This window comes from Oncorhynchus keta, chromosome 26 (assembly GCF_023373465.1).
Source record: "Oncorhynchus keta strain PuntledgeMale-10-30-2019 chromosome 26, Oket_V2, whole genome shotgun sequence".
Classification (NCBI taxonomy): Eukaryota; Metazoa; Chordata; class Actinopteri; order Salmoniformes; family Salmonidae; genus Oncorhynchus; species Oncorhynchus keta.
The window spans coordinates 8,888,918-8,961,006 of record NC_068446.1 but is presented as its reverse complement, the minus strand read 5'-3'; the positions used below and the strand labels follow the sequence as shown (position 1 = coordinate 8,961,006).

At 42.9% G+C, this 72,089-nt stretch overlaps 1 pseudogene; it reads right to left on the bottom strand.

The window, feature by feature from the left end:
- Window positions 1-24,428: 24,428 nt before the first annotated feature.
- LOC118358633 (protein crumbs homolog 1-like) lies at window positions 24,429-68,378 on the bottom strand (annotated as a pseudogene).
- Window positions 68,379-72,089: the final 3,711 nt, after the last annotated feature.

The window sequence follows — 72,089 nt, the reverse complement described above, 5'->3', positions numbered from 1 at the left end:
AACAAGACAAGTCAGTTAAGAACAAATTCTTATTTACAATGACGGCCTAAACTAACTGAAACTAAAATTAATTTCAAATTTAAAAAATCTTAAAACTAATAGAAATAAAAACATAAAGCTATAATTAACCTTGGTTATTACCATCAGGCAGTTTTACGGCCTCTTTAGGCCTCCTATATTTCAGCCTGTATGCCAGACTTCCTAAAGAATTTCCTTCACTGTCACTGTCACGTGTCTGGGTTTAGAAAATAAGTAGTTGGCTCGTAAACTGGCAATTGAGCTGTCCCAAAATAACCGCTTCTGTCAGTCTGACTTACCATGGCCCTAAAGACACATGTTCAAAGATGTAGGGAGGTTAGTCAGAGGAAGACCGAGGAGGCAGACACTCAAAGAGAATGGCTACATACACCGGTGACATCACAATCAAATGCAAAATCTGAAATCCATGTAACAGTTGGACTGTAAACAGGAAATAAAATGGATTGAATTTAATGCGTCTTTATTAATTTACTCTGGAGGAACAACGGAGCTTTTGAAGAAATATGTTGCTTTCACTGACTAAAATGTCATGCACAACAAACCTACTAATTTCTCCACACTGTCCAACTATAATTCAAGGTCCTGCTTTAGTACCCCTGTAACTATGTTATGATCTCCAGTAAACTAAACCACTCCCAGTGGCGCCGTAGGAGATGGCTGCTGTTTTATGGGCTCCTAACCAATTGTGCTATTTTTGTGTTTTTTTCGTGTTGTTTGTAACTTATTTTGTACATAATGTTTCTGCCACCGTCTCTTACGACCGAAAAGAGCTTCTGGATATCAGAACAGTGGATTACTTTTCTTTAACGAGTCGGACGCAAAGGATTTCCTCGAGATACGCGACCAGGCCCAAATCCCCATAATTCGCATGAAGAGAAGACTATATTTTTCGTAGCTGTCTATTTACCACCACAAACCACACTCAACAAGCTGTATGAAGCCAAATTAGCAAACAAGAAAATGCTCATCCAGAGGTGGCGCCCCTAGTGGCCAGGGCAACTTAAATCAATTTGACCTAATTTCTACCTGCATGTTACATGTCCAACAAGAGGGGGAATAAACTATTGATTCCTGCAAAAACTAAAGCAGGAAGTACCAGTGACTCGCTTAATACGGAAGTGGTCAGATGATGTAGATGCTAAGCTACAGGACTGTTTTGCTAGCACAGATTGGAATATATTCCGGGATTCATCCAATGGCATTTAGGAATATCAGTCACCGGCTTCATCAATAATCGCATCGATGAGGTTGTACCCACAATGACCATACGTACATACCCCAACCAGAAGCCATGGATTAAAGGCAATATCCGCACTGAGCTAAAGGGTAGAGCTCTAACTCAGACGCTTATAAGAAAACCCGCTATCCCCTCAGACGAACCAACAGGCAAAGCGTACTTATTTTCCACCATAATTTCTAAATAAATTCATTAAAAATCCTACAATGTGATTTTCTGGATATTTTTTCTCATTTTGTCTGTCATAGTTGAAGTGTACCTATGATGAAAATTACAGGCCTCTCTCATATTTTTAAATGGGAGAACTTGCACAATTGGTGGCTGACTAAATACTTTTCAGCCCCACTGTACGTGAAAATGTTGTTCATTGACTACAGCTCAGCGTTCAACACCATCGCACCCTTAAAGCTCATCACTACGCTAAGGACCCTGGGACTAAACACCTCCCTCTGTAACTGGATCCTGGACTTCCTGATGGGCTGGCCCAGTGGTGAGGGTAGGCAACAACACATCTGCCACGCTGTTCCTCAACACGGGGCCCCTCTGGAGTGCGTGCTTAGTCCCCTCCTGTACTCCCTGTTCACTCATGACTACATGGCGACTTACGACTCCAACACCCTCATTAAGTTTGCAAACGACAACAGGCCTGATCACCAACAACAATGAGACAGCCTATAGGAAAGAGGTCAGAGACCTGGAAGTGTGGTGCCAGGACAACAACCTCTCCTTCAATGTGATCAAGACAAAGGAGATGATCGTGGACTACAGGAAAAGGAGGGCCGAGCACGCTCCCATTCTCATTGAAAGAGTTGTAGTGGAGCAGATTGAGAGCTTCAAGTTCATTGGTGTCCAAATCACCAACAAACTATGATGGTCCAAACACACCAAGACAGTCGCGAAGAGGGCACAACAACGCCTATTCCCCCTCAAGAGACTGAAAAGACTTGGCATGGATCCTCAAACAGTTCTACAGCTACACCACCGAGAGCACTGGTTGCATCATCGCCTGGTATGCCAACTGCTCTGCCTCTGACTGTAGGGCGCTATAGAGGGTAGTGGGGCCAAGCTTCCTGCCATCTAGAACCTCTATGCCTGGAGGTGTCAGAGGAAGGCCCTAAAATTTGTCAAAGACTCCAGCCACCCTAGTCATAGACTGTTCTCCCTGCTACCTCACGGCATGTGGTACCGGAGTGCCAAATCTAGGTTCAAAAGACTTCCTAACAGCTTCTACCCCCAAGCCATAAGACCCCTGAATAGGTCATCAAATGGTACCAGGATTATTTGCATTAAACCTCCCTTTTATGCTGCTGCTACTCACTGTTTATTTTCTATTATCCATGCGTAATCACTTTACCCCTATCTACATGTACATATTACCTTGACTAATCGGTAACTGTATATAGCCTCGTTGTTATTATTATTTTATTGCTCTTTTATGTTGCACTTTAGTTTATTTTGTAATTATATTTCTTATCTTATCTAGTTTTCATTAAAACTGCATTGTTAGTTAAGGGCTTGTAAGTAAGCATTTCCTGTTGTATTTCGGCGCATGGGCGAATTTTTTAAAATTGTATTTTATTTCATGCCACACAGGGCTGAGCCTGCAGTGACAGCTGAGCCTCCAGTTACAGTAAGATGATCCTAGATCTGTGCTTATGGGCCTGACATACACTACCTTCACCCCCAAACTCCAATTAACACCCTTTTCCTGGCTTCAACACTTTCCGTAGCTGCTTTACCCATCTCTTTCTATGTGTGTGCGGATGTGTGTGTGTGAAAGAGAGAGAGAGGACATTTTACTGTAGTGATTGTTTGCTGCTGAAAGATTTCAATATATTGTATCAATAACATCAAGCCACACTTAATGGAACATGCTCAGTTAAGAAGTTAAGACAAGGGCAATTGAAAGGCAGGACCTGGGGCACTATGTTAAAGGTGAACTTAGCTTCTTTCTTTTTTTTTTTTTACAACCAAAGCTCTATTTTTGATGTACATGTCATAGAAGCGTCCTGAGACAATTAGTTTGCTATTTCACTTGTTTTTGAGAAACTTATCCCCCAACCAGTGATTCATTTCCTCGTCCTTGGTGGGCAGAATGTTCGCTCTGAAAGAACATGAATGAATGCCTCAAAAACACCCAAATGCGTCCTTTTAGAAACTGAAAAGCTCTCAGTATAGTGATGCAGGTCTTTATATCTTGTACACATGAAATTGTGTCACTCTGAACTTTTTCCGCAATGTTATATGCCATTTTCTTGCGACTCGAGCGATACCTCTCCGTCCATTCTACAGGTAATTGCCAATATAAAAGGCACCACTTTAGTTAATTAGGGCTACAACGTATTAAAAGCAGGTGCTTCCACACAGGAAGTTCCAGACACTTGTAGAATCTAGGCTAGGGAGCATTGAAGCTGTTCTGGCGCTTTGTGGTGGCCCAACGCCGTGTTAAGATAATTTCTCTTGGTATTTCCTTTATTTTGTCACTTTCCTGTAGCAGCAAGCAGCAAGCTACATGGAACAACTGGATAGGGGAAACTGCTTGAGTCTCACAAATTTGAATATAACATTGCGGACAAAGTTCCGAATGACAAAATTTCATGTGTACAACATCTAACGCATCACTATACTGACAGCGTTTCCATTTTTCAAAGGATGTATTTGAGTGTTTTTGGAGCATTTGTTAATTTGTTTTTTCAGAGCCCCCGAACTGCACAATAGTTTTTTGTGTCAAAAACAAGTGAAATCAAAGCAAAAGTGTCTGGACCCTTCTATTATATAATTTACAGAAAATATATAGATTTCTCCTTTAACTCAGTGTTGTGCATGATGCAGTTGGAAGTGGTTTACATGGAGACAGTTGTGAGAAGTTGTTTTGACACAACATAATAAATAGACAATGTGAACTTGATCATTTCACTGCATATCTAACATTTTGTTCTACGCTGAGTAAATATGCATTGTGAAATGAGTGAAATATACATTAATGATAATGAACGAAGATGGAAAAGTGTTGGTTGAAGTTATATAAAGGCCAATATTAGCAAACAGAGACCTAATGATCACTATGTACAGCCTCAATCCCTCAGAGTTCAACACACTCACTGCACTCTGTCCATAAACACACATGCTCACACACACACATGCACTCTGTGACAGGCCGTCACTCCACCCCTCTCACAGCACAACCAGAAGAAAGTTCAGCGCAGAGAAGCAAACATCCTCTCCTCTCCATAACAAATCAGCATAACGCAGCGTTTTGATGAGGATTGCGATGAGGGTGATGAGATCTAACAGGCTCAATTTGTTGTTTACCCCGCAACGCAACTTGGCTCAGCAGAGACACACCCGCTACCTCTCTCTTTGTGACCTTGAGGCACACAGGAGTCACTTGATGCTTCTCTTGTCTCTTTGACACAAACACACACACACACACACAGAGCAACAGCAGTCCCCCACCGTTAGAAACCCTATAGTTGCACTCCGCATCCCAGCGGAGGCCATGCATCTGCGTGCCCCTCTAGGCTAGTCCTGGGGTGCATTTTCCCTGACACACACACACACACACACACACACACACACACACACACACACACACACACACACACACACACACACACACACACACACACACACACACACACACAGTAACAGCAGCCCCCCACCGTTGCACTCCGCATTCCAGCAGAGGCCATGAATCCTAGTGCCCCTCTAGGCTAGTCCTGGGGTGCATTTTCCCTGCCACACACACACACTTCCACTGCATGGTAATGAGGGTGAAGGTTGTGGGTATAAAGGCGACAGCCTACTCACCAAATACTGACCCGCAGCTCATGGGCGGGAGCGAGCGCGATGGGGGAGCGCACTGATCAGAGGGAAGCGCCACGATGCGGCTCGCTCACACTGAAGGCACAGGCAAACCGGCTGATTAGACGCCACGATGCGGCTCGCTCACACTGAAGGCACAGGCAAACCGGCTGATTAGACGCCACGATGCCGCCGCTTCAGCTGAGCTGGTATCTTTATTTTACATTTTTTTATGTTTGTTTTTCTCTCTCCTTTGTTTTTTTTTCTTTGTCCTCACGGAGATGGCGGTGGATGAGAGATGTGTGCGTGAGGGGTTTTGCACGTAATTAACTGAAATGTATTCCCATCCGAGACAAAAATTGTGCCATTTTAACTTTGGAAAATACACTCGGCTTCTTATTTAAAATATATTTTTAAAGACACTCGTTTTTTCCTTCAATGCTCAAAACCTATTCACCCAATAGAAAACAAACGGAAACTTATTGTAGGCCTATTTTCGACTTTTTAACGCCTAATTCAGAGACAGGTGGATGACTGGACATCCATTTTGTGTCACCTTGACAAAGAACAATCAGACAACATGCAGAATTGGGGAAAGAAGCCTAATGAGCTTTCTGTGCAAATTGTCTCAAAATTATTGAATTCTCTGTCTCAATAATGTTTTCTCAAAGACAAGAATTTGTGAACTGAATTTCTCCTGCAAGAGACTTTAAAAGTAAATGATTTTCACCTGTAATGTGCAGATACTGTATCTTTTGGTGCTAATCTATTCCTGCTTTAGCCAACCTGTCGGTAACTTGCCAAATGTGACAACGGTGTGCCATTATTGAGAGCAGAAACCAGACTGGCACCCAGGCTAGGGTTAGCCAAGCTGTGCCCACTCGTCTGTGCTTTTTGGCCTGGTTGTAAGACAAAGAGTTAGAGAGAGAGACAGAGGGCCAGGCCTCACTCTCTGCCATGCGGGAGTTAACTGGCAGACCCATCCTGGAACATGCAACCCCCAGCCTATCCTGGTTCAAAGTGACAGTGAGAACAATGACAAACTCTTTCTTACTTTTTAGGCTTCACCACTAAAGCATTCTGGCAACGATGCTGTCTCTGGCCAAGATGGACAGATCATGGAGGAGTTGGAAGAAAGACAGGACAATGACCCATTGCAACATCCTTGAATGAGAAACCGAGAGAGACCAGACAATGGCCAACTTATCGATAGCCCTGGCCAGCTTTTCATTTCACTTTTCATATCTCCTGTAAAACTAAATTCAATGAACCCTGACCTCACTGTGACAACCCTGAGGATGTGGAGAAGAGTAAGTCTACATTATCTGGCTGGGGAAAAAAAGTGCATGACGGTGAGATATGATTTGGGGAGAGGGAAGGAGTAAGAGGAGAGAGAGAGAAGAAATTGAGAGGGAGAGGGCTGAGACATGGATATGGGAGGAGAGAGGGTTAGAGGAGTGAGAGGCACAGAGGTGAGAGAAGGGGGCAGAGCGTGCCAGTGTGAATTAGTGTCCAGCCCGACAGGCACAGGAAAAGCAGAAAGAGGAGAGATCCTGTGAGGCAGTCTGATCAGCACGGCAGAGAAAGAGGAGGAAGAGGAAGAGGAAGAGAGATCTTGTAAGTCAGAGCAGTATGGCTGCCAGCACAAAGGATGGTCCTCCCTGTTATTTTCAGCCCCATTAATATCTGAACGCTGAGTACAGCCTCATCCATTATTCATTAGGATCCCAGTACGACAGAGAGGATGCATGTGTGTGTGTGTGTGTGTGTGTGAGAGTGACCCCGAGGCAGAGAGACAGTGGGGCCAAAGGCAGATAGAGCAGATAAATAGTCGTATAAGTGACACTGAGTGACAGAGCCTGGGGCTTTCACTGTGCTCTGTCGGCGGTGCTCCGTGGTGCCGCGGCCAAAGGTCCAGGCTGATCCTCTGCTAACGACCTGCATGATGTATGAGTGGGGCTGGGACTGCTGACATGGGGGCTGGACGCACACTGGGCTGGGCTGGACGACACACACTGACACATATACTGTATCACAATGACGACACGGCTTTCCCTAACACCAGCCCAGGCCACCTCACTCCCCACACTCTAGGCTTGCACCCTGACCTGGGTCCAGATAGTATTTGTTATCTTTCGAAATGAACGCACCCAAAGTATTTGAAAGAAAATAAATACTATTTGGACCCAGCTCTACCTAATACCTCCCCACCCAATGTGGTATACTTTTTTGATCCTTTCTAGGGGTATTTTGGCATATTACTTTTAACTTAGAGATGGTAATACCCTGCCTAACCCCGGTGTATCTGAATGCAATGCGTGGGGATTTAACGATACAGTGAGTATTGAGTTGGTGAACATTCACCAGTGAGGATTCAGATTATTCAATTCTATTTCAACTCATGGCTGCAGACGGACGGGGAAGGAGAGACGGTCCCTATAGGCTTTGTGTTGCTTGCCCAATTCTCCAGTGATATCGACTCAATCGGATTTGAACCCCTCTCAGCTGGAACCACGTTCAGACAAACACTCTCAACTTAACAAAGGCAGCGTGCTGTGTATGTGTGTGGCTACCTTAAAACTGCTGACTATTAATTGTAGCAATGTGAATAGAGCTCACTCAGGGGAATACTACTATGCTATTCAGGGTTTCCCTTTATTAATTCAAATAAATTAACTGTTACCCTTTACTCCTTTGTCTAGAAATCAACTGTCCTCATCGCTTGAGCTTAGAACGCGATTCTCAAGTTAATTGTAACTTACTTGTCCCGTGTCGCTCAGTTGGTAGAGCATGGTGCTTGCAACGGCAGGTTTGTGGGTTCGACTCACACAGGGGGGACCAGTATGAAAATGTATGCACTCACTTACGGTAAGTCGCTCTGCATCAGAGCATCTTTGAAATGACCAAAAAACGAAAGACTACATTGCACAATCATCGTGTATATATATACCCATTGGACATCAGTTCAACGTCTCGTTTTGATTTACATTTGATTGAGTTGTCAACTAACGGCAGGTAGCCAGCCTTGTGGTTAGAGCGTTGGACTAATAACCGAAAGGTTGCAAGATCGAATCCCTGAGCTGACAAGGTAAAAATATGTCGTTCTGTCCCTGAACAAGGCAGTTAACCCACTGTTCCTAGACGTTATTCAAAATAGTAATTTGTTCTTAACTAATTTGCCTAGTTAAGTAAAGGTAAAAAGAAAACGTAAAACCAACAAACAATATCACCATGTCATTGGATTTAGGTTAAAAGATGGTTGAAAAAAATACAAAATTCCCTTATATTGATTACTTAAAAAAAAAAATCTAATCAGTTTACCATGTTGATTCAGCATGATCACATCTACACTACCGTTCAAAAGTTTGGGGTCACTTAGAAATGTTCTTGTTTTTGAAAGAAAATCACATTTTTTTCCATTAAAAAACATAAAATGTATCAGAAATACAGTGTAGATATTGTAAATGACTATTGTAGCTGGAAACAGCAGATTTGATATGGAATATCTACATAGGCGTACAGAGATCCATTATCAACAACCATCATTCCTATGTCCCAATGGCACGTTGTGTTAGCTAATCCAAGTTTATCATTTTAAAAAGCTAATTGATCATTAGAAAACCCCTTTGCAATTATGTTAGCACAGCTGAAAACTGTTATTCTGATTAAAGAAGCATTAAAACGGACCTTCTTTAGAGTAGTTGAGTATCTGGAGCATCAGCATTTGTGGGTTCGATTACAGGCTCAAAATGGCCAGAAACAAAGAACTTACTTCTGAAACTCGTCAGACTATGCTTGTTCTGAGAAATTAAGTCTATTCAATGCGAGAAATAGCCAAGAAACTGGAGATCCGGTACAACGCTGTGTACTACTCCCTTCACAGAATAGCGCAAACTGGCGCTAGAATGAGGAGTGGGAGGCCCAAGTGCGTAACTGAGCAAGAGGATGAGTACATTAGAGTGTCTAGTTTGAGAAACAGACACCTCACAAGTCCTCAACTGGCAGCTTCATTAAATAGTACCCGCAAAACACCAGTCTCAACGTCAACAGTGAAGAGGCGACTCCGGGATGCTGGCCTTCTAGGCAGAGTTCCTCTGTCCAGTCTCAACGTCAACAGTGAAGAGGCGACTCCGGGATGCTGGCCTTCTAGGCAGAGTTCCTCTGTCCAGTCTCAACGTCAACAGTGAAGAGGCGACTCCGGGATGCTGGCCTTCTAGGCAGAGTTCCTCTGTCCAGTCTCAACGTCAACAGTGAAGAGGCGGGATGCTGGCCTCTAGGCAGAGTTCCTCTGGATGCTGGCCTTCTAGGCAGAGTTCCTCTGTCCAGTCTCAACGTCAACAGTGAAGAGGCGACTCCGGGATGCTGGCCTTCTAGGCAGAGTTCCTCTGTCCAGTCTCAACGTCAACAGTGAAGAGGCGACTCCGGGATGCTGGTCCAGTCTCTAGGCAGATGCTGGTTAGGCCTCTGTCCAGTCTCAACGTCAACAGTGAAGAGGCGACTCCGGGATGCTGGCCTTCTAGGCAGAGTTCCTCTGTCCAGTCTCAACGTCAACAGTGAAGAGGCGACTCCGGGATGCTGGCCTTCTAGGCAGTTGCAGAGAAAAAGCCATATCTCAGACTGGCCAATAAAAAAGATTAAGATGGGCAAAAGAACACAGACACTGGACAGAGAAACAGTTTTTAGCTGTGCTAACAATTGCAAAAGGGTTTTCTAATGAGCTATTAGCCTTTTAAAATGATAAACTTGGTTGGTTGCTGATAATTGCCTCTGTACGCCTATGTAGATATTCCATATCGTTAATGCCATTTCCAGCTACAATAGTCATGTACAACTACACTGTATCTCTGATCAATTTGATGTTATTTTAATGGACAAAAAAAATAGTTGTTCTTTCAAAAACAAGGATATTTCTAAGTGACCCCAATCTTTTGAACGTTGGTGTATATTTTTTGTTGTTGAAATGTGGAAACTATTTACCTCATCAAAGAATATGACCCTTTTCATATATTTTCACCGTATGTATTTTCAGTTTATAGTTGTAATAAGAGACTGTACCACAGTAACAATGATTCATTATACAATCGTCATGTGGGAAACAACTGGTGTCTATACAGATACCAGTCTTCACTTTATCTTCCAGTGTCATCTTTATCTGAACAACAGAAGGAGTGTCTAATTACATCTTACTGGTTGAATCGACATTGTTTCCACACCATTTCAATAAAATGATATTGATGTCTGAGCCCTGTATGAGGATTCAGTGGGATGATTCAGTGACTTCCAATCGTTTTATACTGTAGGTCTACTCTGTCTATATATTGGACACTTATTTTATTTAAAGTGACTGCATGTGTTCTTCGTTAGCTGGCCGTTGATGAAGAGGTTGACACTTGCCCGCTGTAAGATGGCCTCCTTCACAGCAGGATCATTCCGTTCCAGATCAGAGTCTGGGGTCAGCTCCACTCTCATGAAATGCCTCTTGGTTTTTGGAGGCTAAGGAATAAACAGGAATGTTTTAAATGGAATTCATTGAAATGGCATCAAATGGAATGAATTAACCACCACCATGATTTGTGGAATATGGTCGTTTATCACATCATATGAGTCAGATAAAGGTTGTGTTTGATTTTAATCTATGGCATTAAGCCATTTCGTGTTACAGGGGGAGATTATCTATGCTTAATATTCTGTAAAGGAGTATATTTATTTTGTGTTTTGCAGGAAAGCCCGGTTTCTCACTGTAGAGGAGATCACTCACCCCCGCAACAAAATAAGGCCTTTTCGGTGTCACAGTACCCATCTGCCCTTGATGCCAAATGCGACACAGTTCTCCGCCCAGTGGCCAGAATAGTCAGTTACTGGGGTCGTCACTCGATCCAGTTTGACCACGTCCTGTACAGGCTAATCCACACCACCGGGTCACCAGCTATCTCGTCGTTCTCATCCTGGTTACTCACGCTGGCCAAGTCTGTGTGGTTGTCTCTGCACTGCAGTAGCTTTCAACCGCTCTGCAGCCCATAGCCTCTCCTATGTAAACATTATTCTGCCGTCGTTGAGCTGTATGTGAGAAAGTATGTACAGCACAATCCAGACTTTACATTTGTCTCCCTTAAATGGTTTGTGAATGCTGGATAAGCAGTTTAAATACGGTTGTGTTTTTATAAATCAGTATGAATAAGCGCTCAATTGTAAAAGTGTCTGGGTGATTGTAGCTTTTGAGAGCAGAAAATACGAATTGATTCTGACCATCGTAGCCGATGAATACATGTTCACTGGAATATCTGCTGTCAGACATTTCGTCATGCCCACACAGGACTCTGTGTTACTTGTTTCGCCATCACTCCAGTGTACCTCTCGCTGCAGTGACTGGGCCTTGATCAAGGTCTTCAGCTCGTTCACAAAGCGGTACTCACTGGAGAGATTAGAATAGTGGGAGAGGGACCCTGTGAAGAGGTATCACTAAACACCCGTTTTTGGTTTACTGGTGTTAGTTCCGACAGCCAAATATTGACAGTCCAGAACAAATATATTTTGAATAAACAGTCAGTTCTAGCCTGGAGTGCCTAAAACCAAAAGGAGACCAAAAGGAGAGGAAGGAGACCAAAAGGAGAGGAAGGAGACCAAAAGGAGAGGAAGGAGACCAAAAGGAGAGGAAGTATGTTCCCTACCATGATAATCCAACCTGGAATAGTTGCAGAACTCATATGTAAAACAAAGTATTTTATCAGAGCGACCAAAAGCGTTTTTTAAAGCATTGTAAAGAAACAAGAGAACAAAGCAGTCAAGGTTAAGATATTTTTCAGCACAAGTATAGTATATTTCCTCTCAAATCAGAATGTCATGTCGTTCAAACATGTCAAGTTAAATGTTGACGGTGTAATCGACAGCAGTGTATGTATGAATTCATGAATATCGTTTTCTTTTCGTGTCAAATCGCCAGCTGGCAACCCATCTCTTATGGGATTAATTGACACAAACAAACATTACAATAATTCAGTGATAATTCTTCCGGTGTTCTCTGCAGTGCGCATTGCATTAAGAATGAATTAATTTAAGATAAAAATCAATACATAATAGTATATAAAACAATTATATCCCTAGAGCAGCAAAAAAAAATATACATAACATAAAAATTAATAAATGCACAAATTTAACAGAAGGCATTTGAATCCAGTCTAGCAAAGAGAAGATTAATGTGGGAGACAAGCCTATACACACACTTGCCATTTACCACAGAAGCAAAACATTTTTTATTTCAACTTTATTTAACCAGGTAGGCCAGTTGAGAACAAGTTCTCATATACAACTGCTACCTGTCCAAGATAAAGCCAAGCGACACAGAGTTACACATGGGACAAACATACAGTTAATAACACAAAAAAAAAAAAAAAATCTAATATATATACAGTGTGCAAATGTAGTAAGATTAGGGAGGTAAAGGCATTAAATAGGTCATAGTGGCGAAATGCCAATTTAGCAATTAAACACTGGAGTGATAGATGTGCAGAAGATGAATCTGCAAGTAGAGATACTGGGGTGCAAAGGAGAACAACATTATTTTTTTTAAGAAAAAAAAACATGTGGGATGAGGTAGTTGGGTGGGCTATTTACAGATGGACTGTGTACAGGTGCAATGATCGGTATAAGCTGCTCTGACAGCTGATGCTTAAAGTTAGTGAGGGAGCTATACGACTCCAGCTTCAGTGATTTTTGCAATTAGTTCCAGTCATTGGCAGCAGGGAACTGGAAGGAAAGGCGGCCAAAGAGGAGTTGGCTTTGGGGATGACCCGTGAAATATATCTGCTACGGGTGGGTGCTGCTACGGTGACCAGTGAGCTGAGGTAAGGCGGGGCTTTACCTAGCAAAGAATTGTAGATGTGTGTTTGGGGCGGCAGGGTAGCCTAGTGGTTAGAGCATTGGACCAGTAACCGAAAGGTTGCAATTTCATATCCCTGAGCTGACAAGGTGTCGTTGTTCCAAATCCCTTTGGCCCTGCAGTCTAGGGGGGATGGAAACGAGCCCCATAACATAACTCATGCAAATCATAATAGTGAAAAGTAACAGTGAGAACAAAAAAAACACAGACAACTTAAATCTACCATCAAACACTCATGGTTTATTTGGCAAACACATGGTATCTAAATATTATGCAAACGGAAATTCACAATGGACAAAAAAAAAAAAATGTCAGTTTCTTCTCATCGCTCAACCTGGAAGAAAAAGAAACGCACCTATTTAGGCGAGGTGCTGGCTAGCGGAGTAGAAAACTTGAAAATAAAAGAGATCCGCACACTCTAGGAGCTCAGATGCAAAAAATGTAATTACCAACGTTTCGACAGCCAAGCTGTCTTCATCAGGGTATAATCACAAACACTGCGGGATGACTCGTTTATATAGTGTCAAAAGACACCGGTGTCTGTAATCATGGCCAGGAGTGGCCTAATATCATTGGTTAATTATCAAATATTAAAATGGCATACAAAGAACAGCATACAAACAACAAATGGATAGCATACGATCATAAATTAATTTGACTACACAAGCTTACAAACAATTACAATGGCAAAGTCACAATAATCACAAAAATGGCTTCAGATCAAAGTCCACTTTGAGACCGAAGGGAGCAAGGGTCTTTAAGTTAAAGATCCAGGCAGCCTCTCGTTTTAACAATACATTATCAAGGTCTCCTCATCGCTCAGCCACATACTGCCTGGTGAGCTTTCTGGAATAACAGCAAGCGTATATCGTGGAACATTGTATATTGTGTAATTCAACTATATTTTGAACGGTCTACCACTTGTCTTGAGAGGCAATGTGGTAGAGAAGTCTCTCCAATTCGCTATCTCTCTCTTTCGCTCTCTCTCGCTCTCTCATGCAAAGCTGGACTAGTCACCATAGAAACCCTTGACTAGGAGTGGTCAGCTGTAGTCCATAGTAGGGTGATTAAAAACTGATCCAAGGTTTTGTCTTAAACAGGCCCCCAGTGCCCGGCTGGAGCATGAAGTCAGGAGCTCTGCTGGTCGTCTACTGCCTAATAACCTAGTGGTGCCAAAAGCCCTGGTCTGCCCTAGGAAGCCTATGTAAATTATGATCACCAGAATGGCCCAACAATTTTTTATGGACCCTGTTTTGGACTCTAAAATAACTATATTATGATACATTTCGATCCCCACTGTGAATTACTTCACATTACAAATTGTGATCCATTCTGACAACTACATTTGTTGTCACACAGGCCCACGTGCTGATACAGACAAATCACGGCTACGTGGAGGCTCGCGCCCTCATGCCGTAGACATTAAGGTTGACTCGCTCAGGCAGGAGTCTGTGGGTTGGTCTGCTTGTGTGTACTGGGTACTTTGTGGATTATGATTTTCACTGGGCCATTGAAAAATCCTTGGAGTTGACCTATTGGAAGCACTGTGTGCTTTGATGTATATTTTGCTTAATTGTTTAATCAAAAAAAGGTAAAGAGTCTGTCCCTTCTGTTTAAAGTGGTCATTTGGTTGTGAGCTGACATTTTTTACTCCCCACCCAGTTTGAACAGAGGATAGAGCAAGTGTAAAAAGTCCTCCATGTTGAAGCCACAGTATGGTATGTAGTTCTACTTACTCTAAGTACAGTGGACTGTAGTTAGTAAGCCTGAACGTTAGTGAACTGTGGTGTAATCAGGCTCAAGTGGTCAAGTGCGGTCGGTCAGGAGATAAGTGGTTGGATGAAAGGCAGTGACTTTGCGCCTCATTAGTGTGTCTGTGTGTGTGTCTCTTGTTAGTAATAGGTCAGTGAACTGCTGTCCAAATTTATAAATGGCCATTCAGAGCAGAGCTGTGTGTATTACTATCAGACCACTGGGTTTGTCCGCATCTTCTTACTCAGACTTGCTGTTTACCGCAGGAAATATATAACCTTTCTTTCAGTTTGATTTCAGGGTAAAAAGACTGTAAAATGTCCATATTTATCAGTTTGTTATTTACAATAAGTTATAAAGTGTGTGCTCTGGTTCTCCGTGGCCAATGTGAGTAAGTCATTTAAGCATGATACAGTGTATTGCAAAAGTATTCGGCCCCCTTGAACTTTGCGAACTTTTGCCACATTTCAGGCTTCAAACATAAAGATATAAAACTGTATTTTTTTGTGAAGAATCAACAACAAGTGGGACACAATCATGAAGTGGAACGACATTTATTGGATATTCCAAGCTTTTTTAACAAATCAAGAACTGAAAAATTGGGCGTGCAAAATTATTCAGCCCCCTTTAGTTAATACTTTGTAGCGCCACCTTGGCTTATGTCTCTATCAGTTTTGCACATCGAGAGACTGAATTTCTTTCCCATTCCTCCTTGCAAAACAGCTTGAGCTCAGTGAGGTTGGATGGAGAGCATTTGTGAACAGCAGTTTTCAGTTCTTTCCACAGATTCTCGATTGGATTCAGGTCTGGACTTTGACTTGGCCATTCTAACACCTGGATATGTTTAGTTTTGAACCATTCCATTGTAGATTTTGCTTTATGTTTTGGATCATTGTCTTGTTGGAAGACAAATCTCCGTCCCATTCTCAGGTCTTTTGCAGACTCCGTCAGGTTTTCTTCCAGAATGGTCCTGTATTTGGCTCCATCCATCCTCCCATCAATTTTAACCATCTTCCCTGTCCCTGCTGAAGAAAAGCAGGCCCAAACCATGATGCTGCCACCACCATGTTTGACAGTGGGGATGGTGTGTTCAGGGTGATGAGCTGTGTTGCTTTTACGCCAAACATAACGTTTTGCATTGTTGCCAAAAAGTTCAATTTTGGTTTCATCTGACCAGAGCACCTTCTTCCACATGTTTGGTGTGTCTCCCAGGTGTCTTGTGGCAAACTTTAAACAACACTTTTTATGGATATCTTTAAGAAATGGCTTTCTTCTTGCCACTCTTCCATAAAGGCCAGATTTGTGCAATATATGACTGATTGTTGTCCTATGGACAGAGTCTCCCACCTCAGCTGTAGATCTCTGCAGTTCATCCAGAGTGATCATGGGCCTCTTGGCTGCATCTCTGATCAGTCTTCTCCTTGTATGAGCTGAAAGTTTAGAGGGACGGCCAGGTATTGGTAGATTTGCAGTGGTCTGATACTCCTTCCATTTCAATATTATCGCTTGCACAGTGCTCCTTGGGATGTTTAAAGCTTGGGAAATCTTTTTGTATCCAAATCAGGCATTAAACTTCTTCACAACAGTATCTCGGACCTGCCTGGTGTGTTCCTTGTTCTTCATGATGCTCTCTGCGCTTTTAACGGACCTCTGAGACTATCACAGTGCAGGTGCATTTATACGGAGACTTGATTACACACAGGTGGATAGTATTTATCATCATTAGTCATTTAGGTCAACATTGGATCATTCAGAGATCCTCACTGAACTTCTAGAGAGAGTTTGCTGCACTGAAAGTAAAGGGGCTGAATAATTTTGCACGCCCAATTTTTCAGTTTTTGATTTGTCAAAAAAGTTTGAAATATCCAATAAATGTCGTTCCACTTCATGATTGTGTCCCACTTGTTGTTGATTCTTCACAAAAAAATACAGTTTTATATCTTTATGTTTGAAGCCTGAAATGTGGCAAAAGGTCGCAAAGTTCAAGAGGGCCAAATACTTTCGCAAGGCACTGTAACCCTCGCAAGGCTGTCGGACCAACACCTCCGCCACGCTGATCCTCAACAGCCCCCTCCTGTACTCCATGTTCACCCATGACTGATTGGCGGGTTTGGTAGCTCATGTTTTTATACTTCAAAAACAAAGTTAGGTAGGTCGAAAGCTTGTTTAGTAAAGCTTTGTAAACAAAAAGGAAATAGTGAAGTGATCTGCGGGACTGTAATGACGACCAGCCAACCTTTTGATAGAGGATGCAGTGATGAGTATTAAAACTGTCACCTGTGATAAAGCAAAGGGCACTAAGGTAGATGGCTTCCAAAGGTTAAGAGTAGTCGCTGCTGCATTCTGGTTAATTGTGTCACCATATAGTCAAGAACTGGCAGGAAAGTTGAAGATACAATCTATTTCTTGCTGTTTAGGGAGCAGTGGAGGCTGCTGAGGGGAAGACAGCTCATAATAATGTCTGGAACAGAGCAAATGGAATGGCATCAAACACATGGAAAACACTCATTCCACTCCAGCCATTACCACGGGCCCGTCCTCCCCAATCAAGATGCCACCAACCTCCTGTGTTGTGGAGAGGCAAGGTATTTTTCTAAAACAAAGCCCACTTTAAATCTTAGCTTTTTAGCTAACTCATCAGTATGTTTTTTAAATGTTGTCTCCTTGTCATTCCAAAAGCCCAGATATTTATAGGTGGGAACCTGATCGATGGGAGAACCATTAACTTCTTACGAGTCATTGGGACTCTAGCGTCCCACCTCGACAACATCCGGTGAAATTGCAGAGTGCCAAATTCAAATGACAGAAATCTAAATATTAAACATTCATGAAAATACAAGTGTCATACATCATTTAAAAGCTTAATTTCGTGTTAATCCAGCCACTTCATCAGATTTCAAAAAGGCTTTATGGCAAAAGCACACCATGAGATTGTCTGAGGACAGCGCCCCGCACACAAAAGCATTACATACATTTTCCAACCAAGCAGATGCATCACGAAAGTCAGAAATAGCGATAAAATAAATCACTTACCTTTGAAGATCTTCATCTGGTTCCAATCACAAGGGTCCCAGCTACATAAAAAATTGTACTTTTGTTCGACAAAGTCCTTCTTTATATCCCTAAACAGTAAGTTTCATTGGCGAGCTTGACTCAGTAATCCACCGGTTTCCCTCGTTCAAAATGCATACAAATAAATCCCGTAAGTTACCAATAAACTTCTTCCAAACATATCAAACAACATTCCTAATCAATCCTCAGGTACCCTAATATGTAAATAAACGATAACATTTAAGACGGAGAATACCGGAGACCATTACCGGAGATAAATAACGAAGTGCAAGCCCTCACCGGAACGCGCAACAAACACTCCAGCCAAAATGGGAGCCACTTAGAAAAACTACAAATTCTAGCTCATTTTTCAAAAAACAAGCCTGAAACTCTTTCTAAAGACTGTTGACATCTAGTGGAAGCCCTAGGAACTGAAATCTGGGAGGACCTCCTTTATATTCCCATTCCCAGCCATCGTAATCAGAGGTGAGCTGCCATTTTCTGTTCTATTATACTCACATACTGTACATTATTTTAACAGTTTTGGAAACTTTAGAGTGTTTACTATCCAATGCTACCAATTATATGCATATCATAGCTTCTGGGCCTGAGTAATAGGCAGTTTACTTTGGGCACCTATGGCATACATAACATTATTGTCTGCATGTAAATGAATATTACAAGTTTTAAAAAAGAGACCAATATTATTTATATAAATAATAAAGATATGTCTCAATACATCGTAATATCCAGGAACCTATATTTAACTACTGCTGTACACACCTTTTCTATTCATATACTATCCATACTGTCTAAACACACCATTATATATGTATAACATTGCTCGTTCTAATATTTGTTAATTTTTTTGATTGTGTGTATTGTTGTCTATTACTGCACTGTTGGAGCTAGAAACACAAGCACTTCACTGCACCCAGCAGTAACATCTGCAAATGTTTGTGGCAGCAGGTAGCATAGTGTTTAGAGTGTTGGGTCAGTGAATGAAAGGTTGCTGGATCAAATCCCCAAGCTGACAAGGTCAAAATCTGTCGTTCTTCCCCCGAACAAAGCATTCAACCCCCCTGTTCCCCGTTAGGCTGTCAATGTAAATAAGAATGTGTTAAATTAAAATGTGTTAAATTAAATAAAGGTTAAATAAAAAAAATAAGTGTACACAACCAATAAACCTTGATTTTATTTCAAATGAATCATTGTAATTGATAACTAGGGGCTAGATGAAATCAGTAACGAGGAAGATATGCATTATACCGCAATAGAAATGAGCATTTAACATGATTGCAGTATTCGTGAATGTAGGAACATTTCCTTTGCATTTAAAGTGCACTATAATCGCACTTCCGCAATACAGTCCTAACTAATATAATATAGACTCATATACTGTGCCTTCAGAAAGTATTCATACTCCTTGACTTATTCCACATTTTGTTATGTTCAACATTCTAAATGTATTAAATAGATCGTTTTTCTCACCCATCTACATATACCCCATAATGACAAAGTGACAACATGTTTTTTTTAATACATTTTTTTGCACAAATGTTAGAATCACCTTCAGCAACAATTCCATCGGTGAGTCTTTCTGGCTCTAAGTCTCTAAGAGCTTTGCACACCTAGATTATACAATATTTGCACATTATTCTTTTTTAATTCTTCAAGCTGGCTGTTAGACCTCCATTTTCAAGTCTTGCCATAGATTTTCAAGACGATTTAAGTCAAAATTGTAACCAGGCCACTCAGAAACATTCAATGTCATCTTGATAAGCTACTCCAGTGTATTTCTGGCCTTGTGATTGAGGTTATTGTTATGCTGAATGGGGAATTCATTTCCCAGTGTCTGGTGGAAAGCAGAATGAAACTATGTTATACATTTTTTGACCTCCTTTTTCAGGAAGTGATGTCACTGAATACTGCCCTTATATATAGGACCTTCCACCCCCACATGGGATATGGATGCCTGATGATGACTGTAAATAAATATCACCTGGGAGCCTGAGCAGTAGTGTGCAGCATTTTCCTTTCGGTTCTCTTTTTTTATTACCCATCCATCAATAAGTGCCTTTCTTTGCGAGGCTTTGGAAAAGCTCCCTGGTCTTTTTGGTTGAATCTATGTTTGAAATTCACTGCTCTACTGAGGGACCATAACTTATGTGACTTGTTTAAGAACATTTTTACTACTGTACTTTTTTAGGCTTGCCTTAACAAAGACTCAAGACGTTTCATCTTTTCATTAATTTGCAAACGTTACCACAAACATATTTTCCACTTTTTTTGTTGTTGAATTTTACCCCTTTTTTCTCCCCAATTTCGTGGTATCCAATTGTTGTAGTAGCTACTATCTTGTCTCATCGCTACAACTCCCGTACGGGCTCGTGAGAGACGAAGGTTGAAAGTCACGCGTCCTCCGCTACACAACCCAACCAGCTGTACTGCTTCTTAACACAGCGCGCATCCAACCCGGAAGCCAGCCGCACCAATGTGTCGGAGGGTACACCGTGCACCTGGCAACCTTGGTTAGCGCACACTGCACCCGGCCCGCCACAGGAGTCGCTGGTGCGCGATGAGACAAGGACATCCCTACCGACCAAGCCCTCCCTAACCCGGACGAGACTAGGCCAATTGTGTGCGTCGCCCCACGGACCTCCCGGTCGCGGCCGGTTACGACAGAGCCTGGGCTCGAACCCAGGGACTCTGATGGCACAGCTGGCGCTGCAGTACAGCGCCCTTATCCACTGCATTTTCCACTCTGACAGTGTGGGTTATTATGTGTAGGCTCGGTAAATGTAATCAATTTCATTTTCAGTCTGTAAAAAGTCAAGGGGTGTGAATCATTTTTGAAGGCACTGTAACTCTTCAGATACTTTGTTCTATACTCAGTGTGGTCAGTAATGTGGCAGTGTATTGTTATTGTGGGGGCAGTTGTCGTGAAATATGAATGGATGCAAATGAGAGCTACAGAGCATGAGTATACAGTATTTAAGAGGCATGAATTGTCGAAAATCCTGCAGAGCTATTGTCTGACAAGAAGAGAAGAGCTGCTGCTGGAATGACTGGCAGCTCCCTGTGTCCACTGGAAGGGAGAGAGGAATGGATGGATGGAGGGAGGAAGGGAGAGAGTGAGAGAGAATGCTGCGATGTGTGCGTCCGTGTTTGTGTGTTGGATCAGGCCTGCCAGTGCAAGGCATTATCTCCAGGGAGGCCTCTACTAGAAAAGGAGAGGAATAGAATGATGGAAGAGAAACGCATGGCTGCGCGTCTCTGTATGCACACATACAAAAAAATGTATGCATTTCTCACACTGTATCAGGAATACGTTTGGCATCCCTTATGGGATCCCTCAAACACAAGCACGCACGCACCCACCCACACAGCAGCTTATGTAGCCTATGTGAGTGAATATGATAGCGCTTTACTGTTTCAGCTGAAATATGTATTCATCCATACTTGTTATATATTTTTGATACCGTACATCAACATTTAATGGTGCTGGGAGGGAGAAGAAGCTTCTTTATTCCGGTGAATGTACCAGATCTGTCGCTGTGGGGAGAGAGAGTGTCATGGAAGTATGTCTTTCTTCAGGGTATCCATCGACGTGCTATGTTAATTGTCTTACCTTTCATTCAGCTCCTATAGAGGAGAGAGATGGAGGGAGAGGACACACTGCTCCTGGTTCCGATCTTCAGCTCTCCAACTATGTCGTCTCAGTGTAATTCCCGTCTATAATAACCCCACTGCGGGTGTGTGTCATTCCTATCGCTGTATCCTAGGTTGCGTATGCCTGTTTCTAGGTGTAGGTGGTGTGTGGTATTGTGTGGTGTTGGTACTACTCTATTTTGTGGCATTGTATGAGTTTTGTATTTATCCCTGCAAAACAAAGCCATGACTAGCATTCTCTGTGTCGAGATACGACGACACACAGGGAGTGTGTAGATGCAGGGCGAGAGGCAGAGCTCTAGGCTGTCCTCCTAAGGTGTCTGTCAGTCAGTCAAACAACCGCACCGCCAGAGATAGCCCAAACCACTGCAGCTAACACAACACGCAAGACACACACACACACACACACACACACACACACACACACACACACACACACACACACACACACACACACACACACACACACACACACACACACACACACACACACACACACACACACACACACACACACACACACACACACACACACACACACACACCCCATAAGATGAAGACAGTACTTATTTGACCATTGGTGACTATGAGGCAGCACACCACTGACTGTAGGTATGCCTTTATCTGACCAAATCTGATGTTTGCAGGTGATATGGTGGTAAGCCACTAGCAGCAGCAGGGGATAGACATCTGCCTCACTCTTCTCTGTTTCCCATCTCAGAGAATGTTAATGGATAGTTCAACATGGAGACACACTGCCATCTGGTGGCGAGACATGCTACTGCATCCTCAGTGATGCTTTATATTAGTGCAACGAAACGCATTTCAGGGGAGACAAAGATTTATTCAATTGAGCCTACCAGTGAAATTACTGTTATTATTATAACTGATTATGAGAGAGTGAGATCCATAAATATCTGATAGCCATGTAGGAGATACCAAACCGGTTGGCATGCTGTCACATTCAAAACCAACAATAGTCCAGCCTACGCCATACACTCATTACAGTCCCAAATTAATACAAAAAAACTAGCACCATTTGAATGGGAGGTTCTCTTTGATGTAACACAGGCCGTTGGACATACAAGCATATGATCCTAAGTTGGATAAATCTCGTTGACTTTCTGCTGTTTCTGTTATGTTTACAGCCTTATTCTAAAATGGATTAAGTAAAAAAGAATCCTCAGCAATCTACACACAATTCCCCATAAAGACGAAGCAAAAACAGGTTATCAATTTTAGCAAATTTATAAAAAACAACAACAACATATATACCTTATTTACATTTACGAAATTGAGCTCAGGTGCATCCAGTTTCCATTGATCATCCTTGAGATGTCTCTACAACTTGATTGGATTCCACTGGTGGTGAATCCAATTGATTGGACATGATTTGGAAAGGCACACACCTGTCTATATAAGGTCCCACAGTTGTCAGAGCAAAAACCAAGCCATGAGGTCGAAGGAATTGTCAGTAGAGCTCCGAGACAGGATTGTGTCGAGGCACAAATCTGGGGAAGGGTACCTAAACATTTCTGCAGCATTGAAGATCCCCAGGAACACAGTGGCCTCCATCATTCTTAGATGGAAGAAGTTTGGAAGCACTCTTCCTAGAGCAGGCCACCCAGCCAAACTGAGCAATCGGGGGAGAAGGACCTTGGTCAGGGAGGTGACCAAGAACCTGATGGTCACTCTGACAGAGCTCCAGTTCCTCTGTGGAGATGGGAGAACCTTCCAGAAGGACAACCATCTCTGCAGAAATCCACAAATCAGGCCTTTATGGTAGACTGGCCAGACGGAAGACACTCCTCAGTAAAAGGCACATAAAAGCCCACTTGGGAGTTTGCCAAAAGGCACCTAAAGACTCTCAGACCATGAGAAACAAGATTGTCTAGTCTTATGAAACCAAGATTGAACTATTTGGCCTGAATGCCAAACACCACGTCTGGAAGAGACCTTGCACCATTCCTACAGTGAAGCATGGTAGTGGTAGCGTCATGCTGTGGGGATGTTTTTCAACGGCAGAGACTGGGACACTTGTTAGGATGGAGGCAAAGATGAATGGAGCAAAGTAAATAGAGATTCTTGATAAAAACCTGCTCCAGAGTGCTCAGAACCTCAGACTTGGGTGAAGGTTCACCTTCCAACAGGACAACGACCCTAAGCACACAGCCAAGACAACACATGAGTGGCTTCGGGACAAGTCTCTGAATATACTTGAATGGCACAGCCAGAGCCCGGACTTGAACCCAATCGAACATAAATACATTTTTAGAATTAAGGGGTCTGAATACTTTCTGAAGGCACTGTATATACAGACACACCTACTCAATCAAGGGGTTTTCTTTGTTTTTACATTGTAGAATAATAGTGAAGACATCCAAACTATGAAATAATACATATGGAATCATATAGTAACCAAAAAAGTGTTAAACAAATAAAAATATATTTTATATTTGATGGTCTGATGAGTCCAAATTTGAGATTTTTGGTTCCAACCGCTGTATCTTTGTGAGATGCAGAGTAGGTGAACGGATAATCTACGCATGTTTGGTTCCCACAGTGAAGCATGGAGGAGGAGGTGTGATGGTGCTTTGCTGGTGACACTGACAGTGATTTATTTAGAGTTTAAGGCACACTTAACCAGCATGGCTACCACAGCATTCTGCAGTGATACGCCATCCCATCTGGTTTGCACTTAGTGGGACTAATATTTGTTTTTCAACCGGACAATGACCCAACACACCCCCCAGGCTGTGTAAGGCTATTTGACCAAGAAGGAGAGTGATGGAGTGCTGCATCAGATGACCTGGCCTCCACAATCAGCCGACCTCAACCCAATTGAGGTGGTTTGGGATGAGTTAGATTGCAAAAGCCATGTTGGGTGATGGGTTTGAAACTGGGTCCAGGCCAGTGAGTGTGTTTCCTATATGAGTCTCTCAATGGAACAATGTCAGGACAGTGTTGAGTGGTGGGTTTGGAACTGGCCCCAGTCTTCTATATAAGTCTCTCCATGAGTGTTGGATGGGCTATGTCCACATCTCTATGCGAGATCACTCTTTCTCCTATCGGCTGGGGCTGTAGGTGCCGTGGATGGCCATCCGGTTCAGCGCCACCGGTTCAGTGCCATCAGGTCCATGGAGGTACTGACCAGGTCCAGCAGCAGCACAACAGACACTAGAGTGACTGACAGCAACAGGTCAGAGGTTAGGCCCTCAGAGGTCAACTGGAGAGGGAAATGGATTGAGGAGAGGGGAGGGGAGGAAGAGGAGGAGGGGGGAGGGAGAGGAGGAGGGGAGACGGGGGTAAGTACACAAAAAATGGGGAAGCAGGAAAAATATGAACATCAATTAAAAGGTGCAAAAGTGCATTAACATCATGATAAAAAATACTGGTCAGACCAGAGAGGGAAGGAACACAGACACAAGGCACTCCGCTTCCAAGTGCTCTACCAGCATCATGAGGGATCTGTTCTCGAGTCCGTAGGCAGTAGAGCTCGTACCAGGGACTGACCCAGACTGGGTAGGAGACTGGAGGGGTGAACCCTGCCTCCATCTGCTCGATTGCGGCAGGACTATTATCCTCATGCCAACCACACACGGCACAAGCATCGCCGCCCTGTGCAAGACACCTGGGGTTACGCTCCTTCAGAGGAGAATCACACACGCAGGGCCGCATCAACACACCCAGAAACACACAACAACTGTGTAAACACAATTTGAATCCAAACCACAGAAAACCATCAAACAACACAAAATCATAGCATTTTCCTAATGACCCAATATGAAATCATCACTGTTTTTGACACTGATTCACAGCAATCTGTGTGTTGTATATCTGATGGTTTTGACAAAACGTGCCATCATACTGAGCCACCGCCAAAATGCCCTTACACATGTCATATTGCCTGGTATCATATTGGAGCCACGCTGAGGAGCTTCTGGGAGATATGGCCAGTTAAATCAAGTCAACAGTTACTTCCCCCCACACAGGTAAAGAGTTAGCAACATGCTCCTTGCGGTGCTACTGTAAAACATTCCTCAATGAAAACAATAACACCACAACAACATTCGGGAACCATACTACTCTGTCTTGTTTCAACAATAATATGTTGTTTGTTTACCTGTCAGACGAGACGGGTTTACTCTCAGAGTGAACACAACACAGAGTACCCAGACCCAGAGAACTCCACAGCCAAGGGTCTTCATCAGTCAGAGGCAGACAGGTTCAGGACTCTACTCTCTAACCAGTCTGCATTCTAAGCAGTTTCTATTGCAGAGCAAGCCCCCACACACAGTATGCACACATGACTGTAAGTCGCTTTGGATAAAAGCGTCTGCTAAATGGCATATATTATTATTATTATATTATTACTGCAGCTACACAGTGCGCATCTCAGCACCTAGGTGTCTGACAGGTAGATGTGTCCTGTACTGTGTGCCTATATATACTGTGTGTGTGTGTGTGTGTGTGTGTGTGTGTGTGTGTGTGTGTGTGTGTGTGTGTGACTGTCTCTAAATGAACGAGCATGTCTGCCAGTTAAGCTGCCCTCGTGCATTTCTGTGAAACAGTCCCAACCTGCAGGTACGCCACCAGATCAATGCGGAGTTGCACTTCAGATGGAAACAAAGGCAGCTTTTAGCTGTCCAAGCACCATCTCTATCTAACAGCCGTGCCACACAGCTCACCGGAATACCCATGGAGTACTTACACCAATGGGTCTATGTCTGCCCGTACATACGTACATAAACAGACACACACACACACCTCTGCCCGGAACTTACATTGACAAGTCTATGACCAGTGGAATAACTGTTGGCAAGTGTAGGTTCGAGCACTCTGAAACTGTGACAAGAGAGGTAAAGTCATGGCAGAGTGTTGAAGTGACATTTAGTGGCAGCTTCAGGGGTTGACTTTCCACTGTCACCAGTCCTAGAGCAGTGACAGCTACAGGACACTTCCCATTAATTGTCAACTAACGTGAATTCAACGTGAAATCAACAACAATTGTCACCATGCCATTGGATTTCGATTTTTTGTTGTTGAAATGATGTGGAATCTACATTGAGTCAACCAGTTTTTGCCAAGTGGGATTTTTTGGAGCCGTTTCTGATGGCTAGCTTTAGCCATCCAACTTTCTCCAAAACCTACTGCTTTATTTTCTCAGGTCATTGAGGCGGAAAGAATTAGGACTGGAAGACAAAATGTTGGATAAATTAAGACAGGTAGTGAAAGGAGGATAAACAACAGATGAGGATGAAAAAACAGGAAATGTTTATTTGAAGACAGAAAGTGGTTTAAAAAAGTAAGACATGACAAAACACCTCAGAACGGACACAGACCCATCGAGAGCAAGATACACTACATGGCCAAAGGTATGTGGACACCTGCTCATCGAACATCTCATTCCAAAATCATGGGCATTAATATGGATTTGGTCCCCCCTTTGATGTTATAATAGCCTCCACTCTTCTGGGAAGGCTTTCCACTAGTTGTTGGAACAGTGAGGTCGGGCACTGATGTTGGGCGATTAGGCCTGGCTCGAAGTCAGTGTTCAATGAGGTTGAGGCCAGGGCTCTGTGCAGGCCAGTCAAGTTCTTCCACACCGATCTCGACAAAGCATTTCTGTATGGACCTCACTCTGTTTCAGCATTGTCATGCTGAAACAGGAAAGGGCCTTCCCCAAACTGTTGATATAAAGTTGGATGTACAGAATCGTCTAGAATGCCATTGTATGCTGTGGTGGTAGATTTCCCTTCACTGGAACTAAGGGGCCTAGCCTGAACCATGAAAAATGTTTTACTCTCCACCAAACTTTACAGTTGGCACTATGCATCGGGGCAGGTAGCGTTCTCCTGGCATCCGCCAAACCCAGATTAGTCCGTCAGACTTCACCAGTTGGGGAAGCGTGATTCATCACTCCAGAGAACACGTTTCCACTGCTCCAGAGTCCAATGGCGGTGAGCTTTACACCACTCCAGCCAACGCTTTGCATTGCGCATGGTGATCTTAAGCTTGTGTTCGGCTCCTCGGCCATGGAAATCGACGAACAGTTCTTGTGCTGATGTTGCTTCCAGAGGTTGTTTTGGACCTTCCACTTCATGATAACATCCCTTACAGTTGACCAACGCAGCTCTGGCAGGGCAGAAATGTGACGAACTGACCTGTTGGAAAGGTAGCATCCTATGATAGTACCACATTGAAAGTCACTGAGCTCTTCAGGAAGGCCTTTCTATTGTCAATGTTTGTCTGTGGAGATTGCATGGCTGTGTGCCTGATTTGATACACCTGTCAGCAGCGTGTGTGGCTGAAATAACCGAATCCACTAATATGAAGTGGTGTCCACATACTTTTGTAGACAGACAGACAGACAGACAGACAGACAGACAGACAGACAGACAGACAGACAGACAGACAGACAGACATGTGGATATATATAGAGACATACAGATAGAGAGATGGACATAGAGACAGACTGATTTGTAGGTATAGACAACAACAGAGAACGTGTGACAGAATTTTGATTAGTTTAAAATTGATAAACGGTAATTGTGATTCGCTGCCTTCAAGGGCCTAGGGGAATCCATCTAGCTACACCACTTACAGTATTTGTATGTACAGTACCATTATCCTCAAGGAACACACAACATCAAATGGACATGAGCCTGACCATATATTGTGAGACATTTTGCTTTCAGAGACAAGATTCATCCAAGAAAATACTGCATATATTTTTATTTTCCAAAAGTGAATTTGTTTTTCAATAATAAAACATTCCTTTCGGGAATGGTGGTTCTACACTGACGATTCTGTGTAATTGCCAAAACCTGTGTCTTGTTTTCCGTTTGGTCCTACGAAAATACCCATTATTATAGTTTCTGTATAGCTTCGTCTAATGTACAATATAATGCTACCTGATCTGTGTTAGTTTAGCAACATCGCCCAAAGGATATTCATATTGTCATATCCAACAGAGAGGATATTCATATTGTCATATCCAACAGAGAGGATATTCATATTGTCATATCCAACAGAGAGGATATTCATATTGTCATATCCAACAGAGAGGATATTCATATTGTCATATCCAACAGAGAGGATATTCATATTGTCATATCCAACAGAGAGGATATTCATATTGTCATATCCATCAGAGGATATTCATATTGTCATATCCAACAGAGGATATTCATATTGTCATATCCAACAGAGAGGATATTCATATTGTCATATCCAACAGAGAGGATATTCATATTGTCATATCCAACAGAGAGGATATTCATATTGTCATATCCAACAGAGAGGATATTCATATTGTCATATCCAACAGAGAGGATATTCATATTGTCATATCAACAGAGAGGATATTCATACAGAGAGGATATTCATATTGTCATATCCAACAGAGAGGATATTCATATTGTCATATCCAACAGAGAGGATATTCATATTGTCATATCCAACAGAGGATATTCATATTGTCATATCCAACAGAGGATATTCATATTGTCATATCCAACAGAGAGGATATTCATATTGTCATATCCAACAGAGAGGATATTCATATTGTCATATCCAACAGAGAGGATATTCATATTGTCATATCCAACAGAGAGGATATTCATATTGTCATATCCAACAGAGAGGATATTCATATTGTCATATCCAACAGAGAGGATATTCATATTGTCATATCCAACAGAGGATATTCATATTGTCATATCCAACAGAGAGGATATTCATATTGTCATATCCAACAGAGAGGATATTCATATTGTCATATCCAACAGAGGATATTCATATTGTCATATCCAACAGAGAGGATATTCATATTGTCATATCCAACAGTCATATCCAACAGAGAGGATTGGATATTCATATTGTCATATCCAACAGAGAGGATATTCATATTGTCATATCCAACAGAGAGGATATTCATATTGTCATATCCAACAGAGAGGATATTCATATTGTCATATCCAACAGAGAGGATATTCATATTGTCATATCCAACAGAGAGGATATTCATATTGTCATATCCAACAGAGAGGATATTCATATTGTCATATCCAACAGAGGATATTCATATTGTCATATCCAACAGAGGATATTCATATTGTCATATCCAACAGAGAGGATATTCATATTGTCATATCCATCAGAGGATATTCATATTGTCATATCCAACAGAGGATATTCATATTGTCATATCCAACAGAGAGGATATTCATATTGTCATATCCAACAGAGGATATTCATATTGTCATATCCAACAGAGAGGATATTCATATTGTCATATCCAACAGAGGATATTCATATTGTCATATCCAACAGAGAGGATATTCATATTGTCATATCCAACAGAGGATATTCCAAACTCATACCACTTCTTTATAAAAATCTGCTGCCATAAAAAACGTGTTGTTTTAAGGCACAAAAAAACAGCTCTGTGCTCTTGTCAGAAAAGGAAGATAATACATTTAAACTTGGCTCACCTGAACAATAGAAAAACAATTAAACCTATTGCTAAGTTGTACTTTTACACTCAGAGACATTAAGTCTTGTCCAGGGCTCCAATTTCTTATTGGCCCAGTTCAGGAACAACTCCTATTGTTTATTAATTCACAACAACTCCTATTGTTTCTTAATTCACAACAACTCCTATTGTTTATTAATTCACAACAACTCCTATTGTTTCTTAATTCACAACAACTCCTATTGTTTCTTAATTCACAACAACTCCTATTGTTTCTTAATTCACAACAACTCCTATTGTTTATTAATTCACAACAACTCCTATTGTTTCTTAATTCACAACAACTCCTATTGTTTATTAATTCACAACAACTCCTATTGTTTCTTAATTCACAACAACTCCTATTGTTTCTTAAGTTCTCAGTGGTCAGCTGTCACAGCTGGATTTAATCCCTAAACACAGAGTTTAAAGAATCCTCTCTGCTAACCCCAGTGGTAATGTAATACACAGACACAGATATAACAGCACTCACACTATTTAGAACATAGCTGTTTTTCATTGAACAGGCATTTAACACCTGAAACACACATCACCATAAATCTCAAGTTTATACACCACTCGAACGCACATGCACAAACACATGCACACACACACGCGCACGAGCACACACTCTCTCTATCTCAGTCGTCTTGCCCTCCCCAGTCGATCACAGGATCGTCATCAAGGTTCAGGATGAGGAAAGAGATCAGCTGGAAGAGGTTCTGCCAGAACAGAACGGCCATGTAAAAGTAAATGTCGCTTACGTCGACCTGGCAATTGTCCCCGGCGAAACTCATGTCACACACACAGTGGTAGTTGTTAATGAGGTTTCGGCAGTAGCCCCCGTTCAGGCAGGGGTTGGACTTGCACTCATCCACCTCCTGCTCACAGCTTCACGCAGGATGAGGGTCAGATATAGAAACAGAGGCAAAAAAAAAGAGACGACACACAACATCAGGATGGTCTGTCTGTGTCTAATGAATGTTTTACAAACGTCACCTATTTTCTGGGTATACTTTTAGATGATCTCTACCACCGCCCTTCCTTTTCACTCTGTATCCTTCTCTTTTCTTTGTTGAACTCTTTCTCTTACCGGTGTCCTGTGAAGCCGGGTAGACAGTCGCAAGACAGGTCCCTCTCAGTGCAGTTCCCTGCGTTGAAGCAGATGTAGTTTCTGGCCTCATCTCCACAGACAGACACGGGCAGCTTGCGCCTACTGAGGAGAGAAAACCACATACAGGCCACACAATCAGACAGGCACACTCCTCTAGAGGGTGTGTGTGCATAAGAGAGATTTCGATGGGAAGGGGGCAGGACATTGTCTTGCTTCCGGTAGCGGGGTTGAGCGAGTAGCAGTGCGTAGAAGAAGCACCACCTGACGTTAAACAATGGGGGGCAGGGGGTTATAGGGTAAAGGGTTTTATTGTCTACTAATATGCGTGTGTGAACTAGGGGGAGTGGGATGTACCGTCTGTCTCCCCACTGGGAGACTACAGGATGTAGGGGGTGATCAGGATAGAGACATTTAGACCCCTGACTGCTCCTCAAGAACAGGACATTAAACCACTCCTATAGGACTTTAAAACATCACAGACTCTGTCCTGCTCTGATGGACTTACAATGTCCGGATATGTAGGGGGAAAACACTGGTGCTGGTTGTTATGTCATTTCTTGAAATAGGTGGGAGGAGTATCAAATAATAAAACTTACAATTTTCTGATGTCTATGTACCATGGCATTTCCTCAATGCGATCACTGGAGAGAGAGAGAGAGAGAGAGAAAGAGAGAGAGAGAGAATACATAAACTCAGGACCCTGTCTTTCAAAGATAATTCGTAAAAATCCAAATAACTTAACAGATCTTCATTGTAAAGAGTTTAAACACTGTTTCCCATGGTTGTTCAATGAGCCATAAACAATTAATGAACATGTACCTGTGGAATGGTCGTTAAGACACTAACAGCTTACAGACTGCAGGCAATTAAGGTCACAGTTATGAAAACTTAGGACACTAAAGAGGCATTTCTACTGACTCTGAAAACACCAAAAGAAAGAGGCCCAGGGTCCCTGCTCATCTGCATGAGCATGCCTTAGGCATGCTGCAAGGAGGCATGAGGATGTGGCCAGGGCAATAAATTGCAATGTCCGTACTGTGAGACGCCTAAGACAGCGCTACAGGGAGACAGGCTGGACAGCTGATCGTCCTCACAGTGGCAGACCACGTGTAACAACACATGCACAGGATCGATACATCCGAACATCCCACCTGCGGGACAGGTTCAGGATGGCAACAACAACTGCCCAAGTTACACCAGGAATGCACAATCCCTCCATCAGTGCTCAGACTGTCTGCAATAGGCTGAGAGAGGTTGCACTGAGGGCTTGTAGGCCTATTGTAAGGCAGGTCCTCACCAGACATCAATGTCGCCTATGGGCACAAACCCACTGTCGCTGGACCAGACAGGACTGGCAAAAAGTGCTCTTCACTGACGAGTCGCTTTTGTCTCACCAGGGGTGATGGTCAGATTTGCGTTTATCGTTGAAGGAATGAGTGTTATACTGAGGCCTGTACTCTGGAGCGGGATCGATTTGGAAGTGGAGGGTCCGTCATGGTCTGGGGCGGTGTGTCACAGCATCATTGGACTGAGCTTGTTGTCATTGCAGGCAATCTCAACGCTGTGCGGTACAGGGAAGACATCATCCTCCCTCATGTGGTACCCTTCCTGCAGGCTCATCCTGACATGACCCTCCAGCATGACAATGCCACCAGCCATACTGCTCATACTGTGCGTGATTTCCTGCAAGACAGGTATGTCAGTGTTCTGCCATGGCCAGCGAAGAGCCCGGATCTCAATCCCATTGAGCACGTCTGGGACCTGTTGAATTGGAGGGTGAGGGCTAGGGACATTCCCTCCAGAAATGTCTGGGAACTTGCAGGTGCCTTGGTGGAAGAGTGGGGTAACATCTCACAGCAATAACTGGCAAATCTTGTGCAGTCCATGAGGAGGAGATGCACTGCAGGACTTAATGCAGCTGGTGGCCACACCAGATACTGACTGTTACTTTTGATTTTGACCCCCTTTGTTCGGAGACACATTATTCCATTTCCATGGAACTTGTTCAGTTTATGTCTCAGTTGTTGAATCTTGTTATGTTCATACAAATATTTACACATGTTAAGTTTGCTGAAAATAAACGCAGTTGACAGTGAGAGGACGTTTCTTTTTTTGCTGAGTTTAGAATTAAAAAAAATGATTTAGGATGAAAACTTTCCAGCAAAGATAGACATCTTGTCTGAAACTCGAGCTTGCCGAGGGAAGTCGTTTCAAAAACGCCCTTGTGAAGGAGCGATGTGAGAGAATGTGTGTGAGCGAGAGAGAAAGAGAGAGTGTTTGGTAGTGCATGTGAGAGCGAGTGTGTGTTTACAAGATAAATGGATGAAGGCATTCCCTCGATGATGCTCCAAGGCAAACGGGAGATGAGAGGCAGTAGCGCTGAACCACCAGGGAGATAAATACACCACACACAGTGCACTACAGTGACACACTGCAGCAATGTTCCTACACAGACTACAGCGACACACTGGAGCCATATATGACGTTAAGTCGAACAGAAATGCTGCAACTAAAACACACAGTTCATGCATGGTTTAAGTGCTTTACAGAGATCTGAACATTTACATGTTTTCCTTTTTCCTTCCTGTGTAATAGAGCTAAAAGGGAGTCCCACTGGTGTGTCCTATTGCTTTGAGATCCTTGGATTATACTTTTATCTCGGTGAAATATTCCAAATGCAGAATCCATGTTTTCAAAGCATAAAATATCGTTTTTTGATGTTATTCTTTCAACTGTTTGTTATTAAAGCCTATTTGTGGACTTAATACTTAAAACATTTAGCAAATTGTGTTTAATCTCAAAGGGACTGCAATTTTGGAATACAAAACTTTGCAGATAAAAGGAAGGTGACTGTTTAGTTGTGTTCATTCCTCTGTATAAAAATAAATCTGATATTCCATTCCATTCCTAACCCCACCCATGTGACTCACTTGCAGTAAGGTCCGGTGTACTTCTCTGCACACAGACAGGCGTACTTGTCCACTCCATGTAGACACGTGCCTCCATGAGCGCATAGATGGTTCTCACACACATCCACCTCCTCCTCACAGTCTACCCCGGTGTAGCCAAACTCACAGGCACACTCATATGCCAGCTCCTGAATGCTGCAGTTGCCATGGATACAGGGATTGGAGGCGCAGGTGTCTGTGTTACGCTCACAGCGGCGTCCGGTCCAGCCCTCCTCACAGCTACAGTTGAACAGGTTCCAGAGGTCCTGACAGCTACCTCCATTCATGCAAGGGCTGGGCTGGCACACTGGGCCTCCACTGCACCTGCTACGGGGTGGGTTGGGGGATGTCCGAAGGAACTGCTCCTCCTGAATCCGGGGCAGGTTGACCTCTAAGGGGCTGTAGTAAGGCAGGGCGATGCCCCCCACCTCCACAGTACCCAGGCACCCCTCTAGGCTCCAGCCAGCCTTGGGCCCAAGCCCCCCCAGCTGGATGTCCACCCCCTCCCTGAGGAAGTCCAGGTTGCCCCCTTCGCTGCTGGAGCTCCCAGCTTCATTCACTTCCTCATCCAGCACTAGGGTCCAGCGGGACACCTCTGCCCATGGGGTGACCATGAAGAGGTGGACGCTGTGCCAATCCCCGTCGCTGACCCCCACGCGGCTTTTCAGGGAAACCGTGGACGAGCCCTCCCCGCTCTGTAGCTCCATGAAGAGAAGGCCATGCTGCACAGACACAGTCACAAACTCCGGCCCACGCTCGGCATGCAGGATGGCGACGTGGCGTTTACGGGTGCGCAGGCTGGCGGTGATGCTGGCCAGGCCACGTTGGATACGGCCATTACCGCGGTAAGACAGTACACTGCTGTCGTCAAGGAAGGTAGCGCTGGAGAAGCCTGGGAAGGAAAAGAAGGGATATGTATGTAAATATGTGGTCAATTAATAAAGGCTTTATAAACCTCAGGATCAGTCCAAAACGTGATGGAATATGGACCATGGAATAAAAGTAGGAATAAAGCGAAAAATATACATTAACAAATACATAGAAAATCAACCACACGGAGGCTGAATGATGAGCGAATGTGTGCTGGGCAGACACAACACTGTATCCTCTGCTTGTGACAGTGACAGTGTTGTTTCTGTCTTCATTCCAGGACAGCTAATCATAGGGGTGACAGGGCAGACAGACGGCCATGTAAATCATCACTAATACAACCACGGGCTAATCTGTCCTAATCCCAGTCCTACCTCGCAGACTGACAAGCAGATTTAGGGAAGAATGACTCACAGTCGTATCCCTGGTTGAGGGTGCGGCACTCCGCCTTTGCGGGGCAGGGGGCTAGTTCACACCACTTGACTTTCTCACAGCGCCGCCCTGCAGCGTTGTGGGGGCAGGTGCAGGTGAAGTCATCCCACATGGAGTAGCACATCCCCCCATTCTGACAAGGGTTCCTCTGGAGAGGGAGAGAAAGAAAATACCATTTATTAATATTATTATTATGATTATTTCTCCTACTAAAGGATATAGGGACAGTCAGGTTATCTTTTATAATTCATAAATTCATTAGGCTCTAATCTATGGATTTCACATGACTGGGCAGGGGCGCAGCCATCAGTGAGCCTCGGGGGGGTTAGGCCCACCCACTCGGGAGCCAGGCCCACCCACTGGGGAGTCAGGTCCAGCCAATCAGAATGAGTTTTTCCACACAAAAGGCCTTTATTACAGACTGAAATACTCCTCAGCTTCATCAGCTGTCTGGGTGGCTGGTCTCAGACAATCCCGCAGGTGAAGAAGAAGCCAAATTCTCTAAAATGACGTTGGCAGATTATGGTAGAGAAATTTATGCTAGAGAAATTTAAATAAAATTATTTGGCAACATCTCTGGTAGACGTTGCTGCAGTCAGCATGCCAATTGCACGCTCCCTCAAAACTTCTGTGGCATAGTGTTGTGTGACAAAATTGCAAATTCAACAATGAGTGGTTTGGAAGGAATCAGTGACTAACTGTAAGCAAAGCAATCACTAGTCTGCTGTTCAGTGGAGTGGGTGTGTGGCCTAAGTCTAGGTTTAAAGGTCTCTTTTCCAAGCTTAAAATGATAAGAATTCAACACTATGGGCCAGAAAAGGTTGAATACATTGGCCGTGCTGTCAATCCAGCATGACTTCTGCCGTGTTCAAAACAATTGGAAACTTGGAACTGGGAAATCTCAGACTTCAGTGACTTCAAGACAACTGGAACTGATCTCCGACTAGGAAAATACATTTTGGACGGTCATCCAACTCGGAATTCCAACTCAGGCATCCAGAGAATGCCAGACTGCTCAGTTTGGCCGGGCTGCCAGCTCTATGAAGAGTCTTGTCTTCCATTTAAGAATGATGGAGGCCACAGCCGGGCTAGACAATCTGAACCCTTTCTTTGTAAAATGATCTGCCGAAATTGTTGCAACCCCGATTACTAGCCTGTTTAACCTCTCTTTCGTGTCGTCTGAGATTCCCAAAGATTGGAAAGCAGCTGCGGTCATCCCCCTCTTCAAAGGGGGACACACTCTTGACCCAAACTGCTACGGACCTATATCTATCCTAACCTGCCTTTCTAAGGTCTTCGACAGCCAAGTTAACAAACAGATTACCGACCATTTCGAATCCTACCGTACCTTCTCCACTATGCAATCTGGTTTCAGAGCTGGTCATGGGTGCACCTCAGCCATGCTCATGGTCCTAAACGATATCTTAACCGCCAACAATAAGAAACAATACTGTGCAGCCGTATTCATTGACCTGGCCAAGGCTTTTGACTCTGTCACTCACCACATCCTCATCAGCAGACTCAACAGCCTCGGTTTCTCAAATGATTGCCTCGCCTGGTTCACCAACTACTTTTCTGATAGAGTTTAGTGTGTCAAATTGGAGGGCCTGTTGTCTGGGCCTCTGGAAGTCTCTATGGTGGTGCCACAGGGTTCAATTATTGGGCCAACTCTTTTCTCTGTATACATCACTGATGTCGCTCTTGCTGCTGTTGAGTCTCTGATCCACCTCTACGCAGACGACACCATCCTGTATACTTCAGGCCCTTCTTTGGACACTGTGTTAACTACCCTCCAGATGAGCTTCAATGCCATAAAATTCTCCTTCCATCCTTCCAACTGCTCTTAAATACAAGTAAAACGAAATGCATGCTCTTCAACCGATCGCTGCCTACACCTGCCCGCCCGCCCAGCATCACCACTCTGGACGTTTCTGACTTATGTGGACAACTACAAATACCTAGGTGTCTGGTTAGACTGTAAACTCTCCTTCCAGACTCACATCAAACATCTCCAATCCAAAGTTAAATCTAGAATTTGCTTCATATTTCGCAACAAAGCATCCTTCACTCATGCTGCCAAACATACCCTCGTGAAAATGACCATCCTACCGATCCTCGATTTCGGCGATGTCATTTACAAAATAGCCTAGAGCACCCTACTCAACAAATTGGATGCAGTCTATAACAGTGCCATCCGTTTTGTCACCAAAGCCCCATATACTACCCACCACTGCGACCTGTACGCTCTCGTTGGCTGGCCCTCGCTTCATACTCGTCGCCAAACCCACTGGTTCCAGGTCATCTACAAGACCCTGCTAGGTAAAGTCCCGTCTCATCTCAGCTCGCTGGTCACCATAGCAGCACCCACCATAGCACTTGCTCCAGCAGGTGTATTTCACTGGTCACCCCCAGGGCCAATTCCTCCTTTGGCCGCCTGTCCTTCCAGTTCTCTGCTGCCAATGACTGGAACGAGCTACAAAAATCTCTGAAACTGGGAACACTTATCTTCCTCACCAGCTTTAAGCACCAGCTGTCAGAGCAGCTCATAGATCACTGCACCTGTACATAGGCTATCTATAAATATCCCAAACAATTTACTCATCCCTACTGTATTTATTATTTATTTATTTTTGCTCCCTTGCACCTCAGCATTTCTACTTTGCACATTCACCTACTGCAAATCTACAATTCCAGTGTTTTAATTGCTATATTGTCTTTCTTTTTTTCTTACTGTATTTATTATTTATTTATTTTTGCTCCCTTGCACCTCAGCATTTCTACTTTGCACATTCACCTACTGCAAATCTACAATTCCAGTGTTTTAATTGCTATATTGTCTTTCTTCGTGGCCTTTTTATTGCCTTTACCTCCCTTATCTCACCTCATTTGCTCACATTGTATATAGACTTGTTTTTGTACTGTATTATTGACTGTATGTTTGTTTTACTCCATGTGTAACTCTGTGTTGTTGTATGTGTCTAACTGCTTTGCTTTATCTTGGCCAGGTCGCAGTTGTAAATGAGAACTTGTTCTCAACTTGCCTACCTGGTTAAACCAATTATTTAACCAATTTTACAATAAGGCTGTAACGTAACAAAATGTTGGGTCTGGCAAAACCCATTTATACTGCCAGGCAGGGTCGAATCTACATTCGCCTGGCATTTTAGCTATCGATGTGATGTTTGGCGTTGACTAATCAGTCAGTTTGGTACCTGCCTGGCTGAGTGGCAGTGTGAGTGGAATGAGCAAGCTCGTCTGGTAACCAGAGCCGAATCACGTGAGGAAATGAAACTTGGTAGTCTGCCTGGAAATTAATTCACAAGACCAATACATTTTTCTAATAATTTTCATATGAACATATTTGATCATTTTCTCTTCTCCTCTCTTTTGAATTCAAGTACTTTTCAAGTACCAACTTCAGAGTACCAATTTCAGAGTTGTAAATTCAAGTATTTTAAGCACCTCAATTACTTTGTGCGAACCTTGTGAGATGGAGGACATTAAAGCCATTACGGCCTATGTTATTAAAAGGTTTCAAGTGCTTTAGTCAGGTAATCTAGCCCTAGCACTGATCCTAACTGAGTCCTATGGCTGCGTTCACACAGGCAGCCCAATTCTGATATGTTTCCTTTAATTGGTCATTTGACCAATCAAATCAATAACTTGGCAAAAGATCAGAATTGGGCTGCCTGTGTAAACACACCCTAACAGTTGACAGTTCCTTATTGTCTCCCTGTCTTCTTGTCTCTTTCGTCTTCTCTTTCGTCTTCTCTTTCGAAACAGCATTTCCAATTAACACCTTTATCCTCACCCTTAAACACAATTTAATTTGATTGTGTGGGACTGGTGACCTATGTGGCTTTCAAACGCTGTGATGGCGAGTAAGATAATGAAGGCTGAGAATCAGAAGGATCAGAAGGGGCAGGGTAGTCCGGGATTGGGGCAGAATTGATAGGGCAGGGGCAAGGCATGGCTGTGTGCAGAGCAGGGAAAGGCAGGACTGGGTAGGGCCGGTGAAAGAAGGGGATAGAGTAGGGGTAGAAGAGGCAGGTTTAGAGAGTAGTAAAGATTGCTCCGTCCACTCACACTACAGGAGTCGACCCCAGCGCAGCCCGCCGTGACATTAGCCATGAGCACCAGAGGATATGATGTCACTGTGGTGTCCAGCCTGAAGAACTGCAGTCTCTCACTGTTGATCCTCAGGTCCTGGATACAGCCTTTAAAGTAGCCCCCGAATGCTGATGACGCCTTCTGCTCTGCCAGACCCCCCACATACACCACATCTCCCATCTGACTGTCCACCGTCCTGGCCTCCACCGAGCCCTGCTCCTGGTTGGCCACGTATAGGACCAAATGCTCACGGTCCACAACCACGCTCACAAAGTGGATGTCCCCATCGTTAACCAAACTCTCACTGGTCAAGGTCTCAAAGTTTTGGAGCTGAACTCTGACCCGCCCCTTATCCAGCCACAGGCGCAGGTATTGGCTGGTGCTATTGGCGAGCACCAACAAGAGGCCAGCGTGGCGGAGTGTGCGCAGAAAGAGGGAGACAGTGATGTCACTTCCTGCATCATCTGTGATGGTGAAAACGGCGTAGCTCTGAGAGTCCTCATTTCCGAAGCGGACCGTCTCATACTCTACAGGGAAGGACAGGGAGGGAGAGGACAGAAGATGAGGGTAATTGTTTTATTATAACATATTCAGGGTTTCAACTACTTGTTCCCAAATAGTACAAATTATGCATTTGTTTTGTGTGACAAAAATACCAAATACAACTTCTAGTGGTATGACTTTCTCGCTCACTGTCCAAGAAGTCTATGCCATATTGTGTGTGGTAAGCCCATATGTTCCCATGTTACAGACGCAGCCCAGACGACACTAGATAGGACACACTCTGATCTGTCTAAGATAGCACTCACAGACTGCACTGTCTGCATTTTTTCCGCATGACACACATACACACAGGTGCATAGACACAGAACAAATGTAATCTTTTATTGTCACCCACTTCCCGTTCCAGTAGCAGATAGCAGGCTACAGGTGCTGTAATTAAATAAGGCAGGGGGGTAATAGTGTGTTAATTGCCCCACATCCTTGTGAATCTACTTTCAGAGACACACACACATTGCTTGCACATCCCCAACACCAAGCACATACACATGCATGCGTATTACATAAAGACACACAAGCGTTGGTGATCTGCATGCATTTAAGAGCAAATTAACTTTAATTATCCATACCATCTAGGATAGCAGTAGTTTAACTCTAGATCTCAGCATGTGTGTGCAGCGTTTGTGTTTCTGTGTGTCTTTTCTTGGGTACTGCCAGATTACTAATTTGCTTTCGTGGCAATTGGTTATTAATATCCCTCTCTGAAAAGAAAGAATCAAAATTACTTACCAGGGTCTGTACCCTGACTGACATTTGTCTGACTATGGTTGCAAATTCATTTTTGTTTGTATTGTAAGTGTCGTAAGCGCTGCTGTGTCCCTGTAAGGCATTGCCTTACCTCATTGTATCCAACACAGATCTCTCACTGTGACTTCTGACTGATCTGCTCTACGCTCTCTCTATTATGTAGGTCTACTAAGGATGTTCTACTTTATATAATGAATGACTTTGGAGGGCAGAATTGTAACATTTTTAATTAAATGTTAAAGCATTAGAACTTTCACTGAAGGCTTCAGTCATACAAAATGTATACTTAAAATTCAAACTTCTTCTCCAGCAGATAAGTAAGAATGTCTCACCCCATGTGCAAGAATGGCTTTTTTTTTTACATTGATTTAGATTTGAACTGTCATGCCCTGACCGTGGAGAGCCCTTGGTTCTCTGGGGTGTTCTAGGTTTATTATTTCTATGTTGGTGCTCTTGGTTTGGTTCCCAATTAGAGGCAGCTGAGGTTCGTTGTCTCTAATTGGGGATCATACATAAGGGTTCCCTGTTTCCACCTATGGTGTGGGATATTGTTTTGAGTTAGTGCATGGTGCACCGCTGATGTCACGCTTTGTTGTTTGTTTTCTGTTTTTGAAAGTTTTGCTTAAATAAAATGTGGAATTTTAATCACGCTGCACCTTGGTCCGTCTATCCACACAGTTATTTGAAAATGAAATAATCTCCAAAATATCACTATTTTTAAAACAAGCCGCAGGAAGTTGGTTGCAATTTCAGTTTAATCCACCAGAAAAGACAGAACAAAATATAAAAAATACTATATGGAAATATATATTACCGCAAAAATGGAAGAGGCAAGTGAAAGGAGGAGAAAGTAAGGAATTTGTCTGTCAGCCCTGCACTAAAGAACAAAATTGGTTAAAACTTCGTAAGGCTAGGGTGCACTATTTTCACGTCTGGATGAAAAGTGTGCCCAAAGTAAACTGCCTGCTACTCAGGCCCAGAAGCTAGGATATGCATATTATTAGTAGATTTGGATAGAAAACACTCTGACGTTTCTAAAACTGTTTGAATGATGTCTGTGAGTATAACAGTACTTATTTAACAGGCGAAACCCCGAGGACAAACGATCTAGGATTTTTTTTTGAGGTCACTCTCTTTTCAATGGGATTTTATTGGGAATCTGGAATTCTAAGGCAGTTGCTTGCAGTTCCTATCGCTTCCACTGGATGTCAACAGTCTTTGATGTTGATGTTTTTCCTTTGAGAAATGAAGAAGTAGCCCTATTCAGAACGAGGGTCGACTGAAGTGTACTGATGTGGTTGAGGCGCGTGACCTGAAAGCTCGCTACACTTTATTTTCCTCCGGTATTGAACACAGTTTATCCCGTCTTAAATGTTATTGATTATTTACATTTAAAAATACCTAAAGTTGGATTAGGAAAGTTGTTTGAAATGTTTGGATCACGTTTACAGGTAGCTAATTAGATAATGTGTAGTCATCTTGCGTGAGTTGGAACTGGTGTATTTTCTGAATCATACGCGCCAAATAAATGGATTTTGGATATATAACGACATAATTTATCGAACAAAAAGACCATTTGTGATGTTTAATTGACACATTAGAGTGCCAACAGAAGAAGATCTTCAAAGATAAGGCATGCATTATATGTTATTTCTGACTTTTGTGTTGTGCCTGGCGGGTTGAATTCTGATTTTCATGTGTATGTTTGCTGGGGTGCTGTCCTCAGAAAATAGCATGGTTTGCTTTCACTGTAAAGCCATCTGACACTGTGGCTGGATTACCAAGAAGTTAATCTTTAAACCTATATATAACACTTGTATGAGTATTTCTGTTTTTGAATTTGGCGCACTACTTTTTCACTGGGTGATGTCAAATCAATCCCGTCAACGGGAGTGGCGCGTGAAGGGATCACTAAGAGGTTTTAAAGAAAATTGTGATAAAAAAAGGCATACCACTTTAATTTAAGGACCAAAAAATTGACAGCTGTGCCATATAGATTGCAAATTCGTTGGGAAGAGTTTTTTGATGTGCCGATTCCATGGCTTATGGTTTATGAATGAAGCTTAATTCAAAACTTAATTTTCAATTAAAATGATTATAAATGAATATTACAACAAATAGAATGTTATATACAGACCATTCGGAAAGTATTCAGACCGCTTCCCTTTTCCACATTTTGCTACGTTACAGCCTTATTCTAAAATGGATTAAATAAAAACGTTTTATCCTCAATCTACACACAATACTCCACAATGACAAAGCAAAAACAGGTTTTTAGACAATTTTGGAAATGTATTAAAAATAATAAACTGAAATATATTTACATAAGTATTCAGACCCTTAGCTATGAGCCTCAAATCAAAGTCAAATCAAATCAAATTTCATTGGTCACATACACATGGTCAGCAGATGATAATGCGAGTGTAGCGAAATGCTTGTGCTTCTAGTTCCGACAGTGCAGTAATATCTAACAAGTAATCTAACAATTCCCCAACAACTACCTAATACACACAAATCTAAAGGGATGTAATAAGAATATGTACATATAGATATATGAATGAGCGATGGCTGAGCATCATAGAACAATTATGCAATCTATTGCATCTTGTTTTAATAAACGAGTGAGTCTCTATGTAGGCAGCAGCCTCTGAGTTAGTGATTGCTGTTTAGCAGTCTGATGGCCTTGAGTGAGAAGCTGTTTTTCAGTTTTGATGCACCTTTACTGACCTCGCCTTCTGGATGGTAACGGAGTGAACAGGCAATGGCTCAGGTGGTTGTTGTCCTTGATGATCTTTTTGGCCTTCCTGTGACATCGGGTGCTCTATGTATCCTGGAGGGCAGGTAGTTGGCCCCCGGTGATGCATTGTGAAGACCGCACCACCCTCTGGAGAGCCTTGAGGTTGAGGACGGTGCAGTTGCTATACCAGGCGGTGACTCAGTCCGACAAGATGCTCTGAATTGTGCATCTGTAAAAGTTTGACAGGGTTTTAGGTGACAAGCCAAATTTCTTCAGACTCCTGAGGTTGGCATGGCTGTGTGCAGGGCAGGGAAAGGCAGGACTGGGTATGCATGGGCAAAGGACAGGGTAGGGCAGATGAAAGAAGGGGACCGAGTAGGGGTAGAAGAGGCAGGTGTAGAGAGTAGTAAGGATTGCTCAGTCCACTCACACTTCAGGAGTCGACTATCTGCAAACTTAATGATTGAGTTGGAGGCATGCATGGCCACGCAGTCATGGGTGAACAGGGAGTACAGCAGGGGGCTGAGCATGCACCCTGGGTGTGGCCCGTCAGAAAGCCCAGGGCCCAATTGCACAGGACAGGGTTGAGACCCAGGGCCTCCAGCTTAATGATGAGCTTGGGCACTATGGCGTTGAATACTGAGCTGTAGTCAATGAACAGCATTCCTAGATAGGTATTCCTCTTGTCCAGATGGGATAGGGCAGTGTGCAGTGTGGAGGCGATTGCATCGTCAGTGGACTTGTTGCGGTGGTATGCAAACTGAAGTGGGTCTAGGGTGGCAAGCAAGGTGGAGGGGATATGATCCTTGACTAGTCTCTCAAAGCACTTCATGATGACAGAAGTGAGCGCTACGGGGCGATAGTCATTTAGTTCAGTTATCTTTGCATTCTTGGGTACAGGAACAATGGTGGCCATCTTGAAGCATGTGGAGACAGCAGACTGGGATATGGATTGATTGAATATGTCCGTATACACACCAGCCAGCTGGTCTGCGCATGCTCTGAGGATGCCGTCTGGGCCAGCAGCCTTGTGAGGATTAACACATATAAATGCCTAACTCACTTCAGCCATGGAAAAGGAGAGGGGGGGCCCACAGTCCTTGTATACATTGCGAAAGTTAGAGTAGCAGTGTATTGCCCGCACCAGTGCTGCAATCAATATGCTGATAGAATTTAGGTAGCCTTGTTCTCAAATTTGCTTTGTTAAAATAAACACCTACAAAAAATGCAGCCTCAGGATATATGGTTTCCAGTTTACATAGAGTCCACTGAAGTTCCTTGAGGGCCGTCATGGTAACTGCTTGAGGGGGTATATACATAGCTGTGACGATAACTGACAAGAATTCTCTTGGGAGATAATGTGGTTGGCATTTGACTGTAAGGAATTATGGGTCAGGTGAACAGAAGGACTTGAGTTCCTGTATGTTGTTATGAATACACCATGAGTCGTTAAACATGAAGCATACACTCCCACCCTTCTTCTTCCCAGACAGATGTTTATTTCTGTCAGCGCGACGCATGAAGAAACCCAGTGGCTTTACCAACTCCGACAACATATCATGAGAGAGCCATGTTTCTGTGAAACAGAGAATGTTAAGATCTCTGATGTCTCTCTGGAAGGCAAACCCTTGCCCTAATTTCATCCACCTTGTTGTCTAGAGACTGTACATTAGCAGGTAGTATACTTGGGAAGAGGTGGACGTTGTGACCAGGAGGGCGCTCTGTCTACCTCTTCTGCGGCGACGTTGTTTTGGGGCGGCCTCTGGGATTTAGATCCAATGTCCTGGGTGGTAGTCCGACTGAAGAATCCACTTCGGGAAGTTGTATTCCTGGTCGTAATGTTGTTAAGTTGACGTCGCTCTTATATCCAATATATCCAGTTCTTCCCGGCTGTATGTAATAACACTTAAGATTTTCCATAGTTTCCTAAGGACTCAAAGCGAGGCGACCATCTCTGTTGGTGCCATCTTGCTGACTCGAAATTGCGCATCCTGTTTACAATGATCATCCTTGAGATGTTTCTAAGACTTGATTGGAGTCTACCTGTGGGCAATTCAATAGATTGGACAGGATTTAAAAAGGCACACTCCTGTCTATATAAGGTCCCATATTTGACAGTGCATATCAGAGCAAAAACCAAGCCATGAGGTCAAAGGAATTGTATGTAGAGCTCCAAGACAGGATTGTGTCGAGGCACAGATCTGGGGAAGGGCCTCCATCATTATTAAATGGAAGAAGTTTTGAACCACCAAGACTCTTTCTAGAGCTGGCCACCCGGCCAAACTAAGCAATCGGGGAGGAGGGCCTTGGTCAGGGAGGAGATCAAGAACCTGATGGTCACTCTGAAAGAGCTACAGGCTTCCTCTGTGGAGAAGGCAGAACCTTCTAGAAGGACAACCATCTTTGCAGCACTCCACCAAGCAGGCTATTATGGTAGAGTGGCCAGACGGAAACCACTCCTCAGTAAAAGTTACATAACAGCCTGCTTGGAGTTTGCCAAACGGCATCTAAAGGACTCTCAGACCATGAGACACAAGATTCTCTGGTCTGATGAAACTAAGATTGGCCTGAATGCCAAGTGTCACGTCTGGATGAAACCTTGCACCATCCGTACGGTGAAGTATGGTGGTGGCAGCATCATGCTGTGGGGATGTTTTTCAGTGGCAGGGACTGGGAGAGAAGACAGGATCGAGGGAAAGATGAACAGAGGAATGTACAGAGAGATCCTTGATGGAAACCTACTCCAAAGCACTCCGATGATGAACCTTCAGGGTGAAGGTTCATCTTCCGACAGAATAATGACCCTAAGCACACAGCCAAATCAATGCAGGAGTGGCTTCGGGACAAGTCTCAGTGGCTCAGCCAGAGCCCGGACTTGAACCCGATCAAACATAACTGGAGAGACCTGAAAACAGCTGTGCAGTGGTGCCCCCATCAAACCTGACAGAGCTGAGAAGAATGGGAGAAACTCCCCAAATACAGGTGTGCCTAGCGTAGCGTGACACCCAAGAAGACTAGAGGATGTAATCGCTGCAAAAGGTGCTTCAGCAACGAACTGAGTAAAGGGTCTAAATACTTATTTTAATGTAAAATGTCTGTTTTTCATGTTTAATACATTTGCAAACATTCCTAAAAACCAGTTTTTGCTTTGTCATTATGGGGTATTGTGTATAGATTGATGAGGGAAAAAAACTGTTTAATCAATTTTAGAATAATGCTGGAACGTAACAAAATGTGGAAAAAGTCAAGGGGTCTGAATACTTTCCGAATGCACTGTATTTACAAAAAATATATATGGGGGATTGTTAATTATGCAGACAGTAACATTGATGGAAGCCACAATCTATCTATTAAAGCTGATATAACCCCCCTTGAAATTAAAGGAGATCTCGACTACATCTTATACTCAGCACCCCCATCCACTCTGTCCACTCATTCCTCCATTCTTACCCTCAGCGCAGTCCTGGCCTTTATATGGCCGGGGGCACCGGCACTGGTAGCTCTGCCACAGGTTGGTGCACTGTCCTCTGTTCTGACAGGGATCTTGGCATCTGTCTCTGTGGCTGCAGCCTATAGTCATGTTCACTGCCGAGTCGCTCAGCCACTCCTCCGGAACCACCAGCTGGGAGTTCACAAATATGTCCTGCAGACAGCCGATGAACGCCGGGACCGTGACCAGAACCACACCTTCCTCTACCACCCCACCGATGAAGGTGTTCTGGAGGGTAGACTCTGAAGAGTCTGTCCCAGCCAGAGTGTCTGCGACCTGGGCTTCCCTCTCACAGTCCTGTTCCTGACAGACCCCGCCATCCAGGAGCCTGAGGCTGAGTAGGCCGTCCCCCAGCACGGCCTCCACAGAGTGCCACCTCCCATCAGTCACGTTAAGGGGGAGCTCCAGTGTCTGGCTAAGTTGCAGGGCCTCTGCCCTACCCCCAGCCGAGGCCTCCCTCCTCAGGCTGAGACTCAGATGGCACCCCAACAGCTCCAGACCCAGGATCAGCCTTCCACTGCCCCACTGGAAGAGGACGGCCCTGGGCAGCACTGTCCGGAAACTCAGGGTGATGTTGCAGGAGGCCTCTGTGGACATCATGGGGCTCCGCAATAACAGGTAGCCGCTCTGCTTAAAGGAGAAGGCTGTGCGGGTCTGGCAGAGAAGCCCGGTGTGGCCTGGGGGGCAGTGGCAGGAGTAGCCATGATGCCCGTCGCTTAGGAACGGAGAGCATGAGCCCTGGTTCTGATACTCATGGCCCTCACAGCCCACCAACGCTTCGCTGCAGTTCCGGCCCCCATACAGGAACTCATCAAGGCTTTGCTGGGAGCAGTGGCACACATAGCCCCCCACAAGGCTCTGACACTGAGACCCGTTCTCACAAGGGCTGGGGTTGCACATGTCCACTACCTCATCACAAAGGGTACCTGGAAGGGAAGGGAGACTGGACGTTGATGTGGGTCAATGATACTATGATTGGTACAGCTTAGTCTGTGAAGGTGTGGAAACCCATAACTTTTTTTTAAAAATAACTTTTTCTCTAAGCCCTGCTCCCAGGTGGGAATTATTCACTCTTCACCTTTCCTGCTATTCTAGTACAGAAAACATACTTATTCTCCTCATCTTTGAAAGCACTATTGTCTATTATGAATCATGAATAATGTATATAACTTATTATAGTACATGACTACACTACTGGAGACATGTTAACCATCGTCATATATGGATTGTTTATGTTTTTAGAATAATTGTTTGTGTAAATCTATATTGGTGTGACGTTAAGTTCTAGACTAGAGGAAGCTGCCTGCGGTGTCATGTACCCCGTGATGCCATCTCTGAGCTGACCCTCATCATCCTCGACATCTTGTCAGGTCAACTTCGACACCTTTGTCACTGACAGGCATTTATGCCGTGTTTGTGGACTACACAATGCAATACCGTACCTCGGGGCTCTATGATTTGGGTAAGGCTCTGCAAACCAACCGACCTCATACCATCACGTATTCTAATGCCTTGCATGGTCAACTGCTGTAGTGCAGTGGTCTGATCAGCATGCTTTTGGCATTGAGCATCACACTTTTTTTGACACTTTGTATGAAGGGAAACTAATGTTGGTGTAGCATACTGTTATTATCCAAAATACAAGAGATGCTTCCTATCTGCATCCGAAGGCACCTACCTTAGGTTACTGCCCTTTGGGAAGGGATTAGAAGGCAGTATCATGTGATAATGCATTCGCATTCCACCGAGAGCGAGACATTTGTAACCACTGTAGCAGAATGAGCAACTAGTACTAGCAATTCAGTGAATAACTATCCCAAAATGGAAATATCTCACACGAATAACAAGTAACAGAATCGATGGCCTCAGTACCAGATAAATTAATTGTTGTGATGTGTGTTTTCTCCTATATTTTTATTTAACTTATTTCAATTTTAAATTCCATTACCGATCCCCGCAGGAAGCCTTTTGCCTTTTGGTAGGCCGTCATTGTAAATAAGAATTTGTTCTTAACTGACTTGCCTAGTTAAATAAAGGTTAAATAAAATAAATAAATGAATTTGACACGACCAGAATAATTGTACTCCTCTCGCATATTGCTTGGTCTGCTGCTCCATTGTTGTGGCCATGACAGGTAAGCTTGCATCTTCGTCCTGCAACGAGCCATTTCATTTACCATTTACATTAACAATATTGACTTTTACTTTTAATGTTACAGATGACTAGTTGTGAAAAGATCCATAGCCTGGAGTCCTTCTTTAACCAATTAAACGATTCGGATTCACCCAAAACACGTTTAACGTCAACAGAGGCATTTCCAGAATCTCTAGGAACACAATTGGCCAAATTGTCAGGTTGAATGTTTCCCTCACTATCAAATAAGACTTAAATATCACGTTTTTATCCAGGGTATTCCATTCCTCAGATCAGTGTTGAAACACTCACTTCTTCTACATCTAGTGGCAGCAAAAAGCAGAGACCCTGAAGAACGGGCTCAGTGCTGAATAGGCCGAGAATAAAAAAATGATACAAATACATTTACTATAGCTTTTCCTTGGACTTTACGAGAAGAGGAATGGCCTATGAGGAGAGGCTTGCATAGCCTATAGCCCAGGGGGTGTAGGCAACACTGTTCATGGAGTGCCATAGCCACGGGAAGTATGTGCTGCAACACCCCCCTTCTTAACAGTGAGAACGCTCAGGCGCAGGCAATGTTGAAAAGTAATCTTTAGACTTGTACATTTCTTAAATGTAGTTTTGTAATTGACTAATGCAAGCAGACAAGAAAATTGTGTTTTGCTGTGAACTAATGAGTAACCTAGGTAACCACACGAAAGGTCCATATGTGCGCTCTGAAGGCAGCGGCCCTAACCACTAATCCACACCACACATTTTGGATTTTTAAATGACCATTAAAGTAATCTTAATCTGAAATGTGAAGGCAGAGGTTCGGCCCCGAGGGCAAGTTATCTGTTATACACTTTTATTGATAATGATATAGCTGTACATTTATCCAGAGTGACTTATAGGAGCACATCAGGGTTAAGTGCCTTGCTCAAGGGCACATTGACAGATTTTCACCTGGTTGATTCAAACAGCAACCTTTTGGTTACTGGCTCAACGTACATATATATATGATGTATATAGAGTTCATTTTTCTATTCCTAATTTATAAAAAACTTTTGACATGTTTCTGTGGAATTTTCCTCTGCGTTGTCGTGACTGCTCTTTCCTGTGGATTTCCAAACATAACGCGACAAGCAAACGTAGGTATTTTAGATATAAAATAATCTTTATGGAACAAAAGGAACATTTGTGTAACTGGGAGTCTCGTGAGTGAAAACATCCAAAGACCATCAAAGGTAAACGATTAATTTGATTGCTTTTCTGATTTTCGTGACCAAGCTTCCTAATGCTAAGTGTACTTAATGTTTTGTCGTGCGATCGATAAACTTACACAAACGCTTGGATTGCTTTCACTGTAAAGCATAATTTCAAAATCTGACATGACAGGTGGATTAACAAAAGGCTAAACTGTGTTTTCCTATATTGCATTTCATTAATATAGTATTAATATTAATATTTCATTAATATACATATTTATTCAGCGGTTGTCGATGACACTTATCCCGATAGTGGGATTGCAGCCATAACAAGTTAAATTATTTATTTACTTGCTAACTAAATGATAACACAGGATAACATACACACTTAATACATTAGAAAAAGGTCCCTAGCGGACTGACACACCATATGGCGGCTTGTTACACAACGACATGGAGAGATAGAGAGAAAAATACACTTATCATTGATACATTTTAGAAACTATTCTCACAGTAATCATATACTTTGCCGCCCATTTGGAGTAAGAAATCATGAATGTATTTACGTTGAAATGCCTTAATTAGCTGTGGGTCTCTGTGAGAACCAGCCCTCCTTAGGAAGGGTGATGGACCTTTCACCGGCATGCTTGTAAGGCTCTGATTGTCTGAAAGGGGTCCAGACCTGTCTCATCTACTGATGCTCCTTTGAAGATAGGCTAGCCAGTCATATCGATGGTTCCCATTGGGTGATGAGAGTAGCGTACTACAGTGATTTTAGAAGAGTAGTAGAAAAGGATGGTTTGAAGGATAGTAGAATGGTCCCAATTAAATTCACTTTTTTATGACAGCTAATCAGCTGTACCAGTGACTGTCTGAGAGGGGAGTTTTCTTCTCCATGCCGTGTTGGTATTCAGAGTTCAAACCACTTTACACAAGCAGCTGCAGCCTGGCGATGTTCTGGTCTAACTGTTCATTTCTTTACCCATCCTTTTATGCACTCTGGTCGAAAGGGACGGTTTCGTCAGGCTGACACGCACTCTGACCTCACTTGGGGTGTGGCTACTTACTCTGCAAAGTTTATAGGAGACAAATTCTCTCTCATGGCTCCTAAAATCAGATTCCTATCTTAACAAAAATACTTTCATAAATGTTCATATTTTCTATACAACGGTAAGGCTTGAGACTTCGTAAATGTATTCAATATACTTTAAGTTATTTCCTTTACGTATTTCCTTTATAACACTTTAAAATAGCATCCCATATGACATTTTTATTCTTTAGATCACCTCTGACCATTCCCCAAGTTCTAATGTTAGAAATATTGTTCCAGTATTCGCTTTGCCAAGCCGATCTGACCCATTCGGATTCTTACAGGACAGTCATGACATGAAATAATGCTGGTAATTAATTGGCAGATATTGTGTTACGTTTGGCTTTTTAAGCCAATAGTGGCTAACCAGGGGTGGGATAATGTAAATGTGGCTTTGATTGGATTGTAGCCGGGAGCTTTATGTTCATGACAATTTGTGATGGAACAACTGGCAGTGTCAACGTTGATATAGATTAGTGTATGTCAATTAAGAGTAAAAGTAAAGTAAAAGGTCCATGTCTAGTTTTCAATTCCATTTGATTTCAGATAAAGAATAGTATAGGTTCTGAAACCATAAGCATCTATTCTTAATATAAGAATATGTTAGTGGTAAAATACAGTACCATGGCTTCTACTCAGACCAATAGACCCATTCAATCTCATATACAGTAGCAACAAAAGTTACTAGATGAAGATATTTTCTCAATCCAGTTTACAACAGCACACAGAAAAGATGGGAAGCTTAAAACACGATGATGATCAACAATAATCACTTAATTCCATTTACTTCAATGAGATTGTATAGCATTGTAATTGAAACAAATAGTCACATACATGAAAGCACAAAGAAGAACATAACCATACCTGCATTTAGCAATAGAATGCTCGAAATCCATACTTCCACGTTCAGCATTGCGTTGGTTTATGAGTTTCCCAACAGTAGTTGCACGCACGCCTAGATGTCAACTACCACTGTGTGTACAATCTCATTGTGACCATAGGTCATTAGGGTATCCGTCAGTCCCTGTCCTCGTCTTTAGCCATGCACAACTAAACACAGTGCTGAGTCCTACTGCAGGCAGGAGTCTGGGAAAGCCAGATCCTCAGGATTAACACTAATGCAATTAGTGCCATTTTACAGAGTGAGCACTGGTGACTGCTAGGAAGTCAATTATAGAACAGTGTTGGGAGACCCATCCACTACTCTTACCTGCTGAGCCTTACAGGCAGATAACAGGCTTGTGTAAGCAGCAGAGCGACTAGAATATTCCTCTATTGTAAAAGAAGAGTGTGAATGGGTGAAAACTGTAAATAAACCCAAGCTACAACCATACACATGCTTGGTACCTGTCACATAGTTATTAAACTGAGAGCTGATCATTGACTATTGGGCGTGCCCTAAATAATAGGCTGGACCAAAATCCATATCCATACTTATGGTTTTCACATTTTAATTGAGCATGCCCTAATTTGTTATGGGAGTGCATAGAATCATCAAGCATCCCAGCAATTTGAACCTTGGACATTTTTTGACAGTTCTCAATAATCATTCATAATGTCTCTATGTTACATTAACTGTTGTTCCTGGTTGGTAGCTGCATATGAATCCTGCAGCGTGCTGTGGGTCGTAGTGGTCTGGACACAGAGGCTTTGAACCTTACAGGCTATGCCAGGACAGCTCTATACACCAGCCACCATAGAGAGGGGCTGCTACTGCACTCACTCACATCCACCTCACACTGACGACCCTTGAACCCTGAACAGGACACAGACAGAGTGTAATGCATATAGAGGGGATAGACAACACACACACATGTACACATGCAGGCCAGCAGAGAGGGATACACACACACACACACACACACACACACACACACACACACACACACACACACACACACACACACACACACACACACACACACACACACACACACACACACACACACACACACACACACACACACCTCTGTATTTATAAAGATAACAAATACATTTCCAACATTGTGAGAACTCTTGCTCTCATTCCTTCTCCCCCTCTCTCTCTCTCTCTCTCTCTCCTTCAATACCCCCCCTCTCTTTCTCTCTCCTACCCCCTTTTCTCATCCTCTTCTTCCCTCTTCTCTCTCCATCCCAGATAGCACATTTGGTTATTGGAAGTTGTGGGAACCTGTGTTTTTGGTTTCAGATTGGTTCCGGGAGCGAAGATTCCTGACTGACAAAACAGGCTGTAATTCCAGGCTGTTTTTTCAAACAGCTCCTACACTAAACGGGCATTATCGTCATTTTCACAATATTATTCCAACCTCATAGTGTGGAAATATAATAATAATATAATAATAATCTATGGATTTCACATGACCGGGAATACAGATGTGCATCTGTTGGTCACTGATACCTTAAAAAAAGGTAGGGAGCGGATGCAAATGTGACCACCATTTGCATCATGAAGCGCAACAAATCTCCTTCGCATTCAGGCTGTTAATAGTGGCGTGTGGAATGTTGCCTCACTCCTCTTCAATGCCTGTGCAAATTTGCTGGATATCGGCGGGAACTGGAACCCGCTGTCGTACACATCAATCCATATCATCCCAAACATGGTCAATGGGTGACATGTCTGGTGAGAATGCAGGCCATGGAAGAAGTGGGACATTTTCAGCTTCCGGGAATTGTGTACAGATCTTTGCGACATGGGGCTGTGCATTATAAAAGCTGAAACATGAGGTGATGTCGGTGAATGAATGACATGACAATGGACCTCAGGCTCTCATCACGGTATCTCTGTGCATTCAAATTGCCATAGATAAAATGCAATTGTGTTCATTGTCCATACCTTATGCCTGCCCATACCATAACCCCAATGCCACAATAGAGCACTTCGTTTACAACCTTGACAAAACAAGAAGTTAATAAGATTTTAAATGATATGACACATGAATGTTTAATAATGCGAATATGTATTTATATTGCGCGCCCTCCAATTTCACCCGATGTTGGCCATCCCAAACCGCTTGCCCACACCAGACCATACACATGATCTGTGGTTGTGAGGCTGGTTGGACACACTGCCAAATGCTCTAAAATGATGTTGGAGACGGGAAATCGCACTGGTGAACATTCCTCCAGTCACCATGCCAACTGTACTCAGCCTTAAAAACTTCAGACATCTGTGGCATTGTGTTGTGACAAAACTTTCAGCTCATGAAACATTTGACCAACACTTTACATGTTGCATTTATGTTTTGTTCATTGTATATATAAAACACAGGAAATCATGTTTTTGACTGCAGTGGTCCTTTAAATGTCATTCTTAGAATGTTTTCTGAATGGTAGTAGTGCTACGTTTGTAACAAAGTGGGAATTTACGAGTTTCCCACTAGTAATTACCAGTTGAATGGCCATTCAAATATACACTGCTCAAAAAATAAAGGGAACACTAAAATAACACATCCTAGATCTGAATGAATGAAATATTCTTATTAAATACTTTTTTCTTTACATAGTTGAATGTGCTGACAACAAAATCACACAATTATCAATGGAAATCAAATTTATCAACCCATGGAGGTCTGGATTTGGAGTCACACTCAAAATTAAGGTGGAAAACCACACTACAGGCTGATCCAACTTTGATGTAATGTCCTTAAAACAAGTCAAAATGAGGCTCAGTAGTGTGTGTGGCCTCCACGTGCCTGTATGACCTCCCTACAACGCCTGGGCATGCTTCTGATGAGGTGGCGGATGGTCTCTCCTGAGGGATCTCCTCCCAGACCTGGACTAAAGCATCTGCCAACTCCTGGACAGTCTGTGGTGCAACGTGGCGTTGGTGGATGGAGCGAGACATGTCCCAGATGTGCTCAATTGGATTCAGGTCTGGGGAACGGGCAGGCCAGTCAATAGCATCAATGCCTTCCTCTTGAAGGAACTGCCGACACACTCCAGCCACATGAGGTCTAGTATTGTCTTGCATTAGGAGGAACCCAGGGCCAACCACACCAGCATATGGTCTCACAAGGGGTCTGAGGATCTCATCTCGGTACCTAATGGCAGTCAGGCTACCTCTGGCGAGCACATGGAGGGCTGTGCAGCCCCCCAAAGAAATGCCACCCCACACCATGACTGACCCACCTCCAAACCAGTCATGCTGGAGGATGTTGCAGGCAGCAGAACATTCTCCACGGTGTCTCCAGACTGTCACGTCTGTCACATGTGCTCAGTGTGAACCTTCTTTCATCTGTGAAGAGCACAGGGCGCCAGTGGCGAATTTGCCAATACTTGGTGTTCTCTGGCAAATGCCAAATGTCCTGCATGGTGTTGGGCTGTAAGCACAACCCCCACCTGTGGACGCCGGGTCCTCATACCACCCTCATGGAGTCTGTTTCTGACCGTTTGAGTAGACACATGCACATTTGTGGCCTGATGGAGGTCATTTTGAAGGGCTCTGGCAGTGCTCCTGCTCCTCCTTGCACAAAGGCGGAGGTAGCGGTCCTGCTGCTGGGTTGTTGCCCTCCTACGGCCTCCTCCACGTCTCCTGATGTACTGGCCTGTCTCCTTGTAGCGCCTCCATGCTCTGGACACTACGCTGACAGACACAGCAAAACTTCTTGCCACATCTCACATTGATGTGTCATCCTGGATGAGCTGCACTACCTGAGCCACTTGTGTGGGTTGTAGACTCCGTGTCATGCTACCACTAGAGTGAAAGCACCGCCACGCCAGCATTCAAAAGTGACCAAAAACATCAGCCAGGAAGCATAGGAACTGAGAAGTGGTCTGTGGTCCCCACCTGCAGAACCACTCCTTTATTGGGGGTGTCTTGCTAAATGCCTATAATTTCCACCGGTCTATTCCATTTGCACAACAGCATGTGAAATGTATTGTCAATCAGTGTTGCTTCCTAAGTGGACAGTTTGATTTCACAGAAGTGTGATTGACTTGGAGTTACATTGTGTTATTTAAGTATTCCCTTTATTTTTTTGAGCAGTGTATTTAACCCAGTCTTATGTGGAAAACATACATAAAGATGATATCTCTATCATTCTCTATGTCCCATTGATTCAGAGGGGTTGTGGTCCTTCTGTAGCTCAGTTGGTAGAGCATGGCGCTTGTAACGCCAGGGTAGTGGGTTCGATCCCCGGGACCACCCATACGTAGAATGTATGCACACATGAATGTAAGTCGCTTTGGATAAAAGCGTCTGCTAAATGGCATATATGATTGATATGATATGGTTTGGTTAAATTCAGAAGACACATTTCAGTTGAATGCATTAGGTTGTATTAGGTTGATGTTGTTTGTGAGCATGATGTTGTTTGTGAGCGTATGGACAGAACCATTGAGGCCATCTCCATTTTTAAGTAGTCAATTTTTCCCCTACTACTTCTATGAGTTGGGAAACATACTGAAAGGGTGCATACAGCCAGGTAGACTGTGTTGTTTGAACAGGTATAAAGCCAAGGTTAGCTATCTTACTGCCACCTACAGTTATGGAATGTTTGCTCACGAGTATAATCCATTGGCTGATTCCTCCTGAAGACATGTATCATGTAATCCTTCCTTCACCCATAGGAAGGCCTACCCAGTTGACTACTTTAAAATGGTGGAAGACCTCAATGGCAATGCCAATGCTAAAATAGGTTTTATTAATCTAGAGTCATCTATCTAACTCTATGGTGGTAACTCCCCACTTGGTCACGAACGCAGCATGAAGTTTTCTTGTGGTTTATTTAGTTTATATAGAAAGTTTTCTAAATGTTCTGCGAACGGAATTTATGTTTTAAGTAACATTCTTAGAACATGTTCTAAGGGTTAAATGTATTTTATTTCTTATGGATAGCTTTCTCAATATATTGAGAACATAATGGATGTGTTTTTAAATAACACTAAGAACATTCTATGAAATGTTTTTGTGGTTTTCATGGAAAGTTTTCTTTATGTTCTGAGAACAGAATTTAGAGCTTATTGACATTCCCAGAATATTACCAAGAACTGACATAAAAGAGAACCATACATTCTCTGAATCCATCAATCGATCAATCAATCGATCAATCAATCAATCAATCAATCAATCAATCAATCAATCAATCAATCAATCAAATGTATTCATAAAGCCCTTCTTACATCAGCTGATGTCAATGTGCTGTACAGAAACCCAGCCTAAAACCCCAAACTGCAAGCAATGCAGGTGTAGAAGCACGGTGACTAGGAAAAACTCCATAGAAAGGCCGGAACCTAGGAAGAAACCTAGAGAGGAACCAGACTATGAGGGGTGGCCAGTCCTCTTCTGGCTGTGCCGGGTGGAGATTATAACAGAACATGGCCAAGATGTTCAAATGTTCATAGATGACCAACAGGGTCAAATAATAATAATCACAGTGGTTGTAGAGGGTGCAACAGGTCAGCACCTCAGGAGTAAATGTCAGTTGGCTTTTCATAGCTTTTCACAGCACCTGCTGTCTCTAGAGAGTTTAAAACAGCAGGTCTGGGACAGGTAGCACATCCGGTGAACTGAGAACATCAGTTAAGTCACACCATTTTTGAGTACGTTTCCAGAATGTAGTAAAAACATGACATTAAATCGAACCAGATGGGAACTTTGTGTGGAATGTTGTATGGAAGTACTGAAATTCCCACAGAAGGATGTTGTTTCTGAAAGTTCTCTGAACGTTGACAACATTCCCAATGTCAAATCATTTAGTGTTCCTAGAATAATACCTAAAATAAAAAATCAATTGAACCATTCGTGAATCTTTAGGAAGCCAACAATTATTATTTTTTTTTTGTCAAGTTCCTTAATGTGCTGAGAATGTTCCAAAACCAAGCAATTATCCTGCACTATTTCCAGGAAGTTGTGGGAAGCTTGAATGCAAAATAACCATAGGACAACCACGCTCTCACCAAGTTCTTAGAATGAGATCCCTGTCTTTCCCTCACTCCACCTTACTCTCATACCTTCGTAGGGGGCGTCTAGAGAGGGGCTGCAGATGCCATTTCAAGAACAAATGACATGCCTACTGTGCTTTCTGTTCTGTAACTGTGTGACTGTACTGTACTGTACCTGGCCAACAGTCACATGTATAGTTCCCCTTGTCCTCCACACAGGTGGCGCTGTTGACACAGGGCTGGGGATTGCATGGAAGGAGAGGAGTTTCACAGTGAAGGTGGTCTGAGAGCAGTCGCAGCTGTACCTGAACGATAACGATTTTTAGTTACAGATCTTTCAGTTTCAGTGCTAATTACTTTTCCAATAAAAAGTGAAGCTATACAAGCAAGCATTATGCAGGCGTTTCTTGTTCTACTCCACAAAATTCAAATCTCTCACACACACACAAACGTCTTACTCATTAAAACCCCTTCAGGACACAGAGCCCCATTTTGGCATGGCTGGTCTTGGCACTCGTCAATTTCGATTTCACAGTGGTCTCCCTGGAAACTGGACATGCAGGTACACGAGAAACTGTTGACGTAGTCATGACAACTCCCACCCTTGACACTCATCAATCTGGACCTCACAGGTGGGCATCTGGAACATCAAACATCCAATATGGCCGACAGAGTCAGTCACAGGGTTCTGGTCGTATAATACACACTGGCCAAACCATCTGGACAGGTCAGTTTATGGAAACATGAAGGGGAATATCAACATGCACCTGTGGAGATAATACTCAATGTCAAATGCTTTCATGTTGAATGGCTTACGTATCGTTATATACTGATATTAGAGGCTCTGTTTCCTTTACTCGTGTTGTTCATGTTTGTTTCTGTGTCCGTTTTGACATAAGCCCCCCTGCGTGGCTTTCATCTGTGTTCTACTATGTAATTCTGAATCCCAGATCAATCATACTGTAGACCAGAACACAGGGCGATGGACTACATAGAAAAAATAGAATATTTTCTAAGTGTGTATTTAATCTTTCCTAAGATTCTCTAAAGAGCTAGGATTACCCATAGATGATCTTTCATGAGCAAATCTCTATTTCTATAACTGGATGTTATCGAGCATGGAAAGCCTATAGATATCCTGATTTCATGTTTTTGTATTTCTATTTTTAAATGTATGGGCTATAGCATAGAAGAGGCTATAGAACAGAGGGTTAGATTTGAGGACTAGTGTACATAACTCAAATTGCCACTAGATGGCATCTGTTTTACTCATTGGGTCAGTGGTGAGCAATCTTCATCCTGTGACCGGGAACACACATGATACAACTTATCAAAGTTATAATTAAAAACTAGTTTATTAAGAGATGTGTTACTTCCTGGCTGGAGCAAAAGCCTGCACTCACATACCGGACCTCTGCAGCTAAGATTGGCCACCCCTTGATCTAAACCATTTAAGAGGGTTTGCGACCTAAATTCACATAACACATGCCTGTTTCAAAACATTTTCTCCCATTTGGTAACTACTTAACAAAGCCCCGAAGGAGCTGTCGCTTCTCATCTTACCTGTAAACCCTGGGCTGCAGAGACAGTCGTACCTGCCCACCCTGTCTATACAGGTGGCTCCGTTCCTGCAGGGCTGTGACACACTTGTTCACCTCTATCAGGCAGCGCACACCCTGGAACCCAGGCACGCAGAAACACGAGTCGCCATCACCACGGTTATGACAGATGGCCTGGCTGTAGCAGGGGTTGGGGAACACTGGTCCGTTACCGGTACCTCTGACCTCGCCTTCAGGCGAGACGCACCTGGGGACAGGAACTATAGTTTTGATTGATTGTCTGATTGATGTGTTTCTGTTAGCATAGGGGTGGGACGCTCCAGATCTGGAGGGCCAAGGGTTTTCTGGCTTTTGTTCTGTCCGTGCACAAACATTGCTGATTCAACTAATATTGATTGATCCCCAGGGGGGAAATGGAAATGTCACACTATACTTTTCTGGTATATATTATTTAATTATTTAATGAAAAGGTCTTTCATACATTCTCTTTCTCTTTTTTTACATTCTCGTTCCAATATGTCAGTACTCAGTACCACCAGAAAATTGTATCGATATTGAAAAGGGTAAGTGTTTAGTGAGGGTGAACTAAAAGACATCCATGTTTTGTTCTCTTAGCCGTGTGTTACAACGAGTCATGCTTCGCATTGTCCCACACAACCATTGTGTTCTATAATAGCCTTTGACACAAAAGCCTCTCTTTCCACCTTTGAAAAAAAGAAAGAAAAAAAAAAAAAAAAAAGAATCCATTCCAGTACAAGGACATTTGCAAACTTAAGAGCCTCACAAAGCATCACAGCGTGCCTCCATGGCAACCAATTCCACAGTTCCATTTCTGCATTGCCTCTATTGCCATAGCGACCGCAGGCAGACAGAAGTCACTCATTTGAGGCATTTATCACTCCATTCATTCGAAGCACAGCCTCATAGCTGCTGTGGGGCTACTTAATCACACAGCACAGCAGAGCTTAATGACACACCACCTGGCCTGCCAGTCAGTCACAGTTATGTTTTTCCTCTTTTCATTTGTTTGGCTGTAAAAAGGTTGCCTCCAATACTAATTAGTGGATTAATCCATTCATTTGTTTTTACAAAACACATCTTAGAGGGAGGGAGGAATGAACAGCATGGCTCCTCCTAATGCCCAGCATACAGGAATATAGAACTTCCACTCAGATGAGCTGGCATCATGCATACTGTAGATCGGGGATGGCCAACGTTACCTCAGGTGTTTTTTGAGTAGGGCTGGAGCAAAAGCCTCTACACCCAGTAGGTGTCCAGGAGGATGAGGATTGGCTACCCCTGCTGTAGATGCTATAGCACCCATGTCATTTACTAAACAAACAAAAGCTTTCTATGGGAGCGGAAGGTTAGTAAACATGCATGCACCACCCATCCCGGCACATTGCAGATGTACTATCTCGATTAAGTAAGCTAGATCAAGCTACTTTTTAAGCTCTGACTCTGCTGCAGATCTTTTTACATTTAGTACATGCACATACAAATGCATCTTCTCCTCTGCCTAAAGCAAGTTCTGTCTGACTCTGGCATAACTGAGAAAAATGGGATAAGTGTTGCTTTTAATCATCATTTTATCTCGACAGACTTTTTATTTGAGAGAAATGGTGGTTTATTTGACCCTGGTCAGTCAATCAATTGCTTTTCTCTCTACCAACCTCTAGCTTAGGGGTACCCAAACTTTTTCACTTGGGGGCCCTCCTTCTAACATTGGGGAACATCCCGCGCGTGCACACGCACCACGTCTATTTCTATGGGCACAAGCTCTGTTCATGACGCAAACTGTTCACACGCCTCATGTTGGTGAAGAGAATGTTGCAGGTTTAAAGCTTATTACCTGCAATTCTACACATTTTGTTATGGGGTGAAAGAAAATGTAGCAGTTTTAATGAAAATTGTCTTGCAATTGTATGTATTTTGCCATGTCTAATGTGCATTCATGCAATATTTTAGTGATTAAAAAGTTACAACAATATATATGGGCTAAAAAAAACTACATAAAAAAAATTGGGTTTGGAAGGTGGTCCATATACTCCCCCTTCACAAAGGTTGTGACCCTTGTGACCTATTTCTAAACTTTCTTACCTAGCTAAAATTGTAGAATCCTTGATTAATTCTCAGCTAAGATCTTTCTTAACTTTGAAATGTATTCTAAACATACATCAGTCTGGTTTTAGACCAGATCATAACACTATCTCTGTTGCATCCCTAGCTACAGTATAAATTATGTTATTAACTGTATGGATTAAAGGCAACATTGTGCTGCCCTCTTCATTGACCTGTCAAAAGCCTTCGATACTGTTAATCCCTCACTGCTAATTCAGACGCTTTCCTCAAATGCCCTATACCAGCCTGCATGTAACTGGTAAAAAAAAATACTTGACAGATAGACCTCAATGTGTAACTACTGACGGTGTTAGATCAGGTTTTCTGGACATAAGAAAAGGTGTCCCACAGGGGTCGATTCTGGGTCCTGTACTGTTTACTTTTTACATGAACCCTGTTGACTTGTCTTTAAATAAATGTAACCTGCACTTGTATGCTGATGATACCCCACATTTTTTGTTTTGTATTATTAGGACCCCCATTTGCTGTTGCGAAAGCAGCAGCTTCTCTTCCTGGGGTCCACACAAAACATGACATAATACAGAACATTAATAGACAAGAACCAATTTAAATCAATTTAAAAACAGCACACATAGCCGTCTTATTAACCTTTTACGACTAGGGGGCGATATTTTAATTTTTGGATGAAAAACATTCCAGTTTTAAACAAGATATTTTGTCACGAAAAGATGCTCGACTATGCATATAATTGACAGCTTTGGATAGAAAACACTCTGATGTTTCCAAAACTGCAAAGATATTGTCTGTGAGTGCAACAGAACTGATGCTACAGGCGAAACCCAGATAAAGATCCAATCAGGAACTAACAAAATATATTGGTCAAATAGGGGAGAGGTGTTGTGCTGTGAAGTGTTGCTTTATCTGTTTGTTTGTTTTTAACTAGGTTTGCTGCTCATTTGAGCAATATGACATGGAAGGGAGTACCATTAAATAATGACTATATAATACTAAACGCTTTCTTGAATTTGTTCTGGCTTTGGGGACTGTGAAAATACCCCTGGTGGCATGTCTGGTGGGGTAAGTGTGTGTGTCAGAGTTGTGTGTAAGTTGACTATGCAACCATTTGGAATTTTCAACACATTAATGTTTCTTATAAAAATAAGTAATGCATTCAGTCTCTCCTCAACTCGTAGCCAAGAGAGACTGGCATGCATAGTATTTATCTTATCCCTCTGATTACAATGAAGAGCAAGATGTGTTGCTTTGTTCTGGGCCAGCTGTAGCTTAACTAGGTCTTTTTTTGCAGTACTTGACCACATTTATACTGGACAAAAATATAAAAGCAACATGTAAAGTATTGGTCCCATGTTTCATGAGCTGAAAAAAATAAAGATCCCGGAAATGTTCCATACTCACAAAAAGTACACATGTAATTACATCCCTGATCATGAACACTTCTCCTTTGCCAAAATAATCCATCCACCTGATAGGTGTGGCATATCAAGAAGATGATTAAATAGCATGATCATTACACAGGTGCACCTTGTGCTGGGGACAATTAAAGGCCAGTCACAAAACAATGCCACACAATGTCTCAAGTTGAGGGAGAGTGCAATTGGCATACTGACTGCAGGAATGTCCACCAGAGCTGTTGCCAGAGAATTTAATGTTCATTTGTCCACCTTAAGGCGCCTCCAACATCGTTTCAGAGAATTTGGCATTACGTCCAACAGGCCTCACAACCACAGACCACATGTAACTATGCCAGCTCAGGACCTCCCCATCCGGCTTCTTCACCTGCGGAATAATCTGAGACCAGCCAAGCAGACAGCTGATGAAACTGAGGCGTATTTCGGTCTGTAATGAAGCCCTTTTGTGAGGTAAAAAAACCTCAGCCAATTCTGATTGGCTGGGCCTGGCTCACCAGTTGGCCCACCCAAGGCTGCACAACTGCCCAGTCATGTGAAATCCATAGATTAGGGCCTAAAGAAATTATTTCAATTTGCTTATATGAACTGTAATTTATTAAAATTTTGCATGTTGCTTTTATAGCTTTGTTCAGTATAGACACTGACTGTTAGCACTTGGTGGATAAGGCTCGATCTGCAGGTAAAGCTAAGTTTACAGTATATTGTTCTCTCGAGCTCATAAAAAATAATCCCTGCTTACAAATACACTGGATTCAGAAAGTATTCAGACCCCTTGCCATTTTCCACATTTTGTAAGTAACCAGCCGTTGCTATCATTCTGCATTCAGTATATCCTTTGTGTAACGGTTATCTTGTGGTGAAGGAGAGTCGGACCAAAATGCAGCGTGTAGATTGCGATCCATGTTTAATAAACAAACGTAAAACATGAATCAATAACAAACACTACAAAACAAAGAACGTAATGAACGTAACTTAAACCGAAACAGCCTATACTTGTGTAAACTAACACAGAGACAGGAACAAGAACACTAAGGACACTCAAAGAATATGGCTGCCTAAATATGGTTCCCAATCAGAGACAACGATACACACCTGCCTCAGATTGAGAACCACTCCAGACAGCCATAGACTTTGCTAGATAACCCCACTAAGCCACACACCCAACACCCCACAAAACACACCACAATAAACCCATGTCACACCTGGCCTGACCAAATAAATGAGGACAAACACAATATATTACGACCAGGGCGTGACAGAATCCCCCCCCCCTAAGGTGCGGACTCCCGGGACGCACAGCAAAACAATAGGGGAGGGTCCGGGTGGGCGTCTGTCCATGGTGGCGGCTCCGGCGAGGGACGTGGACTCCACTCAATCAATGTCTTAGTCTAGCCGCTCCATGCAGACTGGCAGCTCTGGCTGCTCCATGCAGACTGGCAGCTCCATGCAGACTGGCAGCTCTGGCTGCTCCATGCAGACTGGCAGCTCTGGCTGCTCCATGCAGACTGGCAGCTCTGGCTGCTCCATGCAGGCTGGCAGCTCCATGCAGGCTGGTTCACCTTCCAACAGGATTACGACCCCAAGCACACAGCCAAGACAATGCAGGAGTGCCAAGCTTGTAGCGTCACAGCTAAAACTCGAGGCTGTAACCGCTGCCAAAGGTGCCTCCAAACTAACCCTCAAGTTACCAAAGTAACCCTCACCCTAAATCTCCCAATACCTCAGATACCCTCAGTTGATACCATGCCATGTATAGTTCTAGGACACGCACCAACTGGAATTGATATCAAAGAGGCATCTCCCCAAACGTGTCAACCCAAACTTACTGTAACACCCCCAGCAGAATCAATGGGACAAGATCACCAGCAGTGGCATGCCATGTAATGAGTGGAATGCATATGAAGGGACCCACAGCATTTAACACAGGGTGTGAAGTGCACACCTGTTCTAATTTTAGTACATTCCAGTGGGCCATTCTCAAAGATGGATATGACACTAAACAATGAATGTTGTTGTGCACTGCATGACACTAGTTTGAAGGTTGGGGATTTAGAGTTTTTTAGGCAGGGAACTTACGGCTTCACGAGACGGCACTCTATTGACACGGTATGAAGCCATTATATATATATTATTAGTTATACATATTTTTATTATTTATACATTTTTAGGCTTGAATATGTTAAAACAAGGACAAATAATGTTTTTTCAGGCTCCAACGAGACAGGCCCGGCAGAATCGGGAATGCTTGGTGGAAAAAGTCCAGAACCCCTGGTTTCCGCGATTCGTCAGAACAGCCCATCAAAAAAGCAGAGGTATTTTAATGATGTATTGTTAATGTATAGTATAATACCTGAAATGTATTTGACATTTTTTATCTAACATGTTTTATGTTTAACTTCTTATGGCATAGGGGACACTTGGCCAAAAAACAGGGAAAATGCAGCGCGGCAAATTAAAATAAAATGATATAAAAATCAAACTTTCATTAAATCACATATGTAAGATACTAAATTAAAGCTACACTCGTTGTGAATCCAGCCAACATGTCAGATTTTAAAAAGGCTTTTCGGCGAAAGCATAAAAGGTTATTATCTGATGATAGCACAACACTAAACAAAGAGAGTAGCATATTTCAACCCTGCAGGCGCTACACAAAACGCAGAAATAAAATATAAAACACGCCTTACCTTTGACGAGCTTATTTTGTTGGCACTCCAATATGTCCCATAAACATCACAATTGGTCCTTTTGTTCGATTAATTCCGTCCATATATATCCAAAATGTCTATTTATTTGGCGCGTTTGATCCAGAAAAAAACAGCTTCCAAATTGCGCAACGTCACTACAAAATATCTCAAAAGTTGCCTGTAAACTTTGCCAAAACATTCCAAACTACTTTTGTAATACAACTTTAGGTATTTTTAAACGTTAATAATCGATCAAATTGAAGACGGGTCTATCTGTGTTCAATACAGGAAGACAACAAACCAATGCTACTTTTCAAGTATTGCGCAACTCTCAAAAGTGTTACCCATTTCCTAGATGGCCGTATTTCTTCATTGCACAAAGGAATAACCTCAACCAAATTCCAAAGACTGAACGGTTAGTCCTCTGTGTTTTGCCTGCTACATAAGTTCTGTTATACTCACAGACATGATTTAAACAGTTTTAGAAACTTCAGAGTGTTTTCTATCCACATCTACTAATAATATGCATATCTTATATTCTTGGCATGAGTAGCAGGAAGTTGAAATTGGGCACGCTATTTATCCAAAAGTGAAAATGCTGCCCCCTATACCTTAAGAAGTTAGTAACCTATTTTGTTTGTATTATTTTCTTTCAGATTCCTCCCCGGCGTACAATGGCACAGAAGACCTCACACATCTAGAGCACATGGAGGAATCCGGCTCACCGAACATTCACAATGAAACAACCAAACCGGGGATTTCACCATTTTAAATGACATTTCAGAGGCAGACGACAGGCTATTATGGGATGCGGCCAACCTTCTTGATTCAGCCAATTCATTGGTGGAAACAACCGTATCTGAAATAGAACAAGCTAGGCTTTTCACAGCCTCTCCAGGACTCTAAAATCCTGAGAGGTTTTGCTACACAAACAAATGGGGGCTTTACTCGAGACTCACTCACTCTGTCACGCCCTGACCTTAGTTTTCTTTATTGTTTGGTTTGGTCAGGGTGTGACAAGGGTGGTGTGTTTGTTTTTTTGTATTGTCTAGTTTTTTTTGTATGTCTAGGGGTTTTCTAGTCTGGGGGTTTATATGTCTATGGTTGCCTAGATTGGTTCTCAATCAGAGGCAGCTGTTTATCGTTGTCTCTGATTGGGATATTTAGGTAGCCATGTTCCTTGGTTTATCTGTGGGTTATTGTCTATGTATAGTTGCCTGTGTCAGCACTCAGTTTACATAGCTTCACGTTTGTTTAGTTATTTTGTACGTTTTTTTGTGTTTCTTCGTTTAATTAAAGAGTATGTATTCGTATCACGCTGCACCTTGGTCTCCTCCATACAATGAACGTGACACACGCATTCTCCTGGTACTGCTGCTCAATCCGTGTATGGTGTATGTGATGTAAACAGAGAGGTCTACTTCCTTGGGGACCTGAATATTGACCGGTTTTCATCAAGCTGTCTGCTCAAAAGGAAGCTTCTTACTGTAACCAGTGCCTGTAATCTGGTTCAGGTTATTAATCAACCTACCAGGGTGTTTAAAAACACTACAGGAACAAGATCATCCACATGTATCGATCACATTTTTACTAATGCTGTCAAACTTTGTCCTGAAGCTGTATCCTAACACTGGACAGAAGAACTCCTCATAGAAGGCCAGCCTTCCAGAGTTGCCTGTTTAGTGTTGACTTTGAGACTGGTGTTTTGCGGGTACTATTTAATGAAGCTGCCAGTTGAGGACTTGTGAGGCGTCTGTTTTTCAAACTAGACACTAATGTACTTGTCCTCTTGCTCAGTTGTGCACCGGGGCCTCCCACTCCTCTTTCTATTCTGGTTAGGGCCAGTTTGCTCTTTTTTGTGAAGGGAGTAGTACACAGGGGTTTACCAGATCTTCAGTTTCTTGACAATATCTTGCATGGAAGAGCCTTCATTTCTCAGAACAAGAATAGCATGACGAGTTTCAGAAGAAACTGTTGTTTCTGGCCATTTTGAGCCTGTAATGGAACACACAAATGCTGATGCTCCAGATACTCAACTCGTCTAAAGAAGGCCAGTTGTATTGCTTTTTTAATCAGCACAACAGTTTTCAGCTGTGCTAACATAATTGTATCTGTACCTTTTTAAACTCACTTTCTGCACCTACTTTCTGACTCCTGGCGTGTACGTTACAGAATAACACCTCACAAGATTCAACTCTTTTCCAGGCGGCAGGAACCTCCCGCTCCGCCAGAAGCTGAGCCCCCAGTTTATGGGGCTGTTCAATGTCCCCCGGAGGGTCGTAAACCACCGACTACCGGATCTCACCCTCTTTTCATGTTTCCCACCTCACGCTGGTGGTTCCTGGTCCCCTGGCTGATGCTGTCCCCCATGACAACCCACCGCCACCCCTGGACATCGAGGGAAGCTCAGCCTATGCTGTCAGATCCCTCCTGTATGTCGTGGGGGTTGGCTACAGTACCTGGTGGACTGGGAGGGGTGTGGTCCAGAGGAGCAGTGTTGGTTAAACTCACCTTCTGCACCTGCTTTCTGATCCCCACCGTATACGTTCCAACTCATCAGTTCAAATAGGATACATGTTGTATTAAACAGCATATAAACACTCAAAATGGGTCAAGAGCCATAAGGGGTAGTCTGGATCATTTAGGCTATATTATTAACCTATTATTTAAATGATTTGAAGTCCATATCAATAAATTGTGAAGCATTTGCGAGTGCGACACACTAGGTTGGCAGGGACATTATAGTGCTCAGCATTTAAACATTTTGTATTAAATCATTAAGTGCCATACTTATAATTGAAATTAAACGACAAATGCCTTTTTATTTAGAAATACTGTGTAACAATGACACACTTAGCTAGCTACCCACCTCATTCTTTTCTGTTAGCATGTGCACATATACTGAACAAAAATGTAAACGTGCAAAAGTTTCAAATATTTTATTAGTTACAGTTCATATGGAAATCAGTCAATTGAAATAAATGCATTACTAATCTATGGATTTCACATGACTGGGAATACAGATATGCATCTGTTGATCCCATACACCTTACAAAAAGGTAGGGGCGTGGATCAGAAAAGCAGTCAGTATCTGGTGTGACCACCATTTGCCTCATGCAGAAACACAGATCTCCTTCACATAGAGTTGATCAGGCTGTCAATTGTGGCCTGTGGAATATTGTCCCACTCCTGTTCAATTCCTTTGCGAAGTTGCTGGATATTGGCGGTAACTGGAACATGCTGTCGTACACTGAGATCCAGAGCATCCTAAACATGCTCAATGGGTGACATGTCTGGTGAGAATGCAGGCCATGGAAGAAGTGGGACATTTTCAGCTTCCAGGAATTGTGTACAGATCCTTGCAACATGGGGCCGTGCATTATCCTGCTGAAACATGAGGTGATGGAGGCAGATGACTGCAACAACAATGATCCTCCGGATCTCGTCACTGTATCTATGTGCATTTAAATTGCCATTTTATAAAATTCCTTTGTGTTCGTTGTTCGTAGCTTATGCCTGCCAATCCCATAACCCCACGACACAATGGGGCACTTTGACATCAGAAAACCGCTCACCCACGCGACACCATACACTTGGTCTGATGTTGGACGTACTGCCAAATTCTCTAAAACGACGTTGGAGGCAGTTTATGCTAGAGAAATTACCATTCAATTCTCTGGCAACAGTTCTGAGGGACATTTCTGCAGTCAGCATCCCAATTGCCTTCAAAATATAAGACATCTGTTGTGTTGTTTGACAAAACTGCACATTTTAGAGTAGCCTTTTACTGTCCCCAGCACAGAGTGCACCTGTGTAATGATCATGCTGTTTAATCTTATTGATATGCCACACCTGTCAGGTGGATGGATTATCTTGGCAAAGTAGAAAAGCTCACTAACAGGATGTAAACAAATTTGTGTGTAAAATTTGAAAGAAATAAGCTTTTTCTGTGTATGGAACATGGGACCACCACTTTATATGTTGCGTTTATATTTTTGATCAGTGTCGTAAGTACACCATCATGCTGTCGGGATAGGTGTCCTTTCAGATTCCAGAATTATTCTTTAGTTGTGGACACTACATCACAGCACTCCCTCTCTTGCTCTTGTACCTCATTTTTGTAAGTCACCTTGATTTTGCACCTGACTTGACTAGTTAATTAAAGGTTACATTTCTTTTTGAAAATATTTATCTAATTCAATGACAGTAGCTAAAGCAAGGGGCTATAGCAGCAAATGGCCTACAAATGCATGCTCTGAGCTCAAGAATTGCCCGAAATTGGAGATGGCGAGAAAGGGGGACTGCTTCAGCCTTTGGGAAACTAAATGCTGATTGGTTAAAACCACATTCCAGCTTATGTCTATTCCACAAGTTACCAACGGCTAAAATGTCTATTTACTCTGGTCCATCTGACTACAAAATCCGCTGTCTCATCAGCCCAACCAGGCATTTTTTCCAACTTCTCCACTATAAAAATAATCTAGATATTATCTCATATTTCTCTTAAACTAACATTTAGTTTTCAACAGTGGAGATTTCTATAAACCTTGCCGTCTGTCTCGCTGTTATTTGCAGCATTGTTTCGATATTCAAATTCGATCTCCAGCTGTCCCAGAGTAATGAACGTGTCAGCAGTCGGGACGAGACAGGCAAGCAGCTTTTCTCAGCCGTCGAAATCGTGAAACAGCTGGCATCATTTTTATGGATATATATAAAGAAATGTCAATAGAAATGCAGTTGGTTGGCTGTCTTTCCAGCTTCAGTTTGAAGTGATTGTGTTGTTGGCTAGCTCTTCTGCTCTGAACAACAGTGTCCTGACGAGAGACCACATTTTCTATGCCAGGTGAAATTGTGCATCATTAGCTCATTGTTATGGATGTATCCAAATAAATGTCACAAGAAAACAGCTTAAACAAACGCAAACAAACGCAAACCTACTTTGCTGTTATTCTGGCTACGCTGTTTGACGGAAATGTTTTATTTCACCTTTATTTAACCAGTTGGGCCAGTTGAGAACCAGTTGAGAACAGTGTGACAAAAACAACACAGAGTTACACATGGGATAAGCAAACGCACAGTCAATAACACCATAGAAAAATCCATGTACAGTGTGTGCAAATATAGTAAGATTAGGGAGGTAAGGCAATAAATAGACCATAGTGGCAAAATAATTACAATTTAGAATTAACACTAGAGTGATAGATGTGCAGATGATGATGTGCAAGTAGAGATACTGGGGACTAGGGTGCAGAAGAGCAAAAATAAATAAATAACAATATGGGGATGAGGCAGTTGGGTGTGCTATTTACAGATGGGCTGTGTACAGGTACAGTGATCGGTAAGCTGCTCTGACAGTTGATGTCGAAAAGTTTGAGAGGACTATATAAGTCTCCAGCTTCTGTGATTTTTGAAATTCGTCCCAGTCATTGGCAGCAGAGAACTGGAAGGAAAGGCGGCCACAGGGGGTGTAGGTTTTGGGGATGACCAGTGAAATATACCTGCTGGAGCGTGTGCTACGGGTGTGTGTGTGTGTGTGTGTGTGTGTGTGTGTGTGTGTGTGTGTGTGTGTGTGTGTGTGTGTGTGTGTGTGTGTGTGCGTGCGTGCGTGCGTGCGTGCGTGCGTGTGTGTGTGTGCGTGCGTGTCCGTGTGTGTGTGCAATGAGCTGAGAAAAGGCAGGGGTTTACCTAACAAAGACTTAAAGATGACCTGGAGCCAGTGGGTTTGGCGACGAATATGTAGTGAGGACCAGCCAACAAGAGCATACAGGTCGCAGTGGTGGGTAATATATGGGTCTTTGGTGACAAAACGGATGGCACTGTGATAGACTACATCCAATTTGCTGAGTAGAGTGTTGGAGGATATTTTGTAAATTACATCGTGAAGGAGGCTTTGTTGCGAAATAGGACGCCGATTCTAGATTTAATTTTGGTTTGGAGATTCTTATTAATATGAGTCTGGAAGATGTCAGGAATTGTGAAAAACATAGTTTAAATGTATTTGGCTAAGGTGTATATAACCTTTCTGACTCCAACTGTACCTTTAACTGCTGATCTAGGATCAGTTAAGATGACAGATAAAGT